We start from the raw sequence: 72,089 nt of genomic DNA, 5'->3' as shown, positions 1-72,089 counted from the left end.
AAAAAAAATCTCTCCAGAGAGCTACATTCTTCTCAGCATCACACCATTGTCAACTCAAGGAAACAGTCTCTCCATCAAAGAAAGCGTTATAAACTAGTTTTCTTTTAGAAAGATAGCTAACGCCAATAGGAAATTAGATAGAATTTATTGTAAAAATGCAAAAATATGGGCTGATTTTTCGAACAACTTCTGTAGTTTAGGTAAAATTGAAGAAAGACTTCTTGATGTAACTCAGTCAACATGGAAAGATGAGAATTTCTTGTAAAGGTTTCTAAAACATACTGCTGCATCATTTGTAAAAAGGAAAACACTTAGACTGGGAAACTGGGATATGTTTCAATTAACAATAAAAACCACGATTTATGAAGCCTTCTCAAATCTGATTCCTGAACCAACTCAGTATTCGTGGATACAAACTTAGCTATAAGGTTTGTAGATATATTACATATGTGGCATAACAATTTTAAAGTCCTCAAAATTGTTCTCATTATTTACCTATAAATTTGAAAATATTATTTTTTGTGATGAAAAATTAATACTTTGAGCTTTTCTGTTATAAAACCCAATTGGAAGTTACTATTTTACAATTTTCCTGGAACTTTAATACTTATTGTAGATATTGTCTTTGAAATACGTTTTGTGAAAATTCTGAATGTAACTAGAGAGGTTTTAATTAGATGGTTGTACATGGCATGTGTTCTATAGAAGTAGCCTGTATGAGCACTCTCTTCAGAATCAGAACCTTTAGGTTCTAGCTTGACTCACCCATTACTGGTGTGGTACCATGCAAATCATTTAACCCTTCTTGTGTGAGAATCCAGACTATCTACATAGCTTATTGTCTACATTAACATGAGTTTATTACTGTTCTCATCTTTATCAACTTGAATATTCCCGGAAACACTTGCACAGGAAGTTAAAAGTTGCAAATAACTTGGTTATTTCCAGAAACTTTCTAACAGGTCCATTAGACTCTTCAATAGAAGACATCAAATAGTAGTTGACAAGTCTTTTTGGCTTTCTGTGGTCACTGATCCTAAACTACTGTATTTTGATTCTTACCCAGTTTTAACCCAGTCTTGCCTCACTCATGAAAAATAAATGCCTTAAAGGAGGCTTCCAAATTTCAATCAATATCCCAGTTTTGCCCTTCCCCTCTAAGATGTTACTAAGAGTCTGTAGAGGTAGTGTTCTGCCTTACATAGGAAGGAATAAACTCAACTCTGTCTCCTCAGTGGGTTGTTTCAGTGATATTCTGGGGAGCCAGCATTGAACATGGGGCTCAGTGTTTTTTATTTATTAAATGATATGGTTGGACACCAGTGGTTCTCAACTGTGACTTTATACTAAAATAACTTGGCTTTTAAATATTACAGATACCAGAATGTCACCCTAGAAAAGTTATTTCAGAAACTGCACAAGGGGGTCTCCACAGGAATGCAACTTCTGCAGTCATCCAGAGTCCCATGCCATGAAGGGCTCAAAGCTTAGTTTAATTGCTATGCTGTTGCTGTTTTGAAATTCTTAATAATTTATCAATTATTAGGGACCCTGCAAATTATGCTACTGGGCCTGCCTTTGGAAGATAAAGCATGAGCATGTTAAACTTCTTAAGGTGAATTTAATGTGCCACCAAGGGTTACAAAACACAAAACTAAGACTAGGACTTCTCTTTGGACTAAAAACACAGTAATAATAATACAGCCGGCATCTATTAAGTGATTGTATAAAGTACATGTACTATCTCATTAACCTAAGGGATTAGATTTGAGCCCAAGAACTCTTAGTTTAAAACATAAGCTCTCAATCATGATTATGTTGCCTCTGTGAAGAATTGGTTCATTAAACAAATATCTATTAAATGCATCTATTATTAGTATCCTGTTGCTGCTGTAACAAATTACCACAAACTTAGTAGCTTAAGATAACACAAATGTATTATCTTACAGTTCTGGAGTTCAGAAGTTCAAATGGATCTCACGAGGCTAAAACCAAAGTGTAAGCAAGCCTGTTTCCTTCTGGAGACTCCAGGAGGGAATCTGTTTTCTTGCTTCTTCCAGCTTCTAGGGCCTGTCAGCATTTTTTGGCTCCAATCTCTACTCTTGTCATCACATCACTACCTTCTCCCCTATTCCTCTGTTTCATAAAAACCTTTATGATTATATTTGGGGCCCACCCAGTAATCCAGAATAATCTGCCCATATTAAGATCCTTTAACCCCATTTATAAAGTCCTTTTGCCATTCAAGGTAGCATGTTCACAAATTCCAAGGACTAGAATGTGGAAATCTTCAAGGATGCAGTAAAGAGTTATTAAGCCCACCATCACATCCTATATGGCACGCTCAGTTGTGGACACTGGAGATTCAACTGTCAAAAAGAGAGCTGCACCTGTGACTTCAAGAGTTTACCTTGTAGTAGGGACAGCAATAATAATAAATAAACATGGTAAAAGATTTAATTTCAGAAATTCATAAGTGCTATGAAGAAAATAAAGCAGGATAAGGGGCAGAGTTAGGGAAGGAGGATGCAATTTTAAATAGGGCTGTCAAGGAAAGCCTCTGAAAAGATGCCCAATGAATAGGTTTTTTAGCACTTGGATGAATAATGCATGAAAGATGAAACTGTTGAATTAAGCTACTGTTATGGACTGAATGTTTGTATCCCCCCAAAAGTATGTGTTGCAGTCGTAACCCCCAATGTGAATGTATTTTGAGATAGGGCCTGTAGAAGGTGAGAGGTTAGATGAAATCATTAGGGTGGGGCCATGATCTGATAGGGCTGCACCCTTATAGAAAGAGGAAGTGCTAGTTCTTCCCCCGTTTTCCTATCTCTCTGAATTGTCTGGACACAGTGAAGATGTGGCCTTGGCAAACCAGGAAGCGAGCTCTCCCCAGGAAGCAAAGGAGCTGGCCTCTTGATCTTGGAACCACCAACCTCCAGAATTGTGAAAAAATAAAATTCTGTTGTTTATGTAGCCAATCTGTGGTATTTGGTTATAACAGCCCAAGCTAAGACAGCCTCCAACCATTAACAGTGAAGACAATTTTATCTCTCGATTCCAGAGCACTTCCTACTGACTTACGTGTCAGAGGAAAATTTAAAGATAGGAAATGAATTCCTCTTATTGTTCATGACCTTGTAGAGAAATGTAGAGACCCTATTTTAGTTATTGCCTGTGCTTTGAAGTAGAGTCTATAGTCATTTTATAAGACTTCTTGAAGTAGATCAATAGTGAAGGAGGGGCTCATTTTAGGAAAGCCGACACCTGAAAATCTAGACATGCAAACACATGAATGTGAGTTGCTCATTCAGAATTGTTTACTGCTCTTTTCTTGAAGTAGTAATTCATGGTGGCACATTTGAATAAGGGTTTGATTTCTAAAATTTCAGACCAGACTCAATATTTCAGAAGTGTAGCTACTGCATAAAATCAACGTATCCCTGAAGATGCATTTTCCCATAGCATGGCAGAGGGGAACAGGGTCCTAGGTATTCTGCCTCCCTTGGCCAAAGAAGTGCTGTTCAGAGCCAGAAAATGACTTGTCAATAAGTTGCGATTTGGACAAAAACAATATTTGATGATTTACACGAATTTTTGTTAAATTTGAGGTATGGTATCATGGCTATATTTTTTTTAAGCCTTTATCTTTTACAGATACACAAAGTGATACAATGTCTAGAAATTGCTTCAAAATAATCCCACAGGAAGCTGTGGGGAGAGGATAGAAGAAACAAGCTTGGTCACAAGCTGTCGATTGCGAAAGCTAGATAGTGGTTAACTAGAGGGAAGGACATTATACTTTTCTTTTTACTTTTGATTCTGTTTGAAATTTTACATAATAAAAAGTTAAAGGATAGCCATCCTATTAGTGACAGTCCGGGAAAGAGCTTAGTTCTCAAGGTCTCAGCTCAGTGCCCTGTCCTCTTTGCCAGCCTTTTCCAAAGTTGTATTATTAAATATATATATATATATATATACATATATATACACATTAAAAAAAAATTTTCATAAAGGGGTAAAAGGACTCACATACAGATATAAAAGTGAATATATATTAAAGATTTTATTTACCTCATAATCAATGAAAGAACCAGATAGAAAAGATTAAAAAACACACATTTCTGGATCACAAGATAAATGTTTAAATAGAAGTAATAGTGCTGTTTCTACAACAGGGGAAGGGACATATAGGACAGGACTGACTTTGCTTGTCTATAGACAAGAATTATTTTGCATTTCTTTCAGATGTCTACAATTTACAGAATTATAAAATAGCTCAAAGACAGTGAGAGACTAAAATCAGATAACCTGGAAGGTTGTCACCTAAACAATCATACTTTTTCACGGAAGGACCTATTTTTTTCCTACATATATTTCTGTCAAGGAATATCTATCAGTGACCCATGGAACTCCCTTTGGGAAATGACTTTAGAAGTTGCTGCCTTTCTGTATGTGTGCCAATCCGGGGAAATGAAAAAAGGCAGACGGTGTACTTGAATTCCAGGTACTGCTCATTTTATATGTATCCAAACATTTTGAGAACTTATGTCTCCTGTATGGGCAGGAATTATTTGATGTTATCAAATGTTGATTTTTGGATCAGTAGGTAGTAACTCCAGACTGGAAGAATAACAAAACACATTTTTCTTTCTGCTGAGACATATTGGCCAAAAATAAATAACCTGCCCACATGACCATAATTTTAAGTCTATCATTTTATATTTCCTGTATTATTTAAATTTGGTTGTCCTTTGAGAAATTGTTTCCTGCACATTGAAAATGATGCCATCTCCTTTCTGGAAAATGTTGGTGTCTATCAATGCTGAAATCACATTAACAGATACTTTCTTGCTACTCAGAGCTGCTGGGCAGCATAATTTGTATAATCCATATCCATATGATTTCTGGAAAATCCTATTAAGATAAAAGGCTTGAGAAGTATGCGGCTGGCCTGGTTCCTAATGTTGTCTAACTGAACTGAAGAGATAAATGTGGATTCTAAGAGGAGAAAAAGGTAGACGTGCATGTGTTGAGGATGTGTGAGGAAACACCAAAGGTTAATTTATTGTTACTGGTTTCAAAAGCGATGTAGAACTCAAAGGGGACAGTTTTTGAAAGCCACATGACGTAGAGCATGGTAAGAGAGATCTTTCCAATTTGTCATTCTGCTGCAAATTCACCATATTCTTTTCAATGATTCCTATCTCTTTTGTGATTTTCCTCTCTCTTAGACAAGGAATACAAAGATTCTTGTACACATATTTAAATTTCAGGAGTTATTCTATAGCGGGTAAAGCATGGCTTAGAAAAGAAAAGAGCTACAAGGTTTCATTATAACATTATCTCATTCAAGCTGGGAAAGAAAGCCAGCCATGGCAGAAACATGATTTTCCTTTTCAATCAAGGGGCTGCCTATCACCAGGGTTTTTCAGAGATGTAAAGAATTAATTGATCACCTGAAAAATTGTCCACTTTTGTTTTTCTATAATGAAAATGGTAGAAAAGTCCATAATGGTAGAGTTCACTCAGGTGCTGCATGGAAGTTGAAAAGCAGCCTTTGTTTTCCTGGTTATAATGAGGCTATTGGCACAAGGTAAATTTATAATAACCTATAGAACTGTGGGAATGTTCTATTGTTTATTATTGAGGAGAGAGCTGAGCTAGTAAAGGTTTCATTCAATAGATTGAGAGTCTTGCTTTGAGCTTTACAGTTGTTGGCTGGGTTAATTAAGAAAAAAAGGGCCATTACTGAGAACAAAATCACATTAGTTACCCTGCTTCCGCTGTGAGGGTTAATGTCCGCCTGAGGTACTGGGGTCCAGGGTCAGAATACGTCTTTTATCTATTTTCTTGCACAGACCAGAACATTTCTTCTGTTGGGATTTTAAAAAGACAAGTGACCTGGTTTGATCAGATATATTACCTGTTTCCAGTCTAAGAAACTATGAGGTCATCCAGTTTTGGGACACATGGCTTTAAAATAGTAATTTATAAATAAACTGAAGAGGAATCAATCACTCTACCATTCTGGCATCAGAAGCTACAATTGAGCCCTATGAGTATTCTCATAGTTTCTGTTCTGCCCTAATCGGTAGTGTTTGATTATACAGAAAAATGTCAGTTGATAAGACCCAAAACAGAATCTTCAAAAATTGAGATTTTTCTTTTAATGTTGAGTGTCAAAATCACAGAACACACACACACACACACACACACACACACACACACACACACACACACCTATGCTCATCTCAGTAAATTTGTAGAAAAGAAAATAAAACAACAAGAACAAACATTTTCACCACCCAAAGTCAGTGATTACACAATGTGATATATAGATGATGTATTACAGAATTGTACACCTGAAACCTATGTAACTTCACTAAGAATTGTCACCCTGATAAACTTTAATTAAAAAAATAAAAGAACCAACATTTAATGATTACTTCTGGGCTTGTACTCAGTGAGACTCATTTCAATAATTTCTAATGTCTCCAGTTCTATAGATACTATATTAAGTTATATTTAATGCTCAGTTAAATCACAGCTAATCTTATTATATACAGTAAACTTTAATTTCATATATTCGCATATATACAAAATATTGTGTGTATATATATATAGCATATATGTATGTATATGTGTATATATAATATATGTCTTATTGACTTATTACTTCCTTTCTGGGGTATTGAATCAATGAGGCCTGGATCATTGAAAAGCTGTGTTTGGAAACTAGCAAAAAATATCCCAAATGGGAAGACCTTAAAAAAGATAAAGGATTATGCTCTATTATATAAAAGAAGATGGGAAACAGTTGGTTTGGAGTTAGATGATGGCTTTATAGGCCGCAGGATCTAGGTTTCTTGTCTCATTCTGCCTTGCTACCTTTATCTCTGGTCTCTATCCTTAGGTCACCTCATCGTCCCAAGATGACTGTTGGAGCTGTCTGCATTTCAGGCATAAAGAGGAAAAAATGTGGAAAGGGCAAAGGTGGGCCTGCCAGCTGAGTCAGCCTCCATCAAGGAATATTTAGAGGGGAGGGCCATGGGAAAGGTGAGAGGTGACAGGCAGGATTTTTTTTTTTTTAATGCATAAAAAAACACATAGTAGCATAGTGTACTACATGAAATTTAACCATGGTTTCTTTTTCCTAGAACCTGACAATGTAAAACTTAATAAGAAATAGGCAAATACTTGAAAGATCCCCGTGATACCTATAGTTAATATTAACTTTTAAAAAATAATACTTGCCAATATACTAATATCAGAGTTACCAGTGGAAGACATTGCTGAAGCACTCTCTACACAGACTAGGCTAGTAGTTGTGGTTTTGCACTACGAAAAGAAAGGGATCCCTTATTATTATTATTTGTATATCCCCTCATCCCACTTGGACCCAATATTTCTAAAGAAGTGACCACCACAAAGAAATTGCCTTTCATAAGTAGTAATTAATGTTTTCCAATTTTGCCTTAGCCTAAGATCTGTATAAATTTTTATCAATAAACCTATAATATTCTACATTAAAATGTCATATTATATACAATATTAAAAAACTGAGTCCTTTTTTTTTATTCTATTAACCTTATCATTATCAACAAAATGAGAAAGGAGGGATGAAAATTCATTCAAACTGTTCCTTTTCCCAAGTCCATTTGCTTTCAATAAATTTGCATGGTCCCCACACACATTGCTCCCAAAAATATTCTCTTATTTTAGCAGTTCCCAAAAGGTCTTGGCCCCAACAATATTCCAGTTTTCAAATATGCTAACAGTCTCATTTGACATGTACATGGCTATGTGATTTTCAGCCTTTAGCAATGGGGAATGATTTATAAGGAATGTGCTATTAATATTCATCTATGACATTTATAAAAGCGTCAAATAGTTGAACACATGTAGAAACACTACATACTTCTCTGTCTCACCCGCTAAGACAAAGTGCTTGTAAGATGAGAATCTATTCCAGTATGGGCATCCAAGAGGAGTAATTTCCTTTCAACAACAATTTTTAGGTAGAGCTATCATTGCTGTACAGCTTCAAATTATATACCTGAAGAATTACATCTTGTTTTAAATGTCAAGAATGTATCCTCCTAATAGAAGACTAGGGTTTAAACAAAACTGTACTATTTGAGGTCATTTCAATTCTGATTCTTAATCTTTAAAATCAGAGAGCATGACATTTCATTATTGATCAGTTTACTTTTGCTCATGTGTTCCAAGTGTGGCAGTTTAAGAATAGTTCCTTTTGGAGTTTACTGGTGTACCTTCTGTACACTGCTTAGAGTGTAATTTCTAACATTACCATCCATAGTTTTTCATAATCTTGGGAATATCCTTATGTCTACATAGGAAATACTGTAGCATAAAGTTAGTTTTTTGTTAATCAAAAGTATGAGCTTTAGGGTCTATTAGTTATATGAGGTCAGACAATTTAGTTTGTAAACTCATCCTAGAAAAAGTGCTACACACCTCATTGCTGAATATCACTATGGTCACCTTCGAAGTACTCCCTTTGGGAAGCTATGCACCGATGCCAGCACCTAGTCCACCCTTCAAAGCAATTTTGGAACTCTTTCTGGAATGGCCATCAAAGCTGTCATTGTATTACCCTTGATGTCCTGAATGTCATCAAAATGTCTTCCTTTCAATATTTCCTTTATCTTTGGGTAAAGAAAGAAGTCATTGGGGGCCAGATCAGGTGAGTAGGGAGGGTGCTCCAATACAGTTATTTGTTTACTGGCTAAAAACCTCCCTCACAGACAGTGCCATGTGAGCTGGTGCATTGTCGTGATGCAAGAGCCATGAATTGTTGGCGAAAGGTTCAGGTTATCTAACTTTTACACACAGCCTTTTCAGCACTTCCAGATAGTAAACTTGGTTAACTGTTTGTCCAGTTGGTACAAATTCATAATGAATAATCCCTCTGATATCAAAAAAGGTTAGCAGCATGATTGCAGCAAGTTCACGAATGTAATCAGACCTTGTATAATTTCAATTGTGTTTTGGACATTGTTCATAAGCAAAAGTTTATATTTATATCTCCTGAATGCAACTGAACATTTGAAACAAAATGATATGGGTGAAAAGTCTTGCATTACATTCTGATCACAATTTGTTAAATGGCAGAAACACATGCAGATGTTTTAAAAAATGGGCTGAGGGTCTGTGGGATGTGTCGCTTTTTAGTGAGTACAAAGTAATCGTTTGTTAACAACCTTTTTAAATTGATCATCAGGAAGTGATATTTTAAGCATTTTGCTTCCTGACATAATAGTGTAGCACTTACATGCAGACGTTCTACTCTATTTTAGTTCTGTTATTAGGAAATTGGTCGAGGATTGAGTGTTGGCCTTTAATGTATTATAATTCTCCCCATTTAAATAATAGGAAATAGGTTCTTAATTTGCACAATTTCTGATTTTCCAGAATGGATTATTTGTATTTAAGAGGAAGATGCTTGCATTTCTTTACCTTTCTTTTTTTGCCACCATGCTGCTCTTTATCTCTCTTTTGACGTGGCTGTAAGTTCTTGGATACTCATTTCATTGAGAGTTGAAGTCTCTCTTTCCCTTTGAATCAAGGTGGACATGACACCGCTTTGACCAAAAGTAGAGGAAGTGATGTTATGTGACTTCTGAAGCTGGATTGTATAAACATTGTTTTCTAGAACACTCATTCTTGGAGTGCTAAGCTATCATGTAAGAAGTGCAGTCACCCAAGGCTGCCATGCCGTGAGGAAGTCCCAGCAACATAAAGACGCTTCATGTAGTACATGCTCTGGGAGGTGGTCCCAGCTGACCCGAGCCTGTGAGACATCCCAGCCAAGGGCCAGACATGTGAGTCACTAGCCTTCAGATGATTCTATCCCTAATCCATTTATATCATATCATCTGAGGTACCACATCATGGAATAGGGTCAAGTGATTCTTGCTTGCATTGTTCAATTTCTTTAACTACAAAATCCATGGGTACAACGAAATGGATGTTACTTTATGTCACTAAATTTAGGATTATTTGCTATGTAGCATTGGCTAACTAGAACAGCATACCTTGGGTACATCAGCCACACTTTTATTCTTTTCTCCAAGCCATCTTGTCCGGTTGAAAGGATTTATTTAGCATCACATTCTTATTTGTGTCTTGCTCTGAGATGGCTTACTTCATTCAGTTGTATTAACAAGGAGTGTGAGGGCTGTGTCCTAGTTTCATCCTTGCATAGAACTGAATTTGAAATGGCCTTTATCATTCAACACCTTTGAAAATTTATATTTTAGCAACAGGGTTTGGGAACCAATAGCCTCTACAAGGGTTTCAAGTTCTCAAATTTCTGGATTCTCTCTTTGGAGAATCTTGTTTTCCTTTCTATAAACCAGCTAATTTTGATGTATGAGCTTATTTATTTTTCTTGTAATAATTCACCCAATGCACCTAATAGTAGCCAACTTGTGCTACATATTTTGCTTTCCAGCTCCTTCCCTTTCGGGTATATGTTCATTAAGTACATGATCTGCCTTCCAATTTACTGCAAGTGCATGAATAGTAACAGTTTTGCCACTGCACAGCATAGCAAAATTTTATCCATCTTTCCTTTGGTAAAAGTTTTCCTAGCACTCACCCCTAACCAAATACCCAACATTTTTATTCTTTCTCTAATACTATTTTTCAAGTGTGTCAGAATGGGTTGGATTATTCTGTGGTAATAAAAACTTCAAAATTTCAGTGTCTTAAAGCAACAAAATTTACACGTGCTCATACTGCATAGTATTTTTGAACTGGTTAAAGGCTAATGTGCCATGATGCCCACTTTTGGGAACGCAGGCTGATGGAGTAACCAGTATTTGTAATATTGCTAGTTATGTGTCAAAAGAAAGTAGCCCCAGAGGGTCTCAGTCCACAACTGAATTCCCAGAAGTGACACATTACACTACCACCCATGATTCTTGTTGAGAGAAGTAAAGAGTTAACAGGGGTAGGCTTATGAGCTGGCAGGATGGGACAGGCAAAGAGTTAACAGGAACAAGCTTGTGAGTTAGCAGGAACGAGCTTTAAAATTAACATTAAAAATTAATATTAACCATTTGGCTCTGAATCCACTGGCTAGCACTGCACCTGCAAGCTGACAAGCACCTTACATCCATCATAGGTAGGAACAGAACTATTCCCAAACACAACAGCAACCCCCTGCAAACTAGCTCTTTCTATTGGACTGCCCTGGCAAAACTCCTTTGCTAGTTACAAACGGCACTCTCTCTTTTTTTTTTTTTTTTTTTTGACTTTCAATAAATCTTTTCTTACTCTTGTACAGTTTCATGAATGGTTTCATGTTCTGCGAATGATCAGGGGTTAATTTTACACCAACACAATTCTTTGGCCAGAATAGGTCTCTGCCCAAACCTTACCACAAGCAAATCAGGACACAAAATCCTAAGGTGGCCTGAAAGACAAACAGACCTACTTGCTGAAGAGCAATAACGACTACCACAGTGTACAAAGATCAGCTCCAGATGGAGAACACCTTTATGACCTCTGGGGGATGTTTCTAAATTAGACTAAATAGCCCAAACCATCAGTAAAAATATTGATAAATTTGACTAGATTATAAAATTTGAATTTCTATATGATAAAAGGCCCATAGTTAAAGAAAAGGCATAGACTTCAGTTTTTGAGAAAACTGTGGATTAGCTTTACTCAGAAAGTCACAAAATGCCTACATATGCAAGATAAAATTTTTAAAAAGGCAAGAAAATAATGGATATTCTCAAGAAGCCAAACAAGTAAACAAATAAACACACACACAAAAAAATCCCACAAAAAGAACTCAAAACAAAACAAAAGCCCAACACATTGGTAAATGGTACTGAAGTTGAAGTTTCCCCAAAGGACATCTACTAAGCGGGGTCCACTGAGAATCAGTGTTTATAGCTGCATGGGGTGAGGAAACAAAGCCATGGAGACTCCTATATAAAGATGGGAACCTCAGTAGAGGGGGAGTGGGGGGTAAGGGGGACGGTGAGGGGATTAGAAAGCACAATTGGTAACCACAAGATTGCCACGGGGATACAAAAGTCAATTTGGGGAATGTAATCAATAATGTAAATACTTTGTAGGGTATCCGATGGACACTTGTCTCATTAGGGAGACCACCTCAGGGGTGATGTAGATGCCTGATCACTGCACTGTACACCTGAAGCTGAAGCTGAACAATAATGAATGTCAACTACAATTTTATATATATATATGGTTACAAGAAGTGGAATTCAGCATTAGGAATAGAGACGGCAAATGTAATGGCTATATGAGATGTCAGAGGGGTGGTAGATGGGGGGGGGGTTATCACTGTGTGAGGGATATAAATGATAAATGATAAATGTCCATTACATTGTTTTGTGCACCTAAAACTAATAAAAAATCATAAATAAATAAAGATGGGAACCTGAAGGACACACCCTTGGTGAAAGGACAGTGGGAGAAAAATATCCCTTCCTGCAAGGAAAATGCCCTGTTTACACATACTGGATCTGGGGTAGAAATGAAAACAAAACTGAGCCAATAATTCATGACCAATAGCTAGGAGTCAAATGATTTGCTGCCCATAGTCGTACTGAGTGATCTAAAAAATGTTGATTCAAATCATCCTGCTGAAATAATCTATACTTATTTTAAGTATAACACATATATTTCTAAAGGCATCAAAGTGTTCGTAAAAGAGTAAGGAATAAACAGACCAAATATCGGGTGAGGTCAGGAGAGCAGAGAAGTAAGCAGAGTCCTAAAGCTACTTCCCCCACCCCCGCCCCAAGGGCAAGTGCTGAACCCTGTCTTGAAGCTCTATATTTTAATAGCCTCCTGGGTAACGATTGCATACCCTTCATCCCAGCTTAAAACCGAGACCTCAAAGTTAACACATTTAGTGGGTGAACCAGAAAAAAAAAAAAAAATCCACCTAACTAGAGGCAACTTGCTATCTAGGACTTAGCTCTAATTAGAACAGGGGTGGGGGAGGGGGAAGAGGAAAAATAATAAGAGAATGAGGAGAAGAGGGAGGAAGAAGAAAGAGAAGAAGACAAAGGAAACTAAGTTGAAGATGAAAACAAAGAGAAAGGAGAAAGGAAGAGAGAGTGTTAAGGAGAGGAGGAGGAAGAGAGAGAAGGAAGAAAGATAGAAAACAGAATATCTAACCACATGCTACTAAACATGCAGTTTTAAGGCTGACATTTACATTATTTGTGTGTGAAAGAAAGTCAAGCTTAGTAAAAATTTACCTTACACACAAATAAGGATCTGTGTCCAAGGTATATAAAGAGATTCTGGCAATCAATAGCAATACAACTAATATAAAAAGTGGCCAAGGACTTTTATTTCAGAAAGCAGAAAAATAAAATGCCAAAATACATATTAAAAAGTGATCAAAATTGTTAAGTAATCAAACCCACAAGTTTGTATGCCCAACGCACTGTAAGACCAATCACTGAAGCACGGAGTGTACAACAAGAAAAGAGTTTATTTCAAGAGGCAGCCAAATGAGGAGAAGGGGAAAAAGCCCACACATGCCTTCCCAATCCAGGATTCAGGAAGGTTTTTAAGGGATTGGGGGGAAAGTATGCGGAAATGCTGATGGGACAAGTTTTAATTGGACCACCTTGGAACTTGGCCGTGTGTGGTAAGGCGCTTCAGCACCAGGTCTTTCTGGACCATGGACACTTTGCTTCTGAAAGAGATCCAGTGTTGAAGTTCCGGCTGTGTCTCAGTCCTTCGGTCACGTGGGGAGGGGGTGAGACTTTGGGGTGCAGCTGGAAGTCAAAATCCTTGCCTCCGCACATGCTTCAGTTGCGTGACTTGTGGTTTTGGTCCGTTGTCTGTCTCTGAAAAGCAACTCCGTATCTTGTTAGAAACAACATTTAGAGCTGATTCTGCAGTATAATTAGTAATCAGGGAAATGCAAAGTAAAGACACAACAAAATAATTTTGACCCTTGGAAGAGGCACTCTCATTGGCTGGCCAGGATATCCTGGTGTCTCACTAGACATCAGTGCTGGAGATGCTGTAAACATCCCCTTCTAGTGCCTAGAATGGTAGAAAGGACTAAGATTCCACCAACTCTATACCTCATTGAAAATGAGAAGACTCTGACAAAGATGAAAACAGGAAATAAGTCATTCTCTGAGTGATATTCTAAATTACATCTTAAGACAAATGAGAGTGAAGACTCAGTTGAGGATGTGGAGTTCTCCTCACTTCATTCTAACTCACACTTGGGTTTCCCTTGCGATGAAGGCAGGAAAAGGGTTCCCATGGTTTGGAAAATAGCCAAGGGTTGTGGAGATGGTGATGCATTTTATTGGGATATTAGGGAGGGCTGGAAGTGAGTTAAGATTTTGGTAAGTCTAGTGTAAAAGAAATCCCTAGTCTTTTGGAAACTATGAAGGACAGTGCCCCAATTCAGCAGATGCCATCGTATTGGCATTTACCATCCTGATTCCCAAATTGGCATGTGGAGAGAGCTGGCAAGTGTAGCCTTTAGCACAGGGGTGTCCAAACTGCGGCCCGCGGGCCAACTGCGGTCCATGGTCCATTGTTAATTGGCCCACAGCAAATTCCAATATATTTAGTTTACTTAAATAAACCAGGTGAGGCAATACGTACTTCACCTTGAGTGAGTGGCCCGGCTGTTTGTGTATTTTACTGTATATGGCCCTTGGTGAAAAATGTTGAAAAAATTTTGGACACCCCTGTTTTAGCAGGTTGGACAAGGCCTGAACTTGTTTTGTCATGTGAATGCCCTCAGCATCTCACTCTGTTATCAAACTGAACCGAACAGAATGAGAGGCTGCCTGCTTGATTGTGGGGACAGACGCAGGAGTACAGTTTCCAGGCTCTCAGCCTCACGTGGAAAGGTGCTGGCTCAGGTAGTAAATGGCCATCAACTGTGATTAGATGGCCATCAGCTGTGGCTAGTTGGTCGTCAGCTGTAACCAGTGAGCCATTGGCCAGTAATATAACTGCTGTTGCTACACTAGCAGAAAAATGGAAGCTAGCAAGAAGATGGTGGCTGAGCTAGCAAGAGCAGATTGCAGTTAGCACAGCGGATTGCAGCTAGCAAGTGAGGCTAGTTGGCAGAGACAAGTGGATGGCGGGTTGCAGATAGTGTGGCTCCTGCTTCCTGTGTCTCCAACCCAGCTGCCTGTGAGACGATAGTGGTATGACTCCCCTACCTGTGGCTCCGTGGATGTTCCTTGTTGGCCTCACCATGTCCTGTGTTCTTATGTGGGGAGGGGACCAGAGACCCCGCAAGCCACCAAGCATCACACTGATGCACAGCAAAGCTATTAATACACAATGAACATTGAGGTTTGCGATGGAGAAATCAAAGCTATTTTATCTGCAGGCTGCCAAGCAAGGAGAACAGGAAGTTATCATTTAAAATCCAAACTCCCTAAAGGCTTATAAGGGGTTTTAAAGGCACAGTTTGAGTGTTAGGGTTTCGGGGGAACAGGCTGGTGAGTGGAAGCACTGGTGGTGCAGGTTTTCATGGGAGAGCTTTGGAACTTGGCCATTTGTGGTCAGATATGACAAGGGGCTTCAGTACCAGATCTTCCTGTGCAGCAGACCCTTTGCTTCGGAAAAGTCTCCAGTGTTCAAGCTCTAGTCATGTCCCTGTCCTTTGCTTGGTGGGGAGGGGTCGAAACTTTGATTTCCGGAGCAGCTGGAGGTCAAAGTTCTCTTCTCTGAGCATGCTTGGGTTCTATGACTTGCAATTTTGGTCTGTTGTCTCTGAAAGGCAACTCAGTACCTCATTAAACAGGATAGGACCATTTTGAGGTGGTTCCGCTATTACAACTTCACAGAGGCCCAAAAAGGAGTTTTATAGAAGGTATTGTCTCTGAAATAATTTGGTGTTTAACTGATGTAATTATCACAGATGTACAAAAACTGTTCTAAACTCCAACCAGGTCTTTTAGTTCTCTCTACCGAGAGATTAATTATACAATGTGAGAACTGTATGTTAGTGTGTCTGCTAAGATGGAACTCCAAATGAGCTGGTAGGCTGCAATAGGAAAGAATGAGAGTGGAATTTATTTATTTATTTATTTCAAACATTTTATGTAAAAAATTCCTCCTTTACTCTCTATCTTGAAAAAAGCAATATTGTCCATAAGCATCACCTGGAAGGCTTGTTACAGCAAAAAGGGCTGTAGTGTTTCCAATTCAGCAGGGCTGGGCAAGGCCTGAGAATTTGCATTTCTAACAAGTTTACAGATGAGACTGATGCTGCTGGTCTGAGCTACCCTTTAAGAAGTACTGATCCTTGTCTTCCTTAGTTTTATCAGGACTTGGCCTGCTTAAGGTTCATTCTAGAATATTAAATTGCCTCTTCATAAAAGTTACATTAGATGCAGGGTGCTAACAATTTTAATAATTATTAAAGTTGCAAATGAATGCATATGTAAATAAAAGGTCATGCTTTTAGTATGCAAATTTTTATTCAATTCTCAGAAGCAACTAAGTTCTCTTAGATCAACTTGCATGATTTTAATTGAAAAATTGAATCATTTCTTACAGGATTCCCTTATATTAACAGATTTTTGCATTTTGGAAGCAATTTTAATGTCATTTTACCTGTCTCCATTGATGCAAAAAGTAAGCATTTGTGAATTTTAGGAATAAACCTGTGGATAATTCAATGCCAATTCTAGTAGCATAAAGCTGTGTGGGGACAGAGCCAGGAGTGCAGTTTCCAGACTCTTGGTCTCACGTGGAAAGGTGCTGGCTCAGGTAGTAAAGGGCTACCAACTGTGATTAGATGGCCATCAGCTGTGACTAGTTGGTCGTCAGCTTTAACCAGTGAGCCATTGGCCACTAATATAATTGCCATGGCTATGCTAGCAGAGAATGGGGGCTAGCAAGAAGATGGTGGCTAAGCTAGCAAACGCGGATTGCAGTTAGCAAGTGGGGTTGGTTGGTTGGTTGGTTGGCAGAGAAGTGGACAGGAGGTTGCAGATTGTGTGGATCCGGTTTCCTGTGTCTCCAACCCAGCCGCCAGCGAGACTATAGTAGTATGACTCCCTTATCTATGGCGCCGTGGGTGTTCCTTTTTGGCCTCACCATGTCCTGCGTTCTTATGTGGGGAGCGGGACCAGAGACCCCACATGACATCTGCATGACAAGCTGTTTTTAAATTAAATTAAGGGGTAGGAAAATGAGATTGGAAGGGAAGGCAACCAGTGCAGGGTGGGGTATGAACCAGCTAACACTGGCCAGGTGAAACCTGCAAAGTATATGAGGTCTGACAATTAAGTTCGCGAACTGGTTGCAATGATGCTGCTAAACTTTTTTGATATCAGAGGGATTGTTCATCATGAATTTGCACCAACTGGACAAACAGTTGACCAAGTTTACTATTTGGAAGTGCTGAAAAGGCTGTGTGAAAAAGTTAGATGAATTTTTCGCCAACAATTCATGGCTCTTGCATCATGGCAATGTACCAGCTCACATGGCACTGTCTGTGAGGGAGTTTTTAGCCAGTAAACAAATAACTGTGATGGAACACCCTCCCTACTCACCTGATCTGGCCCCTCAGTGACTTCTTTCTTTTCCTGAAGATAAAGGAAATATTGAGAGGAAGACATTTTGATGACATTTAAGACATAAAGGGTAATACAATGACAGTTCTGATAGCCATTCTAGAAAAAGAGTTCCAAAATTGATTTGAAGGGTGGAGTAGGCGCGGGTGTTGGTGCATAGCTTCCCAAGGGGAGTATTTCAAAGGTGACCGTAGTGATATTCAGCAGTGAGGTTTGTAGCACTTTTTAGAGGGTGAATTCATGAACTTAATTGTCAGACCTTATAAATCCTTGCTTGAATGCTCTTCCAGGGGGCTTGATTTCATAGCACTTTAGCATGTCATGTGCATGGAAAAGCAGGGTCAAGAGAAAATTCTGATACAGGTGTAGGCAGTTGGACTTCAGCTGCTGAGCAGCTGGTGAGCAGCTTTAAGTGGAGACCCCTAGATTGAAACCCAGGTCTGGCCAATGTCAAAGCCATTGCTTTCTGAATCTTGTCTTATTAATGTGAACGTTCTCCAGGTGTTCCATGATTAAGCGAAATTTTAGATTAAAACCACAAGGTCTTTTGGAATGGTATCTCATTGCAAAAGAGGATAATTACATCCTCTCCAGAGGTAGATAAGGCCCTTTAAGAATTAGCTGTATATTTGGGCTTAATGTTCCTTTAAAGCCAAATGTTTAAAATCAACTGAATTTCATACTATGTAGCCACTCTGTATTTACTGGATGCCCCACTCATTTCATAAGCTCTTTTCCACAGAATATGTGCATAATCCAAATGTGGAAAACATGACTGGCAGCCTATTCTTGGTGCCAAGGAAAGAGCAAAGGCACGTACCATGCAGAAGAAGCAGCTGTAGGCAGAACTGAGCCAAGAGTGGTTTCATGCAACTACTTCTCTAAATTCTTAATTTTTGACTCATTCCTCTGCCTTTTTCATGTGGCAGACCTTGCTGCCACCCCAACCCAAATTCTTATGGCTTTGGTGCTGCCCTTTGGCAGACAGCTGCAAATGAAATTTCAAAATCTAAGCATGTTTGCTCACTTAATGTGATCAATCGCCAGAGAACTAAGTCTGAACTTTGGAAAATGTCCGTTAATAATTGACAAATAACAGAATTGTCAAGATGTAGAAGGCAACACCAGAAAAAATAAATGAAACCAACCTGGGCTTGTAACAACACAAGAAAATGTTCAGCCGGCTGGTTTGTATCAGTGATTATGAACAACACGCTAAATCCGTACTTCAAAAGTCTGTATATGACTATTATCGGTCTGGGGCAAACGATCAGGAAACCTTGGCTGATAATATTGCAGCTTTTTCCAGGTAAGAAAACTTACTTATTTTTAAATTATGATGTAAAATTACACGAAGACATTCTGCCCAAATAAGATCTCCTAGTTTCATGTTGATGCTGTGGAATTATTTATCTAGATACATGCTTAGTAGAGAAGAGAAAATCCTTGGGGTTATGAGAAATCTTGGACTTTTCAATTGTTTTAAAATAGTCTAAGCCTGGGAATCTTGAACAGTTGACTGGCAAAGCCGACCTTAAGTTTCCCTACTTGAAATTATGTGGATAATTAATTTAACTATGTATAAAAATAGTAATAAGTTCTGATGGCCCTGTTTTCTTTTTCTCTGAGTATGACGGTGAGAGTCTGTTCCTGGTGCAGTAAACAGCATAAAATGGAAGATAGGCATCTTCTCTGGTTGAACCAAAACAGATTGTTCCCTTAAAATGTTCCCATCCTGCTGGCTTTTTTCCTTATCGTTCCTTTTGATTTCTGTTGTCTAAACTTTCACTTTAGATTTCAATTTGGCTATATAGCATTAATCTTTCAACTGCTGTTTCATCCCTGCTCCAAAGAGCTTCAGCTCTCTTCCCCAGTTAGTTTTCCCTTGACTTCCATATTTCAAAGTACAAGATGGTGGGCATAATGGTTTATGCTTTCTGTTTGTAATAAAAACAAAAACCAAAATAACTTTACAGGAATATTTTATCTCTCAGTAGTTACAAAAATGGTTTATTTGCTCCAGTAGGGGAGGAGAGCCCTCAATATACTACATTCTTTCAGGCCCATCCATTTTACATTATAGCTTTTAGTAAAGCCAGGGAATGTTGTAGGTGCTCATCGATGGTGATAAATTAAAAAAAAAAAAAAAAAAGGCAGAAAATATCCAGGGGAAAGAATCTTGATTTCTATTTTAGTCTAACGCAAAATCGCTCAAAGTCACATTTCCACATGTACATTAGGAGAAATGTAAGCATTCTAACCAAGGTGTTCCCTGGCAAGCAGCACAGATTCACTCGCAAATCAGTGTAGGAATATGAGAATGGGTCCTCCCTCAAACCCTTTTCAGCCTTGACTTTGTCTCAGATCTTTGTTGGAAACCAAATGAGCTGAAAAAATGCTGGAAAGGCCACGAGGAGGGAAAAAGTTGGTTAAGAGTGGAGAAGCTTTAAAATTCTGCATCTTTTCCAATCATTAGTATTTTGGGCCCCTTCAAAATTTTCTGCTCTTGGAAAGTGCCCCTTTTTGGGACCATGTCAATTCTGTTCACCAGGTAATGTGGTTCGCCTATGAGGCATGTACTGAAGACAACACCTTAGCCCAAATAGGTCATTTCAACCAAAGAAATTTCAGGCTTATGGAGTTGGTGTCTCTTAGCATTCTTTAGGTCAAAATGCTCAGGCCACGACTTATTCCATTTATGTACAACCTTCCTCATCCCTTAATCTTCCTCACTCCATGCTAGTTAATTCATTTATCCACACTTCTTAGGTATCTCTATCGGCTGGACATGCTGAGGATAGAGTGGTGAGTCAGAGAAAGGTCCTGTCCACGGGAGCTTACATTCCAATAGATGCATATGGAACTGGCCTCCAGAAGGCCGGTGGGTTGCACTGATACAAAATGGACCCCAAGCAGCTGGTCCAGTGGAGGCCTCCAAGAGGGAACAAAGCAGACAGATGACCTCGGCAGCCCTAGAAATTCCAGAAACTTTGTGAAACATCGAAGGCTGTGGTCATTTCCAAGTTGTGGACTTGAGCAGTGCTTCCCAGCTTGTGTGAATTACACAGTGCTCCAATGAGTCTTCCCAGCCTGTTTATGTACTGAGTGATTTAGGGACAGAACACAGATATGAGAACGAGTTTGCACTGCCACCTTTCCACTTTCTCTGGAGCACGGCTCGTACTATTTTATTACTAGCCACTTAAGGGATTTTTATTGCAACAAATGTTAGGGAGACTTGCCAATCCAACATCTCAGTTCCTCTTTTGCTGTGTAATTTGCTGGGTGACCCTTTATACCTCACACTGTATCATCGAGCTGATCACGTGGAAGTAAGAATAGATTTTCTGCCACGGTTGTGGTGGTTTGGGGTTGATGGGATGAAGGGAATCAATCTGAAATCTCATTCAAATTCAAAAGGAGACTGAAGAACAACTAGACCTCAAATAGCCTGTTGTGACACAATGACAGGGTATTTTAAAGACATTTATGAAATTTATGCACCTTCCCCTCCCATAAGTAAAACAAAAGGTCATTCACAGTGGCAGCATTTATCTTTCTGCACTCAGCTCCAACAACCACATTTTGGAGTTCTGGGGACATGGGACATTTATATGACCCGGTAGTTGATGGGCGACATTTCTGGGTAAGACATGTGATTGATATTATTGTGCCACCACCACCTCCCTCACCACACCCCAAAATTTGTTGTTCTTTTGAACAAATAAAGTCAAATAGATGGAACCACCCAGAAGAACATAGTTTTTTTTTTTATTGCAAACATGACAAGAGCAACAAATGTCAGCTTGTTATGTTACATTTTGCATGGTCTGACTTGATTGGAGTTTAAAAAGAACAGCAATTTGATTCTTTTACACAGTAACTCAGTGTATCCTCCTTAACCATGGTCTGTATGTATTTTGTGGCTTCTGGTAAAATTATCATTGGTGGAAAATAATTCTACAATTTGGGCATTTAGAAGTTTCATGATATTATAAAATGAAGCTATTATTTTTGTTGCATCACTTATTGACACTTTTAAATAACAGATGGTAAAAGTGATATTATTCTCCCTCTTTAATATTTGAGAAGCAATATAAACTAACCAGTGGCATTTTCAGTGTTCTTTTCATAACACGTAAATGTCACAGAATCATTCTGCTAGTTTGAAAAATGGGTAAGTAAGCTGCTTTTTGCTCTTGCATTACGAAGAGCAGCTAATTGTCTCTTGTTTTTTAAGATTCATGTGGAAAGAGATTTCATATCCCAGCTCTTCCCTCCCTCCCTCCTCTTCCTTCTTTTCCTTCTCCTTGTCCTCTCCTCTTCTTCCCTTCTCCCCATCCCCACCTCAAAGCTGTGCCATCTTTATCCAGACAAGTATTAACACACACACATGCACACACACAAACACACACACACAATATCGTACCATTTCAGGATGTTAATGGCTCTTGTGAAACCATTAAAAAATGAATGGTAAGATATAAGATGACAAAGGTTGTATATTTTATATACATATAGTTTATGTTTTAAATGCGTAGAGTAAAAAATAATGTGAAGAACTTGGAACGCAATATGATCATCTTACAAGACTTATAAAATATTAATTCCCTATGTTCAGTTGGTGGGGTTCAGTAACAGCACACAACTTAAAAGCTGGACGATGGGTTGGTGTTTTTCTTCAACAGAATAGCTCCTCTTAGAAAGTGTGTATATCACCTGATTTTTTAATAAATTAAATTTAAGGCCTGTGTTGGATGTAAAGCGTGGGTCAAAAGTCATGTTAAAGAATCCCCACCTTTACCCTACTTCCTTTACTCAGACATCTTATTTTCCGTCCTTTAAAAAAGGTGAATTATTCAGCTTGTTCAAATGTTTTGTCAATCTTCATATCCTTTTTCCAGAGTAGATGTGCCAGAAGAGTGCAGCCCAAGGTTACAATCAGCTCTTATTTTATGTAAGACTTGGGGGAGGGCGGATCACTTAAATTGGGGGTGGCGTTGGGTGAGGCTTCTAATTTTGCCTAGGAATTGCATTTCGTGCATTAGCTGACAAGTCTGCAATGCAATATCATCCTGAATAGAAAATACGTGTTTGGAAAGAATACACAGTTCTTAAAGTGACTGTGCCACCATGTGGACAAGTGTAAAGCTACTGCCTGGAGATAGAAGGGTTGAACCTTGCCTTATTACTGGGAATTGGACCTATCTTTTGCAACCATACAATGGACCTAGAGAAGATTATGCTAAGTGAAATAAGTCAGACAGAGAAAGACAAATACCATATGATCTCACTTATATGTGGAATCTAAAGAAAAGAATAAATGAATGAACTAATCAGAAACAGCCTCAGAGATATAGAGGAAAAACTGAGAGTTGCTAGATGGGAGGGGAGGTGGAAATAAAGGGGAAGGTGAGGGGATTAGAAAGCACAGTCAGTAACCACAAGATTGCCACAGGGATACGGAAGTCAATTTGGGGAATGTAATCAATAATGTAAAGATTTTGTAGGGTATCCGATGGACACTTGTCTCATTAGGGAGACCACCTCAGGGATGATGTAGATGCCTGATCACTGAGCTGTAAACCTGAAGCTGAAGCTGAACAGTAATGAATGTCAACTACAATTTATATATATGTATATATATATATATATATATATATATATATATATATATATATATAATGTATGTATATATATTTACAAGAAGCAGAGTACAGAATTAGGAATAGAGATAGTGGAAATGTAATGGCTGTGTGCAATGTCAGAGGGGTAGTAGATAGAGGGAGGGGAATTATCACTTTGTGAGGGGTATAAATGATAAATGTCTAACTATTACAATGTTTTGTACACATGAAACTAATAAAAAAATTAGGAAAAAAAAGTCCCCTTCTGTTTCATAGAAAGACACACACACGTACACACACACACAACTGATACTCCGCAGCTCTGTGTGTGCTCTTCATAAAAGCTTCCATTGTTTCCTCGGCTCTAAGTCAATATTAATGCCTTCCAAGGCCTGCGTGCCAATGGCTGCTATTAAAATCTTTTTCTTTCATTCTCATAATACACTTAGAGATGATTGGTAATAAAAACTCTCTTCAAGACTTCTGCCTCTCCCTCTTCAAAATGGAGATCAAAGAATCATGCTGTGAGGGTCAGTGGAGAAGAAAAAACTTACAGCAGCAGAGCTTGTGGTATGACAGAAAATAATGACAATTATGATGTTCAAAGAAATTTCAGAGAAATCGCCCAGTAAAACTTCTTTATTATGCTTTTCAGGGTCTGGATGTTTTTACTTCATTATGTGAGGAAGGGTTAGATTACAGACCCTTAGCGATTCCTCAAAGCAACATGAAGGCAGAATTTCTTCTTCCGCTGTAGGAAGTGGGCTTCAATTAAGACTTTGGAGGTTCCATTTATTTTGGTATTACTCCATTACTAAACCATACTCACTATATTAAGGAAAACTCTTGATCTCTCTGGAAACAGAGTTACATCTAGGTAATTGACGAAAGGCAAGTTCTGTTTAGGTGTTTGTATGCTTGTTTACGCACACATTTTTTTTTTTTTTGTCTTAGTGCTCATTAGAAATAGGGCTGTATTTTCTTCCATTTAAATCAGTTACTAATGAGGAGAAAAATAATCCTGAAAAAAATAGGAGATATAAATTTTGCTGAGAAGAAAGAAAACTAGTTCTACTGAAAATTTTACTAGTGAAGTTTTTGTTCTTGGATTTTGGTAATTTTCATTGTGATATAAAAGGATCACAGAAAAAGGCATTTAAAATAATGTTCAGTAATGAAAAATACTTTGTAAAAAACTCCAGTCTCTGCTAAATTACATTTTTGAATAAAATACTCAAGCTGAAAAAAAATCTTCCTTCACCATCATGCTTCAGTGGATACAGAATTCAGCTTAAGGATTTTGAAAAAAAACCTCGTTATAATTTTAAAATTAATTGCCTGAAGCTAGTCTGTTTTATTTATATATATGTGTACGGATATATATATATATAAGAGAGCTGATAATTAAGCTCGTGAACTCATCCAAGAAAAGTGCTACATACCTCTGCTGAATATCACTACGGTCACCTTCAAAGTACTCCCCTTGGGAAGCTGTGAACCTACTCCTGTACCTAGTCCACCCTGCAAAGCAATTTTGGAACTCTTTCTGGAATGGCCATCAGAGCTGTCATTGTATTACCCTTGATGTCTTGAATGTCATCAAAATGTCTCTCTTTCAACATTTCCTGTACCTCTGAGTAAAGAAAGAAGCCATTGGGGGCCAGATCAGATGAGTAGGGAGGGTGTTCCAACACAGTTATTTGTTTATTGGCTAAAAACTCCCTTACGACTTGTGCATTATGAATTGTTGGCGAAAAGTTCAGGTCATCTAACTTTTTCATGCAGCCTTTTTGACACTTCAAGTAGTAAACTTGATTAACTGTCCAATTGGTACAAATTCATAATGAATAATCCCTCTGATATCAAAAAAGATTGGCAACATTGTTACAACAAGTTTGAGAACTTAATTGTCCTCGAATGTGTATACACATATGTATATATGTATATATATGTATGTGTGTGTATATATACAGAGGATGCCAAAAAAATGTATACACATTTTAAGAAAGGAAAACTATTAAAATTGTAATACTCAATATATACCGATAACAAAAGATGAATACAAGTCACGATTGACTTCTGCAATTACAAGAGTTGCTCAAGTTTCTCAAAGTGGTTACCATCAGTTTCCAGACACTTCTGATTATGGTGAACTACTTTGACCAAAGTGTCCACTTGTATGCATTTTTTTTGCACCCCGGTATATATGACAATGTAGCCATAGCGTATATTCTTAAACTGTAATCTAACTTTCATGCCTTTGTATACCATCTTCAGAACAGCTATTGTCATATAAAAGAACTTCAAGTGAATGTTCGTAGTGGTTTTATTTATAATTGCACCAAACTGGAATCATCCCAAATATCTCTGATCTGGGGAATGGATAAACAAACTGTGCTATCTTCTTACAGTGGAATACTATTCATCAACCCAAAAAAAGCAAAAACAACAACAAAAGAACAATCTGCTGATGCATGTAGCAACATGGATGAATCCCAAATGCTTTGTGCTAAGTGAAAGAAGCCAGGCTCAAAAACCTACATAGTGTAGGATTCCACTTACATGATGTTCTTGCAAAGTAAAACTATAGGGACAAAAACGAAAAAGATCAGTAGTTGTTAGGGGGTCTGTGAGGGGAGAGTCACTACCCAAGGAAGTGGGGAATTTTTTTCAGGCCGGTGAACTTTCTAGATCTTCGTAGTTTTGGCAGTTACATGACTATATGAACTTGTCAAAACTCACAAAACTTTACACTCAAATGGGCACGTTCTACTGTATGTTAATTATACCTCACTAAGAGCAATGGCTTGAGAAATTCATTGTTATCTTGTTAACTTTCCATCTTAATAAGTGTTAAAATTGCCCTTTTCCTTTAGCTTTGTAATTTGCCTCATGGGAAAACTACAAGAATATTTTCTCTTTTTTAACTAAAATGATAATGCCAAACCTCTAGTTATGCTTTTAAAAGTTTTAAACGTTTTTTTCTTTAATTCTAGATGGAAGCTGTACCCACGGATGCTCCAGAATGTTGCTGAAATAGACCTGTCGACTTCTGTTTTAGGGCAGAGAGTCAGCATGCCGATATGCGTTGGGGCTACCGCCATGCAGTGCATGGCTCATGTGGATGGGGAACTTGCAACTGTACGAGGTAGGAATAAGGGCCTCCCCAAAAAGGACAGAAGAGAATAACATTTAGTGACTCCCTTCTCTGTATGCATCAAGTAAACACTTCCCTGGGTGTTTTTACACTCATAAAAATTAAGCTCGTTGACGTTGCCACCAAAATGCCTGACTTATACATCCTGCTCCTCTACTTTCTAACTGTATGACTCCGGGAAAGATACAATTTGTGCCTTGGTTTTATTGGGTGTAAAATGGGGGTAAAAATAGTACCTACCTCTTTGGATTACTGTGAGGATTAAATTAATTCACATATATAAAGTGCTTAAATCAGTGCCTGGCACAGGGTAGTGGCTTAATAACTATTAGTTATTTTATGAGCATTAATATCAACATCTCAGAAAATGGAGGTCTTAGAAATTGACTCATCCAAGGTCATACAGCTAGGTAGTAGCAGAGATGGAATTCAGCCTCGTGGTGACATTGTTTTAAAGCCCTTCCTGCTTCCCATAAATCCACATGATTCTCACAATGAAAGAGCAAATGCAATGACCTGGTCGGTTGTGCTTTCTGCCATGGTTTTAGACCATGATTCTTTTTTTATGGCTGGGTTATACTTCCAGTAGAGCATTTCCAACGGCCTTTGGAGGAGTGATGAGAGATTCAACTATGATGTAAAGAAATTCCTTATTAGGGCTAATTTATTAACTTCCCAGCCCCCTAGCAGCTAGGAACATTTGAGAAGGTATGCACAATGATTAATCTCCCCACATTCTACTTCAGAAACTCATATAAAACTTGGTAATGAATTCTATCTGGCATCTTTTGATGCTAAGAAGGGCAGGAAATTCAGGCCCAAAGAGCAGGAACTAAATATTATTTTAAAGCAGTTTAGTTCTAAGGAATAAGGACCTTGTGGATTCACTTCCCTCCTTGAAATGTCTTCCACAGAATTCTGCCAGGGATATCAGCATGACACAGTGAGGGTATACTGAAAAGACTTAGCTTAGGTCAGAGCTTGGAGCTTCTTTAATTCTAGAACCACACGCAGGTAAGTGCTTTTAAGGCTTTTAAGGCCTGTTTGTCTATGGTAATTCTGAAATATGGGCAGGGAGAAGAAAATAAAAGAGAGGAGGAGACATACTATATGGGTATTTTGTCTATTTAAAATGGAGATAGCAGAGGACTTCCCAAGCATGCCAGAGACAACAACCATTAAAACAAAAGCAAACAGATCCACATAAAAAAAGAAAAATGAAACTTCCATGTTCTCAAATTTCCATAAAAAATGAAAACAAATGGCAAACTAAAAACTGAAAAAATAAGACACTGTAAAGGGTTAATGTCCTTTCTGTGTAAAGAGCACTTACATTTGAATAATAAAATAATATATAACACAAAATAAATTTAAAAAATGCAAATGAAAAAGGACATAAATAGAAAATTCACAAATGGAGACATAAAAATGCCCAATGAATGTATGAAAAGTATTCAATTCCACTAATAATCAACTAAATGTAAATTATAACCATATATTTTGTTTTCTGAATATCAAATTATTTTAAGATTACACAGTATAATCAGGTTAGAAGGAAAATGTACATTTTCAAAAGAGATGGGAAGAGTATAAAGTGGAATAATCTTTCTAGAAAATAATTTGGCACTGCATATCAAAGCTTTTTAATGTAAATTCTATTTGATGCTATAACCTCTCTTCTAGAAATTCCAAGGAAATAATTATGATTTTGAGGAAACACATTTCTGCAAAGAGACATGTTATGCCTCTGTTATTTTTAATATTAGAAAAGTTGGGCGGGGGAGAAACACCCAAGTGTCCCATAATTGGAGATTGGTTGCATAAAAGAGGGTTCATTAAAAATGGGATACACATTTTAAAAATTAAATAATATAAAGAAAACAATGGTATGGAGAGAAGTGACAAAATAATAATTTTTAAAAAACAATTACAAACAATAGTAAGGTCCTAAAATGCATTTATTTTATTTTAGATTAGGACAAAGAATGCAGACCTCATTTTATGAGTATTTATTTATGGATGATGAAATTATTCATGTCTTTGTATTCTTATTTTTGGTCTGTACTTATATAATTCCCACTGAATTATTTTGTAAGAAGGAAACAATAAAAACAAAAATTTAAAAGAGAAAAGTGGAAAAGAGAACATGAAGAGAATGGAAATGATGGAAAGAAAGTAAAAGAAGGCAGTAAGCAGAACTCACTTGATAAAACACTCTGAAGCCTGCAAATTGTATATGTATATATAAAACTTTATTACTTTAGTAGATGTATGTTTGACAGGTGTCACTGTCCACATTTTGCGGGCAAAGAGCTAGAGTTCCAGAGAAAGCAGGTTTTCATAGCTAGTAAATAACAGGATTTACTCTCTACCTCACTTCCGATGGTGCCAAGATCAGTGCTCCTTATTTTGGGTGGGGGTGGGATGGGAAGAAAAACGAGAAGAAAACTTACTTAGAAACAGTAATTTAAAAGCCTAGGTAGGACTATGTTATCCAATGTCATTCCTCCAGGTCCTAACCACCAGGCATTATTGCTAATAAATACCAATTATAGTATTACTTTGCACTTATTTATCAAATATAAAGCAATTACCGAATTCCAGGCACTATTCTAAGTACATTACAAGTATTAAAACATCAAATTCTCATAGCAGCCCAAAGAAGTAGTTAAATTAAGCCCATTTTACACCAGAAACTGAGGAACACAGCAGATGAATAACTTGCCCAGGGTTGCACAACTCATAAATGGTAAAGGCGGGATTCAGACCCAGGCAGTCTGGCTCTAAAGTCTGGGCCTCTAACCACCTTGTGCTGCCTTTAATTTCCAGAAAATCCCATAAAATATCATGAAGGGAAGCCCCTTTTTTTTTCTGTCAAATACAGTTTCCTAAAAGTAATTAATTTATCACTTTCGGTGCATGCAAACAGGCCCCCCAGGAGAGGGAGAAAGCTGATAGACATTGGGATGGGTGGAACAGAGAGAACAAAGGTGGGGTGACACAGAAAACAGGGGAATTGGCAATACCCTCAAGAACCTAAGATCTGGGATCTGGTTCTTGTCAGGGCAGTGACCTCACAGGTTATGCTCCAGATTTGTAGTAGAAACCTTCCTCAAGGATTTCAACATTCTTAAGTTTTCTCCTACAAGTATATTCCAGTTACCACCTATGGGTTGATAGTCTATTTAATATTTAGATAGATCCTAAAAGCCAGTGGTGATCAGCTCCTAACAAAGAGTATTCCCTGTTTGGTACGTATGTTTTCGGATGGCTGGGTGACTTGGAAGGAAAGGATACGGGCCTAGAGTAGATACTCTTGGTGTCTGACATATATTTCCTTGTTACTTCCCATTTCTATCAGAACCTGCAACTTTTTGTCTGATATTTTCCCCGGCAATAGAATGACAAATGTTAGGACGGGTGGGTTGGGAGTGGGTTAGTGGGAGGGACCCCTCATGTAGCGATGTACAGGAATTGGTGGATAGACACCCCAGCGCTCTTTGATCACTGCAACTAAAGCATTTCCTAATTCTATCTCCCAGTGTTCCCCAATGGGGTTGAGCCCCAGTTGCCCTCGGATGTTACCTGACCGTTAACACATCCTTCATTGACTGCCTTCCCATCCCTCTCTCACTTCCCTATTCCTTCAATTCACTTGTGACCCTTTCCCCCAAAAGACTTGCACTTACATCTTTGTCTCATTGTTGGCTTCTGGAAGGATGCAAACAAAGACAATGGCTAACTGAAGACTAGATACAGCCACAGGCAAATTTAAGTAAGAGTGTGAGAACATTCATATTTGGTAGAGATTGCCTTCTTTTCTCAAAACTCAGAAAGACAACATGGAATTATTCAGTGTGTGTTTGATTTACTCTATTGTTTCAAAATGTGGAAATCCTCTCAAGCAAGCCTGATCCTTTGGGAGACTGTGAAATCTATGGACATTGTTGTGGAGGACTTTTTCTCCCCACCCTCCTAATTATCTGGCCCCTAATCAAGGTTTCCTGTTTCCAGGGCCTTGGTCCCTAGCTAGAAGGAGAAATGAGTGCCAAGTTCAGAGGACAGGGGTTAGTTACTGAGCTTTCTCTGAAGAAAGTATTCCCTGATATCAGCCTGGTCAGTAAGTGTAGGAGAGGGTCATTCAAATCGCCAGAGATTGGTCTGGCTTGAATAATTAAAATGGGCATCCAGAAAGTTCTGGAACTTGCCACAGTACTACATACTTCACAGTTGGCTCTCCAGGCTTCATCACAGAACTCTGCTTTGAGGATCTTTTGGCCTTTCTTCTCACTACTATGGGCCATATCCCCAGTATAAACTGGGCCCGAGAACAGAACTCTACTTTTTTACACTGCTATGTAGTTATAGAGTGACCAATGGAGCTACTTTTTTTTTCATTTTCAAAATGGCAATGAAAATAGAGTCGCCAACTAAAATACAGGGAGTCAGTTATGTGTGTATTTCTGATAAACAACAAATCATTTATAATTGAGTGCCCTGTATGTTTATTTGCTATATCTGGCAGTCCTAGGTAAATAAAAGCTTTTACCTTGAGGGATTCTTGTAAGGATTTCATGATATAAATTCTAGGGAAAGATTCCCCAAATGGGGTACTCTTTTATGTGCCCATCAGAATTCAGAGTCGCCCAAATCTTCTACTCATGAAAAGGCTCACCTTCAGGAAAGTACACTCCATTTCCATCTTAGTGGGAATGAAATTGGTCTTTTTACTTTACCAAAGATATTTTTCTTTTCGCTAAGCTTTATGCAAGGAACCTAAAAAAAAAAAAAAAAAAAAAAAAAAAAAAGGCTTTAAGGGCCAGCTTGGTAATGTAAGTATCCAAAGATGGATGAAGTTAAGAAAACAACAATGCAAGCTCAGTAGTGGAGACCAGCAAACTTGAGATTGTAAGTTCCATCGAAAGGGGGCAGCCATTGCTTGGCGCTAGCTAACTGTTGCCCCAAGGGAGTGAGGATATGGGGTTGCCAAATCTTCAAAAATTTTAAGAGAAGCCAGAAACCTTGATTTTTATGTGCAATCTCCTGGTTTTTAAATGTTGGCATATAAATCAAAATTCTCTAAAACACTGTTTGGGGCAACAATGAGTGGGCCAAAGCAAATACTTTTGTGGGCTACAACTATCCCTTGGGCTGTCCGGCTGGGACATCTGATTTATGTGGAAACTCACCACTAACTAGTTTCACTTCTTGTGGCAGGTCATTTTCACTCTCTAGGATTACGTTTCCTCATTGATAAAGTGAGCTACTTAAGCAAGATCAGTGGTATGCTTACTGTATCCCAAGGGGGGGTTGTCCCCAAGGATCTCCAGGAAGTTAGGTGTGTAGCTGAGCACACAGCCACTTGTGTTACAGGCTGAAGTTCAAAAGAACAGTTCTTTAAAGAAAGAATTCTGCTAAGACAAAAACAAAGGGGAAAAATGATGCACCACAGTGAGGCAAACCCAGAAAATTCCCAACAGGAGTACATGATCTTTATAATTTTCTTTTTTGTATATATAAATATATATACAATGTATATATAAATAGTTTTGTCCCCATTTAAAATTTTTTCAAATATAAAAAGAGAAAGCATTCAAAGTAGAGAACTGACCTTCCTTATATTTCTGAAATCCCATCTCTATCCTCTACCTTCTAACTTTTATGCCAGCCCGGGAGAACATAGATGGTGGAATGAGCATTTGTGTACCTTTGATTTTCATTTCTCAGAGCTTCGTTCTTGGAAGAGAGGAGAGTAAGCAGATAGGCATTTATCTCTGGATCTTCCTGAAAACACAAATAGGTGTTTAATAAGTGCTGCATGAATTTAAAAAGTGATACTTCAAAGTTTTGCGAAAAATGATGATAGCCAACATTTATTTAGTAATTAATGTGTGCCAGGCAATTTGAATTCATTAACTCATATATCCCTGACCTCCATCTTAAAATGTATGAGGCCAAAGCCCTCACGATCTTTCTCCAATTTTTGTTGATGTGAAAACCGAGCTTGGAGAGGTTAATTACTTTGCTCAAGGTTACTGATCACTTATGAAATGTTGTCTGTAATAACCTGCTCAGGTACTGATATTTCCAAATATCGTTAACTGCAGCAAGAACCCTAGGGCAAGCTCTATGCTAACTGCAAATGTTCTGTCTTTACAGTTTTATCCCTTCAGTTTTGAGAGGCTGGAATAGAACAAGCCAAAGAACATGAAATTCATTAGGAAACATGAGCCTTGTGCAAAATTCAGGTGCATAAATAAAGGGGCCTGAAATTTAAACAAACAAAAATTAAAACCCTTAACACCCTTAAGATAGAAAGAAAATAGCTGGGAAACCCTGAGAGGAGAGCAGTGTGCCATGCATTGTGTTATGAATAAGAGATTCATTGCAATAGATGATTTAGTCAACATTTTAATAATTGACAATTGTTATAATATTTAAGCATTCATAAATGCTTCTTGTAATGGCACATTCATTTGAAATTCTGTTAGGTTGTTATTTTTTTATTAGTATCAGGTGTACAAAACAATGTAATAGTTAGACACTTACACCCCTCACAAGATGATAACCCCCCTTCCCCAATCTTCTACCCTCTGACATCGCATGCAGCCATTACATTTCCACTCTCTCTATTCCTTATGCTGTACTCCGCTTCTTGTAAAGATTATATATGTGTGTATATATATATATATATATATATATATATATATATATATATATATGTAATTATAGTTGACATTCATTATTATTCAGCTTCAGGTGTACACCGCAGTGGTCAGGCATCTACACCATCCATGAAGTGGTCTCTGTAATAGTACAAGTGACCATCGGATACCCTACAAAATCTTCACAACATTATTGATTATATTCTCCAAACTGTCCTTCCTATCCCTGTGGCAATATTGTGACTACCAATTTGTGCTTTCTAATCCCCTCACCTTCTCCCTCATCCCCACCCCCCTCCCATCTAGCACCCCTCAGTTTTTGTTCTATATCTCTGAGACTGTTTCTGATTAGTTTGCTCATTTTTTCTGGTCTTTAGGTTCCACATATAAGTGAGATCATATGGCATTTGTCTTTCTCCATCTGACTTATTTCACTTAGCATGATGTTCTCTAGGTCCATCCATATCATTGCAAATGGTTAAGATTTCATTCTTCTTTGTGGCCGAGTAATACTCCATTGTATAAATGTATCAGTTCCTTAATACAGTTGTCTACTGATGGGCATTTTAGTTGTTTTCATGTCTTAGCTGCTGTGAATAGCGCTGCAGTAAACATAGGGGTGCATATATTTTTTCAAATTAGCGTTTTGGATTTCTCTGGATAGAGTTATTGTGTGTGTGTGTGTGTGTGTGTGTGTGTGTGTGTGTGTGTTAAGGTTTCTCCTTCATATACACTTCAGGGATGAATATAAAATCATGTCTACCAACATTTAACATATTGAAGGAAATAGCAATAATAAACATAAATTTGAGTAGTATATAAAAGAGGTTAAATTTCCATCTTGCAACAAAAGGCAGAGCATCTATGACTTCTCAAAGAACCAAATCATAGAGTGTTTGCTATTCACTGAGGCTTTTAGGGCATCATCATGGAAACTCTCTTGTTTTATACACTGTGGCTGTAATAAAATTTTGCTTCATCCTCCATGGAGCTACATTAGCTCTTTTCTCCCTTTAAACATGGAAAGTGAAAAAGGAAGAGAGAAAAAAGAGATTAAATATTCATTTATCCTTTTGCTTCTGACTTGTTATATGGACAAGTGCCACATGAGGGAGTGCTGGGACCTCAAATAGAGAAAAATTAAAACCCACCTAATGCGTTCCAGGAATGCTCAGCATATTAGCAAATTCTTATTAAACTGTCAAAAGAAAAAAGAAAAAAAAGATTTTAAAAGAAATTCCTGCCCCTGGATGCAATTAGAGGCTACCACACAGGATTTGATGGGCCATAAAACCATTAAATCTAAACACTTTCTTTTTGAGCCTAAAAGGCCAGAACATTCCAAAGTGAAGTTTTGGGACTGAGCTATGACTTGACCACCTATTAAGGTGCAGGTGGAACAGATTGCACAATAACACAAAGAGCCATACAGACCCCAAAGAACTGAATTAGGGTATAGGTGAGAGCTGTAGCTGTTGAATTTTCTGGATTTTCCGAGATTAAGTGATCAACCTTAACATTGAGTGAAAGACCATTCAGCAAGAAAAATTGTCATTTCCTTTGCTCCAGACCCAAACGACGTATTTTTGAAAGCTTTATTGATTTATATATTTATGTGTTCTAGGTGACCGAGTAGATATACATTTCAGCATAACTATGAGGAAAATATCCCCATTATTCTCAATTTTACCTAAATCCAGGAAAAGCACCCAATTTGCTTTAAATGAAACTTTTACTCTTTCTGAAGTGAGTGTCTTTTTTGCCCCAGAAACTTGGACTTTACATTCCTATCATTAATCCTCACAATAGACCTGCGAGGTGATTATCATTTATCATTCTCCTCGCTTGACATGAAGAAGAAAGACACGCTTTACCAAGGTCTAGAGCTGGTCGGCGGTGAAGATGGACTTTGGGCCATTTCACTCTGGAGGCTAACCCAGTTCTTTGTCTTGGTACATGACATGTTTTATCCGTTTTTACTAAGGAGGAATAAAGGAGAAAGGACAGTTCACGGAAACTTTGTCCACATGACATCAGTTAAACGTTTGAAAGGGAATGCTTCTTTTCATCATTATAGTAAAAAAAAAAAAAAGCAATTCACACCTTTACACCTTTTCTCACCTTTATTTTCAACCTACATCAGCTGTTTTATGTTTTGAATCTTCTTTTCCAACAATTAAAAGTCAGCGGACATGCTCTTTTTGCATACATACTCATGTACATTATACATATACATGAATGTATATTAAAAGGTTTTGGACCTCCTTGATGTACAATGCATAGATGTATATTACATTTAAAGTATATAAGTCATACCTAAAAATTTTCAAAGAACTGATAGATTCAGTGTTTAAATCACTTTACAATGATATAGCTTCATTAATCAAAAGTAGCTATTAAAAAATTAGACTCTAGCTATATTAAAGACCAACACATCAAATGATATGATTTCTATGATTTTGCACCGTAATTTAAGCTATTGGGCAGCTTTCTTGAGATCATGAAATTGCTTCTTCTTGAAATATTGATGTTCCTTATAACATAAAGTGTGACAAGGAGAAGTCAGAGGGTCCCGTGTGTATCCCAATTCTGAGGTTCTTCAACCGAGGGAGGTTGATTGAAGATGTCATGTGCAAACTTGATATTCCTTGAAACCCTTTTAAAACGCTGCTTACTGAGGTGTGGTCTTCATGCCATCTGTCAGTTATGCCCGGACTTGACAAATGAACAAAATGACAGAATGATAATCTGGGAATCATTACACTACAACTCATGTTGTAGTCTGTTACAGAGTTCAGCCCAAGAGATAAAGTGGAAGCAAGGAAGGGAAGGCTAAGATGTCTTTAGGACTAACTGTTGCTTGAAAATATTTTCATACAGAAACACAGAGTTCTTGAGGTGTAGTGACAGTATGATCATTCATGATTTTACTGCTCCAAGTTCAGACAATGGACCATCATGAAAGCACTGGAAAGATGAAGTCTGGTTTCCGGGTCTTTCTTGGCAATGTTTACATTTGTTAAGTTCCCTAAATAGTAAATTAAGATTTGTTTGACCATGTTTAAATATTTCAAGCATAATTGTAATGGAAGTTTTGTTCTTCTCTTAGATGACTGACTTCAGAACATTTTTTATTTTTTCTGGGTAACCTTAATGGTAATTTTAGACATTCATGGAATAATGTTAATTGTGTCTTTAACAAACGGTATAATGATAGTTCTTGTGCCAAAAAGGTTGACACGCTCAATGGATATGAGAATGCACATTTATGCAAACCCTTCGGTGTGTCAGACTCTGAGTTTAGAACCACACAACTGCTTGGTACTTTGTCATTGCATATTTTCCCCATTATATAATGACTTCCTGTGCAGATGACAAAATGCAATTTCTTAACAAAATTTCAGCCAGCTGTTTTGGTGACTAAATTTTGCAGGAGATTTTTAATCAAGTGCACCTAAAAAACAACTTTAGGCCCTTTGAACATATGACCCCTTTGCCTTCAAACACATAATTTTAGAAACTTAAGTCACTTTTCCCCTAAAGGAAGACTATTTTCAAAGAAATCATTTGGACCCAAAGTAGCACGTTGTTTCATTGTTCTGCTCTAATCTGGGTATGTGATTTGTCCCACATGGATTAATGTTTCAAATAATAGACATTCACTTTCACTGATAATACATATTTTCCTCTGTTTGTTGTTGTAGTGGCTGTGGGTGAACATCATTCTCAGATGTATTATAACCCCCTTCCTTGTCAATCCTGGCATGACGCTGAACTTTAGTTTTACTTGATGATTCAGCATCTTATTTATATGTATAAGACTGTTGGGCCTGATATTAAACATTCGAGAGCTATTTTGCAATTGGTAAATTGTACCTTCTCAGCTTTGAGGAACCTCTCTCTCTTCTTCCTCACCTTCTGCCATTTTATTTTTATTTTATCATTTATTTTTGCATCTAATCTAAAATCTAGGAAGCTGGGCAAATCCTATGGAAGCAAGTTTATAAAATACGTCTGATAATGTTTAAGTGTGCTGAGGGGCTATTGATATAACGCAATTTAATGCCTTGACTTTAAAACTGGTAAGAGATGAATGCATAAGAAAATGTGGCAAATGTGCCTGTGTCTCTCTCCAGAGGGACACAGGTGGGATAGAAAGACACATTCATTAGCAGGATGTGACTGCCATTAGCAAGGGAGGCACCAGCCACTACCCACCCTACCACCACCAATATGCTTCCCCCTCCCATTGTTTGTAATGTCATGTCTTTACTCGCGCCATCAAATATCTCCCATTAACTTTGATGAGTCCTTGTGAAAGGACTGTACCTTGTCGTTCTCAAAGTATAGTTCATGAAACAAATATCAGTAGCATTGGAAAGCTTGTTAGAAATTCAAACTCTCAACTCCCACTACCTCACAAGAGCGCCTTCAAACTAACAGATGATTTAATCTAGTAAACACAGACCTACCGAGTCAGAATCTGAATTTTATCAACATCCCCACGTAAATCCTGTGCACAGCAAAGCTTGAGAAGCACTGGGAAGAGCCTTGCATGAAAGTTCCTGGTGTTTCCCAGCTAAAGGCATAGTTCAAATCCCCAAAGATAAAACAGTGTTAGATGCAGTGCAACTTGCATTCCCATTGGAAGACCCTCTAAAATGTTCTGAGAGCCAGCTGATTGCAGGACCACCTTAATGCCTGAAATGCAGCACGAAGGAAGAAGCAGACTCTAAATAAATGAGAGACGTGTACAAAGTAGTTTTCAATTAAAGCCGTGGGAGAGGCAGGCTTAGGGTCCACTCTCCTAAAACTTAAATCCACAATTGGTTTTTTGTCTTCTCTCCTCCACATTCACATTACCTGGATCAGAAATAAACATTTTCATTAAGGCTGGGGTAAAGTAGAACCCTGCCAAAATCTAGAAGCACAACTGGATTTCTTAGCCATAGGAAGAATTCTGCCAGTTCAAGCTGTTTTGCAAAGTTATTTACCTGCTCTAGCCCATTTAAATCACTGCATACTGGAGTTTAGAATTTGTGTCAACCCAAGAGGTGGCTGAATTTTATCTAATAGGAATTGATGTCAACCTCTGTAGTGAATTACAGGTTCCATAGCCTAGGAAATTGAGTTCACGCTCTACTTGAATGGTGGTTTGGGGATGCTGAACTACCCTCGATCATATGGCAAATTACTATAGACTCTTGCAGTGTTTCCCCACCCTAGGAAATGTGATGTAACTCCAATAAGAAACTTTATTTTGTGAGTGAGTCTGGGGATAGTTTTTATTCTGTTAAACAGAACGTACCAATGTTTCCCACTAGCCCATAGCTCATTTCAGGCTAGGGGAAGGAGCGATGGGTGATAGTTAAAAGTGACATTAATCTCATTTGTTTCCATCTAATTATATTTAATGAAAGAGTACACATATTATGTGCTATTGAGTCAGCTCCAGCTCCTGGTGACCCTGTGAATGAATGACATCCACAATGTCCTGTCCTCAGCTCCTGTAGACACATGCCTGTTCCTTACTTCTACTCTGCTCTTCCCCAGTGACTGTTTCAGTGCCTTCTGACCGGGGATTCTCATTTTTCAGCACTTTCTCTTGTTTCATTTTGGACTTGCCTCATATGCTTTTCAAAGTAAAACGTAAGAGAAAAAAATAAGAAAAGAAAACGCAGCAGTGGTTTAACCATTGCTTTCTGCTACACATTGTGTGAATCCAAACTACATGAGCTCTGGTCCGCGGTGTCACCATCACCAAACGCCTATGAAATGTAAGTGCCCCAGCAGGGAAATGAAAGGGTAGGGAAACAAAAACATGTAGTGAGAATTTTAAATTTTTTTCTTTCAGGAATTATTGTTTGATGGCTGGTCTAAGCAAACACTGACAGTCCTTTAGATCTACTCTGCGGTTCTCTCTATGGAAACCTGTAGACACATAAAGGGGAGGGAGTGGGGATGGTGAAAGGCATGTTTTTATTGTACCTCTTAGATTATTAGCTGTTGTCTTGTTCCTGGTTTTTCTGGGATTTGCACCTTGGGAATGTAGGCGTTATCTCCTCTGATAATCTCTCCCTATATAGGACGGATGGAGCAGGGAGTTCCTTGACCTGGAGAAAACTTCTTTGTCTTTTAACAGCTTTCTTCTTTAAACATTTGACATTATTTGCAAGAGAAGAGATGAATGGGTGTCTTGAGTGGCAAAACCATTCCATAAGAAAGCTCAGTGTGGAGAAGATTATGAATGAAATTAGATGTTGAAAAATCCAGGTTTTTGGTAAAATTAGGAAAATTTAAAAAGCTACCTAGGACTTTTTCCCCAAATAGTGTTAGGCATCCTTTCACTTAACCCTTTACAATTGCATGGGTTCAGAGTTTACAGAGAAAATGTTCACAAACATTGTCTCAGTGGATTATTAGGCAACGCTATGAGTAGACAGGGTAGCATCTGTGTTTATAGCTATTTTGCAAATGAAATGTGCCTTGTGGATGACACGGCTGAGACTGTAGTTCATGCCTTCTGACTGTCATTCCGTTGTATCCTATTGTCTTTCTGAGATATAGATATTACCTCCTAGGATATATATATATATATATATATATATATATATATATATATATATATATATAATGTTTATATATTTATCTTTGATGCTTCAATGCCTGAGACCTTACTAGTGTCTCTTTTAGAGATGATGCGCTTGCGTGTTACTCATTTTTCTTATATCAATGGCATAATGTATTACTGTTGCCTCTAAATAAAAAGAAGAAGAAGTAATGTCATGTATAAAAAGTATGAATATATCATCTAGAGCATTAAAAGTTTAGGTTTCTATCCTTGAAGTTATATCTTAGGGATGACAAAAGAGGAGATGAATGGAAGTAAGGAAACTGAAGAAATAGAGTCTTGTCATATGGGATCGATCTTTACATGATGGTGTAGTCACCTGGGTATAATTGCCAAGATTTTTAGCTTTGGATCAGCATTAGGGACCTTCATCGTGGGCAAGAGCCAGACCTTGCCTTTATAGTAATATCACCTCAGAGGTGATCTCATTTTGCCAGGAGTTACAAAAATGCAACTTGCAGTGGAGTCTTCCATTAGTGCCACACAAGTTGGAAACAGGACTCTGAGCTGATTCCTGTCCTTTGTAAAATAATCTGACAGTTGCTGTTTTTCAGAGCAGGAGGTCAGAGTTTCATTGTGGGAAATGAATAAGAAAGGAAAACAGATTTCAAAAACATTGCTGCTATGAAGCACCAGATTAGGATAACTCTAATTAGAATTTCTTCACAAAGTCTGACTATGCTAGCTTATTTATAAAATTTAAAAGCTTGTAAGTTTTGTCCCCAAAAGAGTGATGTGAGGTTGAAGGGTATATCTTTATGTCTCAGACAAAAGTGATATATAAAATATTTAGCAACCAGTACAGCAAAGCACTTGACCAATTAGAAGAGAGTCTCAGATGCTGTCTTTAGTGCTCTAACAGGGCTCTGGGTGTCCCCACCTCCGCCAGGCATTAACTTTTAAATTGCTGAATTTGGTAGAATGGGGGCAGGGTCCAGGGATTCTTTGGGGATGACATATCGAAGGGACTCTGGAGGGGGATTATTTACTTCAGAGCCATGGTAATTTACCAACAGAATGGAAGTATTTCAATATTTTAACAAGCAGAATTGTCATCCTGGCATGTACCAACTTAATCTCAGATCTGCCTGTAGTGGATTTAGGCAAAGGCATGATTGTCTCTCTTAGTGGTTCTTGCAAAATCCCAGACTACCTTATCTCATTCTCACATAAAGCTGTGTTGAAAACAATGGGTATAATTTATAATTTTCCTATATTATAGCAAATAATCATAAATGAATGGGGACCACAGTAATCAGTAATATATGTTCCAAGGAGAATGGAGCCTTCTAAGTTTTGCTCTTGTTTTCTTCTGGAAGTAATATCTTATCCTCAACTTACAATATGTCAGTACAGACTCTGATATTTCCTCTGCATTCGGGGAGAGAGTCTCATTAAATTCATTAAATCACCAAATATTTATTGAATGCCTACAACTGGAAACAAAAATTAGAGTTTTGAGGGCCCTGATTCAATATTTCAGCCTCATCTGATTTAATCATTGGAAAATAAACATCTAGCACCAGTAAACATCAGGAGCCATTAGTATCTGAACCAGCAGATTCGGGAACTAGATGGCATGGACTGGCCTTGCTTTTCTCTGGATGTATATATGAAGGCAAAATATTTGTGAGGGCTGACACCTCTGCAAGCTTAATGATTCAAGTGGAGTAGATAGGACTGAATGCATTGGTTTGTATCATTTCAATGATCTGTATGGAATGTCTGTAGATATTTCTTATGAATCAAAGATCTTTTTGAGGATTTTTTTTTATCTTTATTGGCAAAGCTGCTGCTCACCTGCATGATGCTTTTGTGTAAACTACAAAACAGTGCCCTGTCACATGATGGTCCTTTTCGCAGGACTACTTTGTGTAGCCACACTCTGCACCTACAGTATGTGGCAGGCTTTGTCCACTGGATTCCAAGTTTCTGTGCCTTCCCAAACCTGTTGGCATGATAGCGTCCCTCAGGCATGTGGCAAACCTGCTCCCTTGGGTGTTATGGCCCTGAAGTCTTGGGGGAGTGCATTTATCTATGCTTGCTTGATACCAGAGGAGTGTTTTGGGCATTTGGGAGCACTAGAAAGATAATTGCCCTGGGCAGGGGGATGGCGGGGAGGGGAGTGCAGGGATGGTGGTGATGGTCAAACATACTGGGTTCTCCAACTTTGCTGCCCATTTCTGTGTGACCTAACAAAGGTCACATTCTGCTCAGTACATAATTTCTTTGTGGGGAAATTGGTGGTTAGGGAATTCTGACCCAAGCAATCAATGTCCCTTGGTGCTCCTTTTTAACAGCAGTGGATGGCCTGAAGCTATTTTCCATATTTGCAAATCTTAATGAAGATCAGACAATGGTCCAGATGTTCATATGTGTTATTACTTAATAAAATGTGGTTTGTTGAACAACATTTTGCAAACCTTGAATCCCGATGAGAGAAATTCTCAAAGGAACACTCAGAGGGTACAGAGGGTACAGAGGGTGACACATAGATAATATAATCTCCTGTTCAGGTCTTCTTTACATGGATGATGACCTGAAGAACAGGGGTGAAAAACACCTTCGAAGTCATAGGAAAAATAGCATTTATCAGAAACAAAATCCATTTTATGACCATTTGAACTTAGCGTTTTACAATCAAATGATAATGCTACTATTTAAATGTCTAAATTGGGTCCAAGACTAGCAGCATCCACATCACCTAGAGCTGGTTAAAAAGGCAAGTTCTTGGGCTTCATCTCAGACCTACTGATTCAGAGACTCTAGGGGTGGGTTTTAGAACCTGAGTTTTCACAAACACTCCAAGGGATTTGATGGTCCACTTTGAGAAGGATGGAAGTTTCTAACCTCTCAACATTCATGTCTCTTGATTCTCTCATCACCCTATGAATATCCGTTGGACAACTACTTTTACTCTCATTTGATATGTGGTGGACACACAGATAAGTCGAATGACCCAGTGTCATAGAGTCAGTTTCATATGTTAATTATCTCTTTGCATGTTTGGTATGTGGCATATATGCATTGTATCAGTTTGTCCTCCACTAAAGCTGACCTCAATTTTACTACCTATTTTTGGATGAAAGCTTATTACCCATGTTCTTTCAAATTCTCTAAGACAAGTGGTTAGAGGACTCTATCTAATTTTCATTTATTTGTTTATTTTTTGATATCTTGCTCAAAAGGGTGTGAGGAAACTGCTGTCTATTTGGGATGTCTAGCATATGAATTTTATAAAGTTTTAAAAGACATAAATGGTAGAACACAATTTTACTAAAATTTTTAAAGAAAAAATTAATCTCATCCATAATTCTCCCACATATCATTAGTAATTAGTTCATTTAGGCTCATATACCAATAACCACATTTGTACAAATGTGGAATCCTGTTATATATGTCATTTTGTAGTCTTTTTTGCTTCCTTAATATATCTTGAACATCTCTTTATTTTCATTAATTTTTTTCATTAATGTAATAGTCAGAAACAGAATATATAACATATTATATATATATATATATATATATATATATATATATATATACACACACACATATATATATATATATATATATATATATATATATATATATACACACACACATATATATATACACATAGAGAGAGAGAGACAGAGACAGAGAGAGAGACAGAGACAGAGAGAGAAAGAGACAGACAGAGAGACAGAGACAGAGAGAGAGGAATATCTATCTACCAAAATCTAGTGAGCTATTTAAAGAATTAATTCATGCAATTGTAGAGGCTGGCAAATCCAAAATCTTTAGTGTAAGCTGGCAGAATGGAGACCCAGGGATGAGCTGATATTGTAATTCAAGTCTGAAGACAGACTACTGACAGAATTCCCTCTTCCTCAGGGAAGGTCCATATTTTTCTTAACTCCTGCAACTGATTGGGTGAGGCCCTCCAGATTATGGAGAGTAATCTGCTTTACTCAAAGTCTGCTGGTTTAAATGTTAAATTCATCAAAAATACCTTCACAGCAATACCCAGACTTATTTGAGCAAATATCTGGATACCATGATGTAGCCAAATTGACACATAAAATAAACCATCACAAAAATAGTACCTTTAATGGATGTGTACATTTCATCTTGTATGTGAACTACATTTTATCCAATCTTCTAAGGTGGAATATTCAGATTGTTCCCATTTTTTTCACCTTACATATGCCTCATCTTTGGCTATTTATCTCGTTTTTATCTTCAAGATCAATTCACAAATTGTGGAAAGGAATGCCTATTTCTAACTTTACCAAGATTTGACTTCTTATTGCCAGATTGCCCTTTAGATGTCTTTACCCCTTGAACTACAACTAAAGTCTTTGAAGTGGGGAAAATGTCAGGCATGCCTTGATCTTCCCTGTCTTCCTCAGCCTGCAGGTCACTGGGAACCGGCATGATGCTGAGTTCCTGGGCCACCTCCTCAATTGAAGAAGTGGCAGAGGCTGGTCATGAGGCGCTTCGCTGGCTGCAGCTGTACATCTACAAGGATCGTGAGGTCACCAAGCAGCTAGTGCAACGGGCCGAGCGCATGGGCTACAAGGCCATCTTTGTGACAGTGGACACCCCTTACCTGGGCAACCGCTTCGACGATGTGCGTAACAGGTTCAAGCTGCCACCCCAACTCAGGTAACCAATGGTATCTGATCCCCTAGGCCCCTGAGATGGTTTTCTAATGCTCTTTGCTCTTGTCATAAGCCAGCTCCAAAGACATGCTCCAGTTTCTAAGTGGGTGCCCCGGGGAATTATTTCTTCACAAAATATTGGTCCCAATGTATGGTTGAAAGGGATCTCATCTAGGAATGATAGGGCCTGGGTTCTAGAGATAGCATCTTTGCCAAATATACATAATCTCCAACAAGTCACACCCCCCCTTATGGATGTCACATACTTGAGCTATAAAACAGAAATAGGAATTACCCATATACTTATAAAAGTCAAATAAACTTACATACCAGAGAGCATTAAGGGCTTTTAGAAGTATGAATTGCCACATAGATGGAAGATAATACAGCCCAAGCAACTGTTTTATTGTGATCCCAATACCCTAGTTCTTTGCTGAAATCAAAGAGCCACCTTTTAACTTTATTTTTCATTGTATTTTGAAAAAAACTGTGGGTTTGAAGGTTGAAGAAAGCTTAAAGAGTTGAGACAGAAGGAGCCACATGTTTAATCCCTTACCTCCTACCTTTTCTTTCAGCAATGTTCCTCTTTAATTGTGGATCAAGATTCATTCATTCTTTTACTGGTTCATTCATTCATTCACTTACTCACTTATCTTAGCAAAAACAATATATCTAGTAATCTATAAATGAGCTATGATGGTTTTATTGGGTCATTCAGCTTTAGCCCAGTAGCAGGGAATTCTCCTTTTTCCTGTAATAATTTAGGATAAGAATCATCTTGATTCTAAGATGGGAATTCAGTGTTTACGGAGAAAGACCCCAACATCGCTAAGCTCTTTTCCTTTTGCATTTTTCCTTTCTCCAGTTCCCACTCAAATCTGCTCTTCAGTTTTTTATTCCAATGTGTGACTGATATCCTCAGGGCTAACAGTATTTGAACAGAAATCAAAATCTTAGTTCTAATAGAAGAGATTTTGATGATGGGATGTCAACGCATACTTGGCAGTATGTGGAACAATGAGAAGTTTCCTTGGATCCTAGACCTCACTTCACATGGACCATTGCTTACTCTATCTACATATAAAGTTAACCCTTCTAAAAGATCCAAAATCTGAAAGTTTCAAAATCAAATCCACATTCCATATAAGGACAAAAAGATTGTTGGAAGCCAGGAGTTCCATAAATGCTATCGAGTGGGATGTATCTCAACCATCACATAAATCCATATACAGTCTTGTGTATTACATATAGCTCTGCTGAGTATATACCTATTTGTTGCGACCTGCACAACACAAGCCGTGGGAAGGCGAGGGAGGCGGCGAGGGTTAAACTATAATAAAGGGACAAAGACTCATGTACAGTTAAATCACAGAGGACCAAGGGACTGGCAGCCTCAAGAGACTGGACAGTATTTATTGATTACAAACAATGAGCATCACATGATTAGAGGCAGGGTCTATGAAACTCTTACATCATTTCAAAAAAATGATTTCAACACCCAATTCTTTGTCCCAAAATAGCCGAAGCATGTCAACCCCAAATGACTAAGGTGCCGTATGCACCACCCTGGGGGAGAGAGTCTCTCTCGGAGAAACTGTCCCTTGAGCTGAGCAGTAAGAGCTAGATCTTATCGCTCTAATGGGCCTCTCTCACAATAAGGTGAGAGGGAGTAGCAGAGGCAAGCAGCAGCTTCCCACAAAAGGAAGGAGGGGCAAGGCTCCCTCCTATTATTTCTTTTTTTTTTTTTTTTAATTTATTGGGGTGACAATTGTTAGTAAAATTACATAGATTTCAGGTGTACAATTCTGTATTACATCATCTATAAATCCCATTGTGTGTTCACCACCCAGAGTCAGTTCTCCTTCCATCACCATATATTTGATCCCCCTTACCCTCATCTCCCACCCCCACCCCCTTACCCTCTGGTAACCACTAAACTATTGTCTGTGTCTATGAGTTTCTGTTTCTCATTTGTTTGTCTTGTTCTTTTGTTGTTTTTGGTTTATATACCACATATCAATGAAATCACATGGTTCTCTGCTTTTTTTGTCTGACTTATTTTGCTCAGCATTACACTCTCAAGATCCATCCATGTTGTCACAAATGTTCTTATATCATCTTTTCTTACCGCCGAATAGTATTCCATTGTGTATATATACCACATCTTCTTTATCCATTCATCTATCGAAGGACATTTTGGTTGTTTCCATGTCTTGGCCACCATAAACAAAGCTGCAGTGAACATTGGAGCACACGTGTCTTTATGTATAAATGTTTTCAGATTCTTTGGGTAGATACCCAGGAGAGGGATTGCTGGGTCATATGGTAATTCTATTCGTAATTTTTTGAGGAACCTCCGAATAGAAAAAAATTACGAATAGAATTTATTATTTCTTATAGCAGCTCATTGGGGTCTCAACGGGGTCCCGTCTGGCTTGAGTTGTCCCTCCCGTGAGGAATCTTACTCGTCTTTGACCACAGACCCTTCTCTTGAAGACCAGATGGAAAGAATCAGGATATTATAAGCTCAACCCCAGAAAGGCACAATCCCACAACTTCTTCTTTCCTTAGGGAATTTTTGGGGGGGACAGACGGCTAGGTTACTGTGTGACCACACCCCTATTTGAGTATAAAGTGTTGTGTATAAAATCTTGCTGTTGAGCCTTATGTAAATTAGCTATGTGATATAATCTCTGTAATAATTCCAGGCAGGTTTAGGATATTAATTCTGCACATGGTACCTTTAGTAACCAATGACAAAAAGAGAGAATGCTCTTCCTGTCAGACCTGCCAGTAAACCTGCTCCATATATCCCAGACACAGCGTTGCCCAAACACCGGGCGTGTCATTCTAAGAAAACAAAAACAAAAGGTTCCTGACATAGTCCTGCTTATTGCCAAATTCATCAGAAAATGGATGGCTTCAAAGTTCCCTAATATGAGATCTGTATTCACATTATTTCTCTATTTTGATTACCTTATTTTTCAGACTTTCTAAAATAATTAGTTTCCCCCTATTTAGTCTTCTGACAGCAAACATTTCTCATTATTTCCCTTTGGCCATTTGAAAAGGAGTTCGTTTTCTTTTCTTTTCTTTTTTTTTTTTTTTTTTTTTTGGCCTCCTGTTAATACTACTACTAACAACAACAATAATAAATAACATATTAGTTGTTTTTGTTTTTTGTTTTTTCAGCTTAATAAGCACTTTCTTGTTCTGGGTAACAAAAGGTGTTCACGGTGATATCTACTTAGCTAGGGGAGATGACACAGTTGTTAATTCTGGCTGGTATCTCTTGCTCCTTCAGTGCCACGGCCACTCAGTCAGGAGTGGGAAGATTGATTTGCTTTTTTCCTTTTTGCGCTGCTCCTGGGCTCCCACCCAGATGATGCGAGAGACCATGAGACAAAGGCTCTTTTCAGCTGTCCATGTGCACAGGAGGGGCCACAGCTTCACAGCTTGTCACATCTCCCATCTGAAGATGAGCAAATAATGAACAACACACCCAGATGACTGGGAACACAGGAAACACCCCACAGCCCGGTACCCCCAGCCCCCAGAGCGCATGCTGGCCTTGTTTGTCCTGGTGACCTTCAGGGCGGGCCAGCACCTTCCGGTCAGCTCCTCCGTGGCCCTCATTCAGCAGTCGAAGGCAGCCCACACGAATGGGAGGCCCAGGCTTCCGCTTGAGGCCACATGTAACCGAAAAGCTCATCTGTTACAGCCTGATATGAAATCAGGTTTCTTTCTGAAACTGACCTGACTCATAGAAGGTGAAGCCGGGCTTTTCAGAAGTGAGGTTTGGCAGGCGAGGGAGGCAGGAAATCCAGAGGAGAAAGAGTCTGTAAAGCAGTGGCTCCTTCCAGCCCTTGCCACTTCCTCTGCCTGGGTGGGGGGAGGGTCCCGACTTTTGGCATCTGGGAACCAGCCAGAGTTCAGGAGTTTGGTAGTCTCTGCTTGATCTGTATGCAAAACACATATTTGTGTGTACATTGTGATTGAGATGGAGGTTCCTGAAACTGAGAGGGAGTAGGGAGAATGCCTGTCTGCTCTTGGAAGAAGCAAGGAATGAAGACAGTTCACCAGACTGATTCCTGAGGTTTTGAGGCAGGGGCTTTTGTCTTTCTCTCTATCCCATGGAAATGGTTCATTTCCTCTGGATAAAGATTTGGCTCTTCGGTGTAGTGCCAGAGAAATTGAAAAAGAAGAAAAGTAATTTCCAATCACTGACTAAGATCACGGTAAATCATGACACGTATCCCTTTAATGATTTGCCTGGGGACATGTTTCCTTAAGCCCTGAAATGATTTCTTAATCACAACAACCAGAACAGATCACACAAAATCAGGTCAGACTGCTGCTTTCTTCCCAGCCCTCTGACAATAAAAGTGGCCTGTGAAGCTTTACATGAGCAGGCCCCCCATTACTTTTCTGACCTCATCTGCTAGCACCCTCATTTTTACTCACTCTTCTGAGCCACATTAGCTTCCCTAATTGTGTTTGCAACCTGCCAAGAGCACGTACACCTTATAGCCTCAGTACTGAATCACCCCTCTGCCTGTAACATTCTTTCTCAAAATCAACGTTCCACTAACGTCTTCACTTTCTTTACCTCTTGCTATCAGGGAATGGGTCTACCTATCTGTACATTGGGAAACCAAAATAAAAATAAACAGCAGAGATCAGAATAGAGACATAATATGTGTGGGAATCTTGAAGAGGTGGTGGGGAGGGAAACATTTTCGAAGGAGGACTTGATACATGGTCTAATTGCCTCTGAATTCTTGGGTTAGAAAACCATTCACAATATAAACCATGTCAAACAGAATAATGCCCTCCCAAAGATGCCAAAGTCCTAATCCCTGGAATCTGCAAATATTACTTTATACGGCAAAAAAGACTTTGCAGGTGTCACTAAGGATGTGAGATGTAAAGATTATCCTGGATTACCCTATAGGCTTAATGTAATTAGTCCTTATAAGAGGGAGGTCAGAGTGTCAGGGCCAGAGAAGGAAATGTGATGACAGAAGCAGAGGTTGGAATCATAGTATCAGGACTCAGGGAACCTAGGTGGTCTATAGAAGCTGGAACAGGCAAGGACATGGATTCTGCCCAAGAGCCTCCAGAACAGCCCTATTCCCACTATGAGTTTAGTCCAGTGAGAATCATGTTGGATTTCTGACATCCAGAACTGTAATGAATAAACTTGTGTCATTTTAAAGCCTCTAGGTTTGTGGTTATTTGTTATAGCAGCAACAGGAAGCATATACAACAACCCTGCTCTGCCTATTCCCTCTACAAGGTAGTTTCCCAATGAGGCCAAGTCTGATTACCATATTTAAAATTTCAAAGTAAGCCTCTACCAGCTCACTTCCCTCTTATCCTGCTCTACCTTTTTTTTTCTTTTTTTTTTTATAGTACTTATGTGCTAACATGCTCCATAAATTACTTACTGATTGTATTTATTGTTTATTTTCTGTCTCTCCTTGCTAGAGTGTCAACCCAATGTGACCAGGGATTTTTGACTGTTTAATTTACTGGTATATCCTAAGCATTTAAAACACCAGCACACAGTAGATGCTCAGTAAGTAATGGTGAATAAATAAATAAAATATATGGGATCATATGAGATTAACCCAATAAAACATGACTAGTAAAAAGTTGAACAAGGGTTTAATCTCACACTTAAAATCCATGCTCTGAAGCTTTCTTCTAATTATCTAGCCACACTGAAGAGAAAATTAGCAGGGTTATGGTTTCAATATAAGTGTTTTCCTAAGCACAGAATTAAAGGCTGGTGGACCATGTACCAATTCCTGTATGTATTACGAATCTATCTATATGTCTCTCTCATATTGGTTGTTATCTTTCATTTTGTGTCCCACTATGGAGACACATAGCTTTTTCTTTAATATTATATTACCAATACTTAAATAATATACATTTCTCAATAATATTTTATTATTATTCGTGTTACTATTGGTGAGTTAATAATGTTTAACTTCTTAATGTTTCTTTTAGTAGTTGTTACTATTTTTATGATGTAACTTACTAAAAGCTAAAATAATTTCTATATTAGGTTAAAAAGTATGTTTGAGGAACATTCAAGACACAATGAGTCCCTTACGAAGAAGAAATCCTATCCCTTCTCTTTGAGTCACTAAATAGATTGGGATTCAGAGAATTAAATCATAAGTAATCATGTTATTATTTTGATGTTGTCCCTTTCCTTCCTTATGAAATGGAATACTTTGGTTATCAGCAGCCGCTTTAAGTGTTTTTTGTGTATATGTCATAATTCAAATAAAAATAGCATTCATGGAGGTTTCCTTCAGAGCCATTGGTAAAACACTCCATCGCGGGTCTCTGTCAAGATATCTGAAAACTTTTTCTTGGCTTCTGGCTTTGAACAACGTTTTAGAGTAACAACAAGGCTTCATTGTGCACTGAAATTTCTGTAAGGCAACATTCATTCAAGTGTTGATCTGTATTTCACCGTCCAAGAATAACAACAGTTATTTATATAATTTTATCCATGTTTCTGTTTTTTCCTATCCATTTCACCCTTTCACCCCGCCCCTGCTGAAACACTGTAGCTTGTTTGGGAGGGGGTGGGGTGCTATGCAGAGTATATACACATACAGATGTTTTTCTTATCCCCCCCCTCCACCTCTGGTCTTGCTATGGGAGAGACAGACCGGACCTTTTTCTTAACAATATTACTTGAAATTTTTGCATTTAATATCATTCCTAAGTAATGGAATAGGTCTCCATAATCAGGGTATATTTATCGATCAGAAGTTAGCTTAATTCAAGTTAGAATGACAATAGAAGACCCCAGTGATAAAATGTACAACCCTAAGTAGTTTGGTGAAAAGATATGCAACTATTTCAGCTAAAATCCCTACCAAAGTTCACCAAATAGATGAGTACCTGTATGACTCTAATGGAATTGGAATTTTCTCTGATCTTTAATGGCCACCCAAGTTCATGAAACTGTAGGACTAACTGTTTAATTGTTATAATGAAAACTTTGCCAGTGGCTTGAGTACAGTTATGTGGGTTGTGAATGTTCATGTCCTATGATAATATATGCCATCTAAGCTACCCAATCAGCTATTTTAGTTGAAAGTACATTAAAATGTAAAACGTATTAAACTTAGTTTTGTTTTAACGGAAGTCTTATGTTTCTTTTAAAAAATAGTTTTAAAATAGTGTGTCTGAGCACTTCGAGGTTGATATAAAATGGTTATATATATGGCTCCAAGATCCTTTTTATATTTCAGTGGCAGAGCTAGTGGAAAGGAAAAAGAGCTATGACAAAGCCAGAGATCAATGAATAGCTGTTTTTTTGTTTGTTTGTTTTTTTTGCCCAAAGAGATGATTTGCTAGCAGGGTCGTTTATAATGTGCAGAAGAGCAATGTGAATCCAGCTCATTGTCATCATTCAAAGATACCTTTCAGAGGAACTGAAGTTCACAATTGGATTTGAGACTGTAGGCAGCTAAGTCATATTTAAGATATCATTGTGTATCCAGATGGCCATCCATCCAACTAATGGTCACAGTTGCAGGCGGAAGAGACTTTGTTCCTAGTTTAGGAAATTCCCAAAATCTAGTAAGGCTATCAGGACATTAGACCAAGAGAAAAGACTTCAGGTATAGAGTGAGCCAGTAGCAGCATCTTAGAGGTGAGTTAGAGAAATTCCGGGCCAAGCTGAGTTAACAAAATTCGACATAGGGGAAGACAGCAACTCAGTGGAGCTGTGTCTCAGTTTGGGTTCCTGTGGGAGCAGACTGGAGCCAGTGATTGAAGTGCTGGCAGTTCCTTCAGAAGATGAAGGGAATACTGGTAGAGGAGTGGGAGACTGATGCAGAGGAGGGAAGGCAGTGAACAATGGTCATGTTACCAAGACAGTTACAACTGTGGTCAACTGAAGCTTAATCCTGCTGGGAAAGTCTGGGATATCATGTAGAAGATGTCTCAGAGTTAGTCTACCTAGGCTGGGGTATGTATACATTAAAATACCTGACATTTTAAGTCTGTTGTGTGGGTGGTGACTCAGACTCCAGGAGCAAGAGAATGACATGTGTATTAGATTCTCCAGAGAAATAGGACCAATAGGATATATACTAGTGTGTATATATATAAGAAACATTACTTGAACTGTGTGGTATGTGAATGATATCTTAGTAGAGCTATTTTTAAAAAATCACCAAAAAAGAAAAAAAATCAGCTACAGAAACCTGGGGAGCTGCCTGAGTTGCTGCTTAGGGAGCAAGAGAGAGAGATTGATTATGAGAGATTAGCTCACATGATTATGGAGGCTGAGAAGACCCATGATCTGCTGTCTACAAGCTGGAGGCCCAGGAAAATCAGTGATGGTGTTCCAGTCCCAACCCGAAGGCCTGAGAACCAGGGGACCAATAGGATAAGTCCTGACCTGAGTCTGAAGGCTTGACAACCAGTAGTTCCAATGTCCAAGAGCAGGGGATGGTGGATATCCCAACTCAAGCAGAGAGCACAAATTTGTCCTTCCCTCACTTCACCTTCTTGTTCAAATCGAGCTTTCAACAGGTTAGATGATGCCCAACCACATTGGTGAGGGTGACCATCTTTACTCGGTTTACAAATTCAAATGCTAATCTCATCCAGAAACATCCTCACAGAAATACCCAGAAATGTTCACCATCCCTTAGCCCAGTCAGTTAAGTAGATACATAAAATTAACCATTACACCACAGGCAAACAAATGAAGGTCTTGATAATCGGAAAGCTCATGCCCTGCTGCAGATTGTCTGGAAGATTGGGAAGTTTGAGTCAGCAGGTGGAAAGCCTCAAAGACAGCACCTGAATTGAGAAAGGAAAAGCAAGAACTGATAACTCACCTTCTGAGAAACGTTCCACTTCTTCCTAAACCCACCATAATAGTAAGAGGAAACTGTCTATAATGGCCACAGACAGAAGAGGTTAGAACATGTTATTGAAGTTCCTATCTTCTCTAGAATTTTACGAAGGACATTGGAAGGTTTCCTGAAGTCAAATGCAATTGCCAGGTTGCAATTGAGATCTGAATAAAGAGAACGTAATCGGAAGTCAATAGACCCAGTTTGGAGACCAAATGCGGCCTGAGCTAGTTTTATACTTGCAGCATCTCATTCTGTACTTCTGTTTTTATTTTCCATGTAAAACAGGAATCACAGAGTATCAATTTTGTTTTTTAAAAATTGTTTTAAATTGTAATAATATTGGTATATGAAAGCCCTTTGTAAATTGTAATGTACTAAGAAAGAGTTCATCATCACAATTACTATGCATTGATGGCTGAAAATAGCATCAAATGTGTTGTCTGTATCATAAACTGGCTTAAATGGGTGGAGCTATTTGAACGTGAACATACATTTTTCCTTGAAACTGATTTATTTATATAAAAATAGCCTAAGATGAAAGCTAAACTTTAAATAACCAGTTAAGTCCACTAGACTGTCACATTTTATCCCAGAACCCTACATCAAACCATGGAAAATATGCATGCAACCAACCTATCGATGGTTGAGGCATGAACAGCCAATTGATTTGAAAACGGTAACTTTTTTTCCCCTTTGAATGAGTCATTGTAAAGATAACTCTAACTTTGGGAAGTTTCTCATTTTACATATATATCTTTATTTCAGAATGAAAAATTTTGAAACCAGTGATTTAGCATTTTCTCCTAAGGAGAATTTTGGAGACAACAGCGGACTTGCTTCCTATGTGGCTAAAGCGATAGACCCATCTATCAGCTGGGAGGATATTAAATGGCTGAGGGGGCTGACATCACTACCAATTGTCGCAAAAGGCATTTTGAGAGGTTTGTTTCTTTCTCTACTTGAGTTCATACTGATTTTATGATCCTTTGTAGATATCATCGTGATGTTTCTAAGGGAAAACAATCAGGAAGAATTAACATGGATATCGAAAGCGACATTCCATCTCTCAATTCTCTCTTTTGAAGTTAGTATTTCCTCATTCTTAGGCAATATACTGAAGGACAGCAGGACTCTCCTGAAGTAAGAACTCACCCTTTTTAAAGCACTGGGATGCTGTTGCCTTATTTTGGAGCTGTCACCAAATCATGGATCTTGGCAAGATCTATTAGGTTGGTGCAAAAGTGATTGCGGTTTTTGCAATTGTTTTTAACCTTTAAAACTGCAGTTACTTTTGCACCAACCTACTAGAAGGTCCTACTTTGACTGAAGGCTGCAACTGTTTCTCTCAGGCCAATGAGAAGCCCCAAGGATGATATTATGACAGCCCAGACCTGTTTTAAGAGCCTTTTCTATTTTTCTCCTGTTTCCTCCAAGTACTTATGACTAGGACTGATTTTTGAGTGTGGTGATCTCACATCACCTCCCTTTAAAGAATGGTTGACTAGGACATTAAAATCCTCAGTTATCCAGCCATGGGTATTAAGGAACTACTTCCCCACTATTCAATCCCACATGTATTCAATCCCACAGGAATGTACCAGTGACTGTAATAATTTGGAGTGTAAATGTGTTCACCCATCAAAATGTTTTCTTGCCTTTGAAAACCTTTTTTTTTTTTCAGTATGAGTAAATAGATAACTGCCAAATACATATTATTTTAAATGGAAAAAATTATGTAAATGGCTCGGGGGTGAGAAATTCTATTAACTTGTCTCAGGGTTTAACAACAACTTAGAATCAAAACTTTTTATAGGTTTTACTTGAATACGTGTGAGTCCCATGGCCCCTATTTGTAAAGCTCTAGGTCTACCACTGACTTTATCTATTTAATCTTACGTATGCAGAATGAAGCTAATAAAAGTAAAAGAATGGGTCCAGTGAAGCTTTCAAGTAGTGGGGATATATTTAAATCGGTCTTAATCTGTGCTTTTAAAAAAATATTGTTGCACTCTTTCCAGTTGAGCATTGTCCTAGTCCAAAATTTCTGAAAAATTAAATTTCAGTGAGTATAGCCTGATGTTACAAACACTTTTAAACAACAGTTTCACTGCCCTTTCTCACATCCATATTGTCATCCGTGATTATTAGTGCTACTTCCTATAGCTGCACTCAACTGCAGGTTTTAACATTAGCCTGAAGGTTCTGCCCCATTCATGCACTTGTCAAATCACTTATTCATTTACTCAGCCATTCCTTACGTAAACATGTATCATGCTTACTGTGTGCTAAATTTTTAAAAAATAATTATTATTATTATTATTTGAGGTCCCTAGCCAAAAAGGGACAGATATATAAACAAGAATTTGGGTGCAATAAGCTGTTATAAGTGCTGAGATCAAAATGTATGTGGTATAAGGGTGTTTAAAAGAGGGTGTGGGCAATTATAAGAGTAGGTCAGGGAAGGTTTCATTTCCGAATGAAAGATGATGCTTGAGTTTTGCTATGATATCAGAGCAAATGACTCTCAGACTGAAATACTGCTAAAATAAGGCAGTTGTAAGTAACAATTTATAAAACATATAAGCCATATTAGAGACAGTAGACTGTAAGATGTTTGAGGATTACTAACAATCTTTATCAGAGAGCAAGGAACATCATCAGATTAGCATTTTAGAAAAGTCACACTTTCTATAATGGAACTAATGGATGGCAGTGGCAAAACTAGGGGCAGATAGCACATTTAAGAAACTATTGTTGCTCAGTCAAGAGATAATTGTGCCTGACTTGAAGGAACTGAGAGAATGCAATTGAATTAGAAAATTAATGCATTTTCAAGCATTTAATTCACTCACATCATAGTGGTAGCCCAGGGCAACTGACTTGAAAACACCAAGGAAGAATAAAGTTTTAGTATGGTCCCATATTTGTCTATGTTTAATAGGGAACAAATATAAGAAAGAGATTATGCATTTTTTTTTAACTAACTTTTCCAATTAAGATTCCCAATATATATCATTTTCTACAAGTTGGTCCTCTAGAATATGATGGAAATCTATTGAATTAGACTTTACTATCACGTGTTTTGTTAAAAATACTTTGGCTTCTAGAACTTCATTCTGTTGTCATCTTGATCAGGACCACCACCTTCGCATCCATATGGATCGTATGACTTGTTTCTACATATTTTCACAATGTTTTGCACACAATAAATAGCCCAGATGTTTACTAAGCAAAATCCTCAGTGAAAATTAGATGAGTCTATAGATTAGAGAATGCTCAAAAGCAAAAGAAAGAGTGATGGGACATTTGGCATTTGAAAGGAAATAACTTGTTTATACAAGTACAGTTTAGAATGTCTAGTTTTTCTGTAACTATTGATTTCATTTATTTAACAAACAAGAATCACCTCTATGACAACAACTGCATGGAGTAGTTCGTAGCCTCAATCTGGATGGGGGTGGGGAGCAGTTCAAGGATGGCGGGGCCCGTTCGGGGCTAATTAGTGCTCACTATTTCACAGATCTTCACTGAGAAGTTAAGTCACACGGATTGACTGAGAGTTGCCTATCTTCTTTCATTTTTCTTTAACCAGAAAGATGCAGATTATGTTTGCAGGCACATGGAATCATGGGCAACTGGAAAAATATCTATTACCACCATTTTAAGAATTGCATTTTAATGAATGCAAATTGGAGTACAAGATGTAATCTCTTCCTGTGGTTAAACTCTGCCCTTGGAAAACTTCAACACAAACTCCAAACATGTATTTGAGACAGGATTTGGTCTTTGCTAGAACTCACGCTAACAAACAAATGGCTTTATGAGCAAAGGCATAATGCTTTTTAGAGTTGTTGGGTTTTTTTAATTAAAATGTTTAACTAGGTTGTCTCACTTCTATAGTGGCTTTTTGTTTCTCAGAAACTGTTTTCTAACTAGCTCATTTTCTATACAAATTTTTTTTCAAGACACTCTCAGAGGATATTCACTCAGTGTTCCTGGATTGTGTTCAAAACTGCTACCATGTATCTAGGATTGAGTTACTAAATTCCTGTAAGATATAAAAGAGTCCTGGTCAAAAGCTAAGATATAACACAGTCCGGGTCAAAAGCCCCGAGGCCGTGAGGGTAAATCTTGAATATTTACACTTCACTTTGGTATTTTAGATTAAATATGGAAATAATGTATTAATAAAATAGCAAACACTACTATTCCCTATTGACTATTATATTTGTCAATCAATTAACGTAGTGACTGGCAATTAACAAATGTGGAATGCCATATTCATAAACTCTAAGCATTAATGAAAATATCAAAAGTTCATGAACATTTTCCTAAATCAGAGCAGTTTGATCCTCTCATTAAGGCAGCATGGTTTTCTCTCTGTGTTAAAATAAAATGTAAAACTTGGATTAAAACAGCCATAAAACAGTCTCATAGAAACACTAGATTTTATATTTAATATGAAATAAATATAGAATATCAATCATTTGAGTATATAATAAAATGCCTAACAACTCAGGCTTACAGATGAATAAATAACATACAAAGAAGTTAGTTGGTAAACACTGATATTTATATATCAGAACACCTTTCATACTATTTAATTGCATTTTAGAGTCTCTCATAGCATTTCCTAAAGGTGGATTCTAACAACAACCACCTGATGACATGATGTCTTAGCCTAGCTTCCATAACAAAATATCATAGACTGTGTAGCTTAACAAAAATTTATTTTCTCACAATTCAGATGGCTGGAAGTCTTAGATTAGGGTTCCACCATGGTCATTTTCTGGTGTAGGCTCTTCCTTTGGGTTGCAGAGGCCACTTTTTAACTGTGTTCTCACATGACCTCTTCTTTGTAGGAACTTGGAGAGAGAGAGAGAGAGAATGAGAGCTCTCTGCTATCTTCTTATAGGGGCACTAATATCATCATGAGAGCCCCATCCTAATGACCTCATCTTACCATACTTATTTACCAAAGACCCCATCTTCAAATACTGTCACATTGGAGGTTATGGATTTTGGGGGGACACAAATATTCAGTCCATAAAACATGGATTTAACATTTTCATATATCTATCATTTTAGAAGAAAAATAATATCAGCACTGTTTTAAAAACTTAGAATATTTGGAAAGTGGTGTTCCATGAAACACATTTTGGAAATGGTGTTTTAGCATAAAATTTGAAAACCATCAGAGTTACAGATTCTCCTATGAATCTTATTATTCTTAGTCAGGCCTGCCCTTCACCTCCATTGTTGAATTTATAAATATATACAATATTCTGTACCCATCTGCGTAAGTTTCCAAAAATCTGATTTTCATTACAACCTTACACCAATTATTTTTAGTGTTAAATTTGAGAACTAGTATTACTTACATTCTGTTAACAAATCATTTGTTACTGGGAGAATGCTGAAAATAATAGTTTAAAATATAAAACATAAAAAAAAATGTTGGAACTTGATTTAAGAGAACAATTTATTTTAAAACTATAGTTTCAGAAATCAATATACTTAGAAGCATGATTAGAGATTTAACATAATTTTAATATTACCTTTTGACAGATTTCAATGGTCAAAATACATTTAATTACAGAACAATATAACTTAAAATAATTACTGAAGTTATAAATCTGTATTTAAAAATATTTTTGAATTAGACTTGTTCATTACCTGTTACACCTAAAGCACTTGCCACATATATTCTTTTATGCTATTGAAACTGTAGAAGAGTAATTCTGCTTAATGCTAAATGGCATGATCTTATTAACAGTAATAAAAAATACTTAGCAAAGGTACTTCTTTATGAGGATAAATAAGTTTTAACTGCATGTCAATTTGGTATCTACTGGTAATTTTATTTATAATTAAATTGTAAGTGCTAACTTTTTTTCACCAAGGAAATTATCACGACTGCTCTAGATCTAATACTTGGGTATATTTCTGTCCTAAAGGTTCCCAGCAAATTATACTTGTGTATGTGTGAGGTCAGGCTCCCTTTGACAGCGGTGCTTCAACCTCTAAACCCAAGCCATCTGTTAAGTTGCTTTTTCCATTAATGTTTGTCCTGCTTTTTCTAGGAGACGATGCCGGGGAGGCAGTTAAACATGGTTTGGATGGGATCTTGGTGTCAAATCATGGGGCTCGACAACTTGACGGGGTGCCAGCCACTGTGAGTTGCGGCGTAGGACGGGATTTCTCTTTGGAGTTCTCTCATTTGCATCACAGTTTTGATTATCTCTGTGTCTGCCTCTTCTCTGTGAATATTTTTGTGTGAATGCTCAAGGTGACATATATATGAATATGTATGTGAGATCTTGAATTTTAAGTTTAGTGGCACATAGCTACTTAAATTCGATCGTTAATTTGTCCAATACATTTATTTGTAAATTTATAAAAGCCCTTGTTAAATAACAAGTCATTTGTGGGTAGGGATTATTTTTGTATTCATAGGTGTACTGACAGGTACAATATGGAGTGATTATGCCATAAAAGTCCAAGAAAAGAGATGTGCTAACAGATAGTTGTAATTAAAAGCTAATGTAAAAACTCTGTGGAGTTTGAGATCGTTGATAAAATTGTGACAAGAATTCAGGAGGAGGGAAAGACTAGAATATCCTGTGGACATGGGTTTGAAGAGCTGCCGAGAGAGGGCAGGTGGGTGGGAAAGGAGATGGAAATCCTATGGCCCATGTGCGGGGAGATCAGGTGCAAGCAGGCTACTCTACTTAAGCTATGAGCTCCCTGGCTGCACATGAGAACTTTAAAGTTCACTTGGGGAACTTTAAAGAATCGCGATGCCCAGGCTGCCCCCCAGATCAATTCGTCAGAATCTCTGGGGGCATAAACGTCAGTATATTTTAAAGCTGCCCAGGAGATTCCCAGTGTGCATCTATGGCTTTTATACACTATACACATTATGCTAGGCAAACCAGAGTCCAAAATCTAGATATAAAAGTAAACTAAACTGTCTGGAAAGGTTTGGGACTGAGTTAAAACTGTGAAGGAAAATAGCCCCAAGAAGGCCAAGAGCCAAGGAGACCAACAGAGGCACTGGGGCAGATTTTAAGAGCAAGGATTAGGGGCCCAGAAATGGATTAAAAGTCATGGAGACAGACACATACATGTATCCTGGGGTGGATTTCATGGATGCATGATCCTGAGTGAGGGCCAGGAGCTGTAGGTGGGGTGGGGTATTAAAAAGTAGTTCCCTTCCATGCTGCCCATTTGTGGGCACTTGGCCAAGATGCGTTTAGATGAGGCAGTGGTTTTGCAGTTGCCTTTCACCTCTGCTCTGTCCTCATAGGACCCCTGTTTTTAGAGGTGTGAGCCTAAATATGGACTGAGAAAGAATGGGATGTGTTTGGGGAATTCCAAGGAATCCATTTTGTTTGCAGTACCTGGTGGGGGTGGGAGAGTCCTAGGAAATATGCCTACCTGGACAGGTAAGGGAGGAGGTTCTTGAATATGATGAGTCATTGGATATGTAATAGAAGAGTTTGATTTAGCAGCAATGAGTCTTATAAATTGGATTTTGGTGTGACAGGAGGCAGGAAGATCAATTAGGTGGCCTAGATTTTTATGATAGCCGAGGAAAGAGAGAAGCACCTGAACTGAGACAGGGCAAAGGGAATCAATTTCCATTCCAAATCTTATTTTTCTCACCTTTGAAAGTTTAAACATCATTAGATTATCTCTTTGGAGCCTTATACTTAAATATCCTATAATCCAGTTTATTATAGGCAAAGTAAGCTAGCATCATGTAACAAAACTTAAAAATAATATATTCAAATAATGTGGATGGACTTTCTAGACCACTATCTCTCAAATGGATGATCATGTGCCTTTTCCCCCTTTTTATCAGAATCACTCAGTCATAGTTATTAAATGGATGGCTTTAACTGGGGTGAACAGTTGAATTTATTCAAACAACTCTACGTAGAATAGAACAAATAATTTAGTCAAGTAGTAATGGATTGTTGTTTCATTGAGCTAGCAGGTTGATTTAACTAAATCCATAGACCAGCTGTGTAGGTCTTAGGGGAGATTCAATGACTACAAGGGAATATTGGGTGTACATATCTGTACTCATAGTTTTTCCTAAAGCACTAATGGTAGGAATGAACCAAGTCTTTGCATACTGAAGGATTACATTGTCAAGAATTGAAATCATAAAACTGGAAGCTTTCAACCCTTTCCAATTCAGTTAAACTTATAGAGACCTATCTTCTTAGGTGATATTAAATGTTGCCGGCAGATAAATAAAAGTTGGAGAGTGAAGACCTCCTCTGGGCAGGGAGAAGTTGGTTGGTCACAGCTCAAGGCTTTTTGTGGATTTATGCCTCTCCAGTGTATGAAGACATAGATTTTGTGTGCGGGCCAAATTAGGTTTGTTTTCTAAAAATAATATCTAAATCTACTGAAATCAAATCTAACTAGATTTTAAGAGAAAAATATCTAAATGATGTGGTTTATTTTCCTCTGGCTGAGGAGATACGGAAATTTATATAAAAGGCTTTTTGACCTGTGGTCTCCGGACTGTTTTAAAAAAACTATGACCCTCCCCCTTTGCATGCTGTATGCAAGAGAGGAGATGGTTGCTTGAGTTTAGCCTCATACTTTAGAGCAAATTTAAGGCCAATGATGGTGAGAGAAATGTGAGAAAGGATTCGGCTGACAGAGAGGATGTTTTATTCCTTAGTATGAGGTGAGTGGTCAAGTGCTTGAAGGAGGCTGTGGTATAAAACTTTTCAGTAGATGCACAGAAAGACTTGTTCTCCCACAGATTCCGTGACATCACAAGTCAGAATCAAAGAGGCAGAGTGATGTCATAGGACGAGCACTGCAATGGTCTAGGGTCTTAGGTTCAAGTTCTTGTCTTGCCTCTCCTAAGGTGTGAGAGCTAAGTGAGCAAGTTGCTTAAATTTTCCACCTAAGCTTCTTCATAGTATTGTGTTGATTGAAAGAAAAAAGTGACTGGACTATGTGATTTGTGCATTTCTGTACATTACAGAGTTCCCTTGGATGGGAAAATACTTAGCACTAGTACTCCTAGAATAGAAGTTTAAGTTTAGTTCGTCTTAACACCAGCCTACTGAGAACTACGGCCAGACCTCTGCTATACCCAAAAGGAATTAAAAATTTAAGTTCACATCAAGCTCCTTACCCTCAAGGACAATAATGTGTCCAAGATTGGTCTTGAAGTAATTAGAGAAAAATATGATCGAATCAAATAGACTTCCAAAACCCGTATTGCAGCATCTCAAACTGGGCTGTAAAGACGAATTCTCTGGAGTCTGAACCATAGCAGCATTTTATTTTTCATTTTTGTTTTCATGCTAATGGGACCCAAACTGATTTAAGCTTAAAAATATGACATTCTTTTCCAGTGAAAATTGTCAACTGTTGAACAGTTTCATAAAATAAGTATGTGGGTTTCCAAAATTGACTGCTTGGGCGTCTTCTATGAGATCTAAGAGATTTTATTTGTTTCCTATTAAACAGGATCCATGCAATTCTACCTTTGAGAAACACTTGATGTATCAGTTAGCTTTCACTGTGTAACAAACCACTCTGAAGCTTACTGGCTAAATTCAATAGCCATTTACTTACGGCACAATTTTGTAAATTGGCAGTTTGGGCTGAGATTAGCTGGGCTGTTTTCCTGGTCTTGGCTGGGCTCACTCCTGTGAACCTGTGGTCAGCTTTTGGGTTTACTAGGACAGGCTGGTGTAGGATGACCTCAGCAGGGACAGCTCTGCTTGGTCTCACTTCTAGTACTTAGTGGGCTGGTTCTCATGCAGTGGGAGAGTTCCTCCACAGTAAGTGCAAGCATGCAAGGCCTCTTGTGATCTAGGATTAGAACAGACGAGTTGTCATTTCTCTCACATTCTGTTGGGCACAAGGGCTAGTTCAGATACAAGGGGTGAGGAAATTGACCCATTTCTGCCCTGTGATGGGAGGAGATGAAATGTTACATTGCAAGGAAATGAAGATAGGAAGGGAAATAATTGTACCCATTTTTGCAATTGCAAACAATCAGCCAAGCCTCCATGGGCCCGTGATTGTCTAAGTTTGCTTAGTAGAACCCCCTCCACCCCAGGGCTGCCTGGTGAAGTGTGATACCATGTTTCCCCGAAAATAAGACCTAACTGGAAAATAAGCCCTAGCATGATTTTTCAGGATGACATCCCCTGAATATAAGCTCTAATACATCTTTTGCAGCAAATGCATCTTATTTTTGGGGAAACATGGTAGGTGGAGATGGATGGAGTAGGGTAGAGTCAGAGAAGGATTTATGGCCTGTGGCCTGGACTCGGTCTCCATGACATTTAAGTAAAGAAGCTCTGGCTTTATCTGCTTTGATTTATGTTCGACTTCTTTGGTGTGAAACCTTCAAAGGCTTCCATGACTAAAGTGTCAGAAATCAGTAGTACTAACAATGAATGCTATAGGAAGATAGAAAGATAAGAGCTCCTTGTGAGTGGAAGTTTGGAGGAACAAGGAGCATCCTGGAAGAGTATGACTTGAGCAGGAGTCTCTGTGAGTCAGATCTGTGTAGGATTCTTCCCTGCATCTCTGTGATTTTTCTTTCAGGATCCCTTAAACTGCCTGGCATACGTGTTGAATATACCAGGTCCTCAGTAAAGTGTTTGATAAGTCAGTGAATGGGTGGATAAATAAGCAATAGTATATTGGGATCTTACCATATTTTCCTGTAGATTAACCCCACTGGAGTTAAGCCCACAATTAGTTGTCTAAGGAACCGCTAAGGAAAAGAGAGCTGCAATGAATGGTCTCTTAGATGTGTAGCACGCTGAAAAGAAGGAAACATAACAGTCATAAAATAGTGGATTTGTCTACTATATTTACTTATTTATTTAATCCCCTCTGATCAGAATTATTCTCTGAAATACACACCCAGTAAAAACTGCAGTGAAGGAAAGAAAAAGAGAGAAGGAGAGGATTGCTCTGCAACAGACAGAGTCCCCTTGTCCACAGACACATGAAACACCAATCTGGGTTCCGTTTTATAACCCAGGATTCACATTTTCAGTATCCTTATTAGCTTCCTTTTAGGCCGGGTTGGGCATTGGAAATAACTAAAGAGACTTGCTAAGTTTGAAAAATGTGTATTGAACCCAAGCTAGCTAATATTTTTCTTTGGTTCTGGTTTCAAATGGGGAAATATGCTTAATTATAGCTTGCATCATCGCTTGAAAATTGTAGCATTTATATGTTGATGTAACTTGCCTGACTGTAAAAGCAGGACTATGTATAAGTAAGGGGGCATATGTAAATGGATCCAAAGCATGTGTGGCAAGGCAGGAAAGCCAAAAGGAAAAGGGGAAAATCACATTGCTTGCCAAACATTTAGAGGCCGCACGCCAAATGTTGCCTTCACTTCCTCCAAATCTGTTGCTGGGTTTGGTCTTCAGCCTTTTACATAAAACTCCCTTTAAGTTTAGCCTCTAAAACTTTAGGGGAGAAGTGGGAAAGACTTTGAGTGATTTCAGTACAATTATTTCCAAGAAAACTGCCCTTGAATGTATGGTAGCTTTTCCAGCATGCATTTTAAATGGGGATTGGACTTAATTTTATATTGAAATATTTTGGTATGAACGTGGGTAATTTCTACAGATTTTGACCTACAGGTCACCTTGGGAATTCTTTCCATTCTCGAATGCAAAAATTTACATCAAAGTCGCCGACTGCATCAGCTATTAGCTATTAACTATATTGACTATTAGCCAACTATATTCGCTATTGCCACATGATGTTATAAAACAAGATTCCAAGCTCAGTGATTTAAATCAACAGTAATTTATTCCCATGAAACTTTGTGTGAACTGGGGGCATGCTGATACAGACTTGGTACTGGTTAGATGGCTGTGCTCCCAGTTTCAGGTCCAGCTGGACTTGGCTGGGCTACCTCTGTAGCTTGAATATTTATCTTGGGGCCCAGCTAAAGGGGAAGCATTGCCGAGGGGAATCTCCTCTTCTGGCAAATGGCACAGGTACAAGAGAAAGTTGAGACTCAAGAGGTTGCTTAAGGCCTATGCCCAGAAATGACATTCTGCCCTCTCTGTTCATATGCTATTGGCCAAAGTAGGTTGCAAGTCTAAGGCCAATGTCAAAGAGTGGGCAAGTGCACTCTGTTTTTGTTTTTGTTTTTGTTTTTCCTTTTTAGCGGGAAATACTGAGAAGTTGCCTTGGAAAGGAAATGGGTTCAGAGTGGTGTGAAGGATCAGGAATAATAACACAATCCACCAGATGAACCTCTAAGAGGATTGTGTGTTCTCTAGTGGTGCTATAAGCCATCATCAAATGTCAGTCAAGACAAGGAACTTCAAGATGCATGTGGTCATATTCCTTTAAAAACAAGAAAAATATTTTCATGGCGAGTTCTCTAATGTATTGGCTGAATGCAAAGTGTGTTGGACAGGGAAATCAGAGACCAAGTTTTTCATTATTAGCCGTGTTTGCATTTTTATACATCACCGCTTATACTACCATCTGAGTACGAACTTTAACAACTGATTTTCAATGAGTAAATAATATTCAGAATAATTTATATAAGCAAGATATCTCATTTACTTTTATGCATTTATAAAGAATAACTATATAAAAGTTAAGCATTTTTAAATTGTGTTTATATTTTAAAAAATAATGGTCTTTGAATTGGAGTATCAGGAACAGAAAAATAGTCTTGGACTTTAAAGAAAAATAAGCCCCTCAGTTCCAAAAGCAGTGGATTTTTCAGTTACTAGTGTTTGCCCCTGTTTTATTTCCGGAGGGAATCATTTTACTATTGATTCCACTCCTACTTGGTTTCTTTTACTCTGAGCCCCAGTCATAGGGTCATAGGTCTGTGGAGGTTGAGTTAGGTTGCAGTTCATCATGATCATGTGACATTATTGACCTCTTCTCTCCACAGATTGATGCTCTGCCAGAAATTGTGGAGGCTGTGGAAGGAAAGGTGGAAGTCTTCCTGGATGGGGGTGTTCGGAAAGGCACTGATGTTCTGAAAGCTCTGGCCCTGGGAGCCAAGGCTGTGTTTGTGGGGAGACCGATCATTTGGGGCTTAGCTTCCCAGGTAATTGGAGGACGAAGAAATAAATATATAGGATGATTCAACAGTGAAATAAATACATGAAACAAGTCAGAACGACTTACCCAAAAGATCTGTGTCTTTTACTTACTTAGGGAGAGAAAGGTGTCCAAGATGTCCTTGAGATACTAAAGGAAGAATTCCGTTTGGCCATGGCTTTGAGTGGTAAGACTTGTTATTCCAATTGATGACTTCCTTTCCTTCTAGAGGTCTTGAAGCCAGGATTCTTGACAGGAAGAAGTGAATTTGAAGGGGAAGAGGATGGAATCATTTGGGGGTAGAATTAAATTTGAATTAAATTGGCTCAATCTTTACAGATCTAGTACAGAGACTCTGAACTGAGTGACTCTGCAATGTGCACAATCTGTCACACTTAGCCTCTGTCTTTGGCGGTCTTATCAGGATAGTTAGGTAAATATGAGTACCTTAAGGGTGAATGCTACATCATACTCTTCCTCTTCTTGTAACATATGAACAATACACCTACCTGGCTAGTCAACACCTCCACCTGGATGTCTAAGTGACATCTCAAACTACCTGTTCAAAACAAAACTGCTCACTTTTCCTATTAAACCTGCTCCACCTGTGGACTCTCCGGTTCATGTTAATACCATTGTTTCAGTTGCTCAGAGCAAAAATCTCAGTAATTACTGACTCCTCTTTTTCCTCACACCCTCACATCCACAGAGGCTCTATCTGCAAAACGTAATCAGAATCTGACCTCACGCACCACCTCTGCTGCCATCACTCTGGCCAGAGCCGTCATCAGCTTTCATTATCTTGGATATTGCGACAGTCTCTCTGTGTATCCTTCTCATCATCTGTTTTCCCTTGGGTATTGCAGGTCTGTCTCTGTCTGTCCTTGCCTGCCTCCCCCTCCAGCCTATTCTGATCATGGCGGTTAGCATGAACTTTATAAATATTATTTCAGATCATGGCACTTTTCTGATCAGAATTCTCCAATGGCTCTGGGTTTACTCAGCGTAAATGCTAAAGTGCTTATAATGGTGGGCAAGGCCATACAGGGTTGACCTCTGTCACCTCTCTGACCTCAGCTTCTACTACTGTCACCCTTGCTTATTCTGCTCAGGCCTCCTTTATCTCTCTGCTGTTCCTTGACTATGCCAGACATGTTTCAGGCACAGGGCTTTTGCACTGGCTGTTCCCTCTGCCTGGATGCTCTTCCCCCAGATATCTACACGGCTAACTCCCTCACGTCCTCCAAGTCACACATACACTGTATTTTCTCAAAGGAGTCCATCCTGACCACTCTATTTAAAAATGGCATTTTGTTCTTCATCCACCCAATCACCTTTCAGTTTCCTTTGCCTGTTATTATTTCATTCTTTTCCACCTTTAGCACCTCTCATTTCCTATAGATCATCTATCATATAATTTAATTTTTAAATTACATGCATTATATATTATCTCTTTCCTCTCCAGAATGTAAGAAGCATGAGGCAGGAATCTTTGTTTTGTCTTCACTGCAGTGTTCCCAGTGCCTAGAGGAGTGCCTGGCACATAAACAATAATTTCTGAATGAATGAATAAATAAATAAGTACCATTATTACTAGTCACTGCTTTAAGTGTGACTCAGATGGACCTCCAGATGCAAAGAATGACCTTGAGTTAATTATCAACTCCTTCACTTTTGAACATAATGAGGGTCTCCTTTTCTGTGATCCATATCACCCAGATTGTCCCCATAAATAGAAACCCCAGGGGGTTTGTCCCCATAGATAGAAACCCCAGGATCAATGTGTACTCACTGCTGTGCTGAGCCTGTGTAGACACAGCCTCAGTGAGAAGAATGCCATTGTGTGAATCCTCACTACACGTTTTCATTTGCTACAGACATATCCTAAAAGAGAGCTTTCAGCCACCGACTCTCTATTAAATGTGGCAGAAAGAATATACTCTTTGTGTTAATAAAAATATGTGCCAGTCATTTTGTGTTAAGGACTGTTTAGGTAATAAAAATGGTCTCATGCCACATAAGATTTGGCAAGGCTACCTTGAATCATAAACCTTACATTTGTCAAGTTTTACATTCCTTGGGAAAACGATTACCTGCCTGATTATTATTGCATTCATTTCATATTAAATGTATGCATTATTTTTTTCAGGGTGCCAGAATGTGAAAGTCATCGACAAGACATTGGTGAGGAAAAATCCTTTGGCCTTTTCCAGGATCTGACAGTGCACAATATTTTCCCATCTGTATTATTTTTTTTTCAGCATGTATTACTTGACAAAGAGACACTGTGCAAAGGGTGACCACAGTCTGTAATTCCCCACTTCAATACAAAGGATGTCGTTCTTCTCCAACAAAATCGCAATCCCTTTTAGTTCATTGCTTTTGACTTTTCAATGGGTGTCCTAGGAACCTTTTAGAAAGAAATGGACTTGCATCCTGGAAATATATTAACTGTTAAAAAGAAAACATTGAAAATGTGTTTAGACAACGTCATCCCCTGGCAAGCTAAAGTGCTGAAAAACAAAAGATACCCTTTGGTAAAATTGAAGGTAGCTAACAGCTGAGGTGAAAAGATAATGATCTCACTGTTTATTAACCTGCATTGTGTTTAGATATCCTTAAAACAATGTTCTTAAGTTGTAAGCTCGGGTTCAAAAGGTTGGATGTGCCGGGAGAAACAGGCGACTTGGATTCAGAGTACTAAGGAGGTAGCACTTGATAGAATTGGAATGAATTGGTGGTAATTTGTGATTTTCTAGATACTTTTAAAAACCTTGAGCTGTGCTACTTCTTTGAATGTAAATTTCCATTCACATCTTTAGCATCTGAATATATCTGAATATTTCATGATATATATCGCTTTTTAATCAGAAATAAATAAAGCATATTTTTTAAAAAGAATCTATCTGGTCCATTTGTAACAATATGGTTTTCAACCATTTTAATCTTGGAATGCTAATTACCTCCCTGCTCCCCTTATGCGTACTGCATTAATTATCATACCACCTAGTTCCTCTCCTTGTCTTTTGCTTCTTTCCATTCACACGCAGTGCTAGCGGCATTATTGGTGAGGGTCATGCCAAATGAAAATAAATGTTGGCCCCTTATTCAAAAAACAGGAAAAAAGCCTTTTCCTTCTTTTCAGTTTCTCTCTTAACATGTTATGGTATCTTTTATTTGCTATTTAATGTCACGTTTCCTTGGGCACAGGGATAGTCACAGGGCAAGTGTAGACCTTCACAGGTGCCTGGGACACTGTCCTGTGACCTGCCCTGACTCCTCTGTGCCCAGGTCCAGGACCCTTGGGGTGCAGGGTGACACTGTCACTGGGCAAGTGGATGAGCCAGCAATCAAGGACTCATCCAGGGGAAGTGGGGGATGGGACAATGTGTGATTCTAGGCTTCAAGCCCCCAGCAAGTAAAGACCTCCTTTGGCCTTTGCTTATAAAACATGAACTCAATAAAATTATTAAGAATTTCAAGCCAACAACCACAGAGCATTAAGCCCAAGCATAAGGCCCCCTTCTGACTGTGGAGTCCTGTGCAACTGCACTAATTGCATGTCCATGAAGCCCTGGTCACATGACTTTTAGATTTATTTCCAAATCAGGCATATGACAGACAGATTGTAGGTGACCTTGGTAGCCAATGTAACTTTGAAACTAATTTTTTACCATCTCCCTTGGTATTCAATCACTGTGAAGTATTAAATGATACAATCGATACAATCACTACCTTAAAATAACATTATTACATTATGTTTTCTTATTATACTTTTTATTCTCCAATTTCTCTCTCTCTCAATCTCTCTCTCTCTGTCTCTCTGTCTCTGTCTCTCTCCTCTCCCCCCTTTCCTTCCTCTCTTTCTTTAAATGCTAGGGCATTCCTAAATCCATGCTCCACACAAACACAGAACTTTCTTTCTGAAATTATATCTAAGTCTGGTAAAGAAGAATCATTTGATCTTATCAAAAGGAATAGTTACTACCACTTCACATTTTCTCCAAATACAAAGAGAGAATATTACTGTCATATCGTGTAACTGTCTTATGCTTCTGAATTAATATTGATCAATTGATAGGTACATCGTAAGCACCTCTTTGATTTTTCCCCAGATGATTCAGAAAGGCCTTTGCTGTTGGCAAAGAACATGCCCGTGGGCTACGTCATAGTAGGTGGTTGGACAGTGACGTCCTAAAATCTTGGTAATTTCCCACAGTACGTGAAGATCCACATACTGTGTTTTAAGTAAATTTTATTCAAGTTACAAGAGAATGGGGATTTGTGGTCTTGATTTGTTAATGTCTAGATGCTTTTATGATCCTCAGAGACATGTTCCCTCCGTGAATGTCAATTTCTGTTTTATCTTCAGAGTTGTAATATAACAGAATGCTGTATGATGTATATTGTTTCCATAATCAGAATGATAGACTGTTGTTTTTCTTTTAATTTTTTGAGAGGGTTTCTGGTCCAGTTGTAACAATACTAAAACCAAATCTATCTTATGGCTAAGACAGGGAGGGATGGGTTATTTAAACATTCATTTCTGGAGGTTTTGTTGCTTGAAGTTGAGAGAAATTCTTCGAGGAAGCCAATCGACTTTTCTGTTCCTGAGTTTCTTGAAATAGGTTGGGGGTAGAGTAATAGGGCCTGGATAGTCTAATACGGTCCAAGTCAACTTTTCTTGTATGTTGTTTAATAGTATGTAGTACTCTAGAGTAGCGTTTCACCATCTGTAGAGTGCATCCTGGTCACTGAGTGGCTTGTGAAAACAGATTGCTGGGCCCCACTCCCATTGATTCTGATTCAGCAGGTGTGGAGTGAGGCCTGAAAATCTGCATTTTGAATGTAATCCCAGGTGAAGCTGATGCTGCTTGTCTGGGCATCACACTTTGGGAAACACTGGTCTAGTCTAGAGCAAGGAGCATCAAGTCAGATTTGCTAAGCAGATCACGTAATGAGCTGGCTGTTGGAGGTGAGACATGCTCCACCTACTAAGGCCAACTTCTACTTAGTCAATTGATTCTTTTTGTTGAATTTTATTTCTTATTGAGGTATAAGCTACTTTACAGTGAATTGTGTAAAATGCTGAAACCTAAGTGCATGGGTGGATACATTTTACATATACACCCATGTGATCACTACCACCCCGATAAAGATCTAGAACATTTCCGTCATCCCCAAAGTACCCTCTCTACTAGAAGTAAGCTTATGCTAACTTCCATTGCCATTGATTAGTTTGGGCTGTTCTATTTTTTTATTTTTTTTTTTAGATTTTTATTTTTTTAAAATATAGCTAACATACAAAATTATATCAGTTACAGGTGCACACCATAGTTATTCAACATTTATATACCTAAAGTGATCATCGTAAGTCCAGCAACCATCTGACTCCATACCACAATATCACAATATTACTGACTATATTCCCTATGCTGTACATCATATCCCCATGACTTATTTGTTTTATACCTGGAAATTTGAACCTCTTATTCCCCTTCGCCTTTCTCCCCTTTTTAAATTTTTCTATTACAGTTGACATTCAATATTATTTTATATTAATTTCAGGTGTATAGCATAGTGGTTAGACATTTATATAATTTAGACTAGTCTAATACTCACCTGGCATTATACAAAGTTATTACCATATTGACTATATTCGCTATGCTATATTTTACATCCCCATGACTATTTTCTAACTGCAAATTTGTACTTCTTAATCCCTTCACCTTTTTAACCCTGTCCCCCAACCCCTCCCGTTTTTCACCCTG

The 72,089-nt window shown here is 38.2% G+C and overlaps 1 protein-coding gene across 1 annotated transcript; it reads left to right on the top strand.

Annotated features, from left to right (window-relative positions):
- Positions 1-18,728: 18,728 nt before the first annotated feature.
- Positions 18,729-69,219, top strand: HAO1 (hydroxyacid oxidase 1). The gene is made up of 8 exons (XM_019734922.2): positions 18,729-18,903; positions 26,218-26,369; positions 44,069-44,324; positions 53,992-54,167; positions 59,310-59,401; positions 66,167-66,325; positions 66,436-66,505; positions 68,468-69,219. The coding sequence occupies exons 1-8, from the start codon at positions 18,767-18,769 to the stop codon at positions 68,536-68,538; spliced, it is 1,113 nt and encodes a 370-aa protein (XP_019590481.2). The 5' UTR covers positions 18,729-18,766; the 3' UTR covers positions 68,539-69,219.
- Positions 69,220-72,089: the final 2,870 nt, after the last annotated feature.

The sequence above is a fragment of the Rhinolophus sinicus genome, linkage group LG13 (assembly GCF_036562045.2).
Source record: "Rhinolophus sinicus isolate RSC01 linkage group LG13, ASM3656204v1, whole genome shotgun sequence".
In the NCBI taxonomy this organism is placed as follows: Eukaryota; Metazoa; Chordata; class Mammalia; order Chiroptera; family Rhinolophidae; genus Rhinolophus; species Rhinolophus sinicus.
The sequence above is the reverse complement of the archived record's forward strand: the minus strand, read 5'-3'. Positions and strand labels throughout refer to the sequence as shown.

Coding starts and splice junctions, on each gene's coding strand:
- HAO1 (XM_019734922.2), top strand. CDS start 18,767: ATGTTCAGCCGGCTGGTTTGTATCAGTGATTATGAACAACACGCTAAA. Junction 18,904..26,217: donor AATATTGCAGCTTTTTCCAG/GTAAGAAAACTT, acceptor CTTTAATTCTAG/ATGGAAGCTGTACCCACGGA. Junction 59,402..66,166: donor TTGACGGGGTGCCAGCCACT/GTGAGTTGCGGC, acceptor TTCTCTCCACAG/ATTGATGCTCTGCCAGAAAT.